The sequence below is a fragment of the Pyxicephalus adspersus genome, chromosome 12 (genome assembly GCF_032062135.1).
Source record: "Pyxicephalus adspersus chromosome 12, UCB_Pads_2.0, whole genome shotgun sequence".
Classification (NCBI taxonomy): domain Eukaryota; kingdom Metazoa; phylum Chordata; class Amphibia; order Anura; family Pyxicephalidae; genus Pyxicephalus; species Pyxicephalus adspersus.
This window is the reverse complement of record NC_092869.1, coordinates 13,122,331-13,193,009: the sequence shown is the minus strand read 5'-3', so window position 1 is coordinate 13,193,009 and position 70,679 is coordinate 13,122,331. Positions and strand designations below refer to the sequence as shown.

General features: G+C 37.9%; 4 protein-coding genes across 4 annotated transcripts; 2 read left to right on the top strand and 2 right to left on the bottom strand.

The window, feature by feature from the left end:
• The first annotated feature begins 10,304 nt into the window (after positions 1-10,304).
• PPP1R14D (protein phosphatase 1 regulatory inhibitor subunit 14D) lies at positions 10,305-15,932 on the top strand. Its single transcript, XM_072428488.1, has 4 exons — positions 10,305-10,634; positions 12,036-12,125; positions 14,259-14,291; positions 15,697-15,932. The coding sequence occupies exons 1-4, from the start codon at positions 10,443-10,445 to the stop codon at positions 15,763-15,765; spliced, it is 384 nt and encodes a 127-aa protein (XP_072284589.1). The 5' UTR covers positions 10,305-10,442; the 3' UTR covers positions 15,766-15,932.
• An 11,068-nt stretch (positions 15,933-27,000) lies between these two features.
• ZFYVE19 (zinc finger FYVE-type containing 19) lies at positions 27,001-40,346 on the bottom strand. The gene is made up of 12 exons (XM_072427592.1): positions 40,252-40,346; positions 39,440-39,498; positions 38,764-38,885; positions 38,155-38,211; positions 36,012-36,172; positions 35,041-35,186; positions 34,089-34,203; positions 33,396-33,614; positions 32,581-32,657; positions 32,147-32,266; positions 30,810-30,973; positions 27,001-30,639 (listed from the first exon to the last, which is right to left on the bottom strand). The coding sequence occupies exons 2-12, from the start codon at positions 39,491-39,493 to the stop codon at positions 30,561-30,563; spliced, it is 1,314 nt and encodes a 437-aa protein (XP_072283693.1). The 5' UTR covers positions 39,494-39,498; positions 40,252-40,346; the 3' UTR covers positions 27,001-30,560.
• A 168-nt stretch (positions 40,347-40,514) lies between these two features.
• On the top strand, positions 40,515-52,006 carry DNAJC17 (DnaJ heat shock protein family (Hsp40) member C17). The gene is made up of 11 exons (XM_072428078.1): positions 40,515-40,684; positions 42,238-42,307; positions 42,993-43,051; positions 43,875-43,962; positions 45,361-45,443; positions 45,746-45,842; positions 46,690-46,739; positions 47,743-47,820; positions 48,401-48,481; positions 50,962-51,093; positions 51,809-52,006. Exons 1-11 carry the CDS (start codon positions 40,592-40,594, stop codon positions 51,926-51,928), a joined length of 951 nt encoding a protein of 316 aa, XP_072284179.1. The 5' UTR covers positions 40,515-40,591; the 3' UTR covers positions 51,929-52,006.
• A 3,993-nt stretch (positions 52,007-55,999) lies between these two features.
• Positions 56,000-64,703, bottom strand: GCHFR (GTP cyclohydrolase I feedback regulator). The gene is made up of 3 exons (XM_072427966.1): positions 64,552-64,703; positions 58,089-58,183; positions 56,000-57,563 (listed from the first exon to the last, which is right to left on the bottom strand). Exons 1-3 carry the CDS (start codon positions 64,585-64,587, stop codon positions 57,440-57,442), a joined length of 255 nt encoding a protein of 84 aa, XP_072284067.1. The 5' UTR covers positions 64,588-64,703; the 3' UTR covers positions 56,000-57,439.
• Positions 64,704-70,679: the final 5,976 nt, after the last annotated feature.

Genomic DNA, 70,679 nt, shown 5'->3' with positions numbered 1-70,679 from the left:
CCAGCACAATAGTAGTTATGTGAGGACGAAACCCACTAAAAAAAGACTTTGATTTGGCAGCTGCAATACAAATATTAATCAGCCACCCTACAAAAATTGTTGAGAAGAGTGAACCACAGCTGATCAGATATATTGCTGATATTTTGGTGGGAAAGCCAACATCCAAACATAAAGCGTCTAATCTTTACACAGAGCTGTTTGGGCCTATGGCAGTTTTTTTTTTTTTTTTAATAAATTTTTATTGAAATTTTTCAAAACATACAAAAATCAAAAGAAAAACAGAAAGAAAAAGAAAACAATACCAATATTGTTCATAATAGTTGTATAAACTTAGAATATTAGGACAAACAACATAAACTAAAACTAATCAAAAAAAATATTCAAAGAAATGTACTCGAAACTAACATTACAAATAGAAAAAAGCAACCATTTATCATAATTTAAAGAGCCTACGATCTATGTCAAGGGTGGTATGATGATCCAACCAAGGTGTCCAAACTTTATAAAATTTATGCAGAGTCACTAGCCACGGCAGACATTTTTTCTAAGACCATGGTGTCCGACAACCTAGACAGCACTGCTTGAAAACTTAAAGAGGGTTTCCGCCATGCTGCCGCTATCACTTGACGCGTAGCTAGAAAACTAAAGGAGATCAGCTTGCACTGACTTTTAGAAAAGGTAGAACCTAGTTTGTGGAGCAGTGCAGTCCAAGGGTCCCTCCTAATAGACACATGCAGGACTGATCGTATATAATTGAAAACCCGTATCCAGAGTTTTTTGACCACTGGGCAATCCCACCAAATATGGCGAAAAGTAGGGCCTTACAACCTCTGAAACAACACAGGTCGCTCCCAGTAGCAAATTTGGCGATTCTAACTGGTGTTAAGTACCACCTAAACATCACTTTATATGCATTTTCCTGCATTATTACATTTGGAGAGCAGTTAGCTATGGCCTGCCATATCCTCTGTCACTCTTCCATGTCCAATTCAGAGCCCAGATCTGCTTCCCATCAAGCTACATAAGAGAGAGGGTGGGTGTCCATACTTAATAGTGAATCATAAATCATGGACACCAGACCTGCAGAGCCAGAACTCCGATAACAGCAGGATTTAAAACTCGTAAGCTTAAGCGGAGAATCTGTTGCATGTTTAAGAAGACTGGTTAAAAAATGTCTAACCTGTATGTATCAGAATATCTCGCCCGAGGGCAATGTCCAGTGCTCCTGCAAATACGCAAAGGACTTGATCCCAGAAAACGAGAACAAGTCATATGCGTATCGAACAGGCCTCTGAGCCCACCAATGGAAAGCTGCCGGGTTCTCGTATGCTGGTGGAAAAGAAGGGCAGTTTATAATACCAGTTAAGGGGGCATGCACAGACATCAAGCCTGCTGGATCTTTCACCCTGTCCCAGATTCCCAATGCATAAGACAGCGTAGGGTCAGTCACCAAAGGGCGCTTTGAGGGAGGCAACCAGAGAAAATTATATATTTGCACCTTAGGTAGCTCTTCAGCATATAGATGAGCCCAGATTGGGAAGTCTTTAAAACGGTGGAGTGCCACTAATGGAGCTAATTGGGCCGCCTGCATATATTTCCAAAAATTAGGAACCAAAAGTCCCCCTTTCAGCCTATCGCGATACATTACTTTATCCGGTACTCGTGGTCTCCCAGGGTCCCAGATAAATCGTAACACCTTCCTCTGTTCATCTTTAAGTACTTGCATGGAACTGGGAGTGTACGAAACAGGTACAATAATTTCGGGAGGTATGTCATTTTTATGGCATGTATCCTGCCTATCCAGGACAATGGGAGATTCTGCCATTTGGAACGCAAGATAGAGAGCTCGCGGAACAAAGGTGGATAAATAGCCTGATATATTGATGACAAACGAGAAGTAATTTTTTATACCCAAGTATGGGATAACTCTCAACCATTTATAGGCAAAGTGAGGTTGCAACGCTTCAACTACTGATGGTGGCAAGGAAACATTTAGTGCTGTAGACTTTTCATTATTTACTACTAAACCTGATATCTCCGAGAATTGGGTAAGTTGTGCAAATTTGGCAAAGTCGTAATTGGGGCCGTTAAAGTTAACAGTATATCATCTGCAAACAGCATAATTTTATGAACCCTGTTGAACACTTCTATCCCAGCTATATCCTGATGTATACGAACAGCAGCTGCTAGTGGCTCGAGGGCCAATATAAACAATATGGGAGAAAGGGGGCAACCCTGTCTGGTCCCCCTCAATATCGGGAATGGATTCGAGATATAACCCATATATTTCACAGTAGCAGAAGGCGAAGCATACAATGCCTCAATCCAGTGCAAAAAGTGAGTGCCAAAACCCCATCTCCTGAGGGCATAAAACAAATATTGCCATGATATAGAGTCAAAGACCTTCCGCACATCCAACGATAGCATCATACTTTCTATTGATTTAGACTGTGATAGGTGTAATAGCTGAAGGGCTCTACGGACATTATCTCCAGCTTGACGCCGAGGGACAAAGCCCACCTGGTCTCCATGTATTAGGCTACCTAGAAATACATTCAGTCTCATAGCCAAGATTTTTGCCAGAATTTTCACGTCTATGTTTAAAAGTGAAATAGGTCGATAGTTAGCCCAGGATGTGTGGTCGGTGGACGGTTTTGGTACCATGGCAATAGATGCCCTCAAAGATTCTGGAGGGAAGACTCGCCCCTGCTTCAAATCGTTAAACATAATTTGCAGATGGGGCGTTAAGGCCACCGACATTTTTTTATAAAACAATGGGGAGAAGCCATCCGGACCAGGACGTTTACCAGCCTTTAGGGACTTAATAGCTAGTGTGATTTCAGAAGCCATGATATCTCTCTGTAACCCCTCTAGGTCCGTGCTGTTGATCTTAGGTAAGTCAATATTAGCAAAAAAACGATCAGCTCTGCATGGGTCCAACACAGGAGGCGCCGAATAAAGATCCGACAGCCTACCTTGAAACTCCTGGACAATATCCAAGGGATTGCTAGTTAAATGTTTAGTGGCCGTACGAAGGGAAATCGGAGTATACTGTGGTGTCAATGTTCGTAACCTTTTAGCAAGCAATGTGCCAGGTTTATTACCACAATAAATTGGCAGTCGAGTACAACAACATATACAATACATAATAGAAGACAAAAATAAAAACACAAGATTAACGAAAAACTAACTGCTAAAAACAAACAAACGAAAAACAAACTGAAAATACCCATAATTGGGTAAGACAATAGGACTGCAAGAGCCGAAACAGCTCGAGGAATCCCTAGTATCAAACCATAGTCAGGATCACCTGATCCCACAGTCCAATCCTGGGGATCCAATGTAATCCAGTGGGTTGACATGTATCCAAAAAACGGGCTGTGAAGATAATAAAAGTGTCTGCGGAGATTATTAGAAGAAAAAAAAAAAATGTAAGATAAGCGGAAAGGTAGTGAAATGTCCCGTATATGCATGCTTCACGTTTATCCAGCGAAAATCCTGGGGACTTAGATGAGAAGACTTGGGAGGCCAGACGGGTTAGTACTTGAGAACGTTGCTCGACGCCTCGCTGAGATGTACTGGAGAGACCAGGTGAAGCCAGACATGGCGTGCCGGAGTTCTGGTGGCCGGAAGGCGAAGTTGATGCTGGTGGGTGCGAAAGACCAAGCTGTACAAGACAGGTTTGTGCTTCTTCTGGGGTGGTAAACTGATATTGGCGACCTTGCATCTGGAACAACAGCTTGAAGGGGTAACCCCAACGATATCGAATACCATTAGCTGAAAGGACGTGTAGGAAGGGGCGAAGAGCTCGCTGTTTTGCTAAGGTAGAAGAGGCTAAATCTGCAAACAGGCTGTATTCAGTGCCCTGAATCTGCAAGCAAGAGCTGTTCCGGGCCTTTAGTAGGAGAGCATCTTTAGTACCAAAAAAATGGAATTTCACCACTATGTCTCTAGGCGGGCCATTCGGTTTCTTAGGGCCTAGGGAGCGATGGACCCTATCCAGTTCTAGACGTTCAAGTGGAAGCTCTGGTGTCAGCTCTTGGAACATGGCTGTAACGTAGCCCTGTAAATCTACAACAGTCTCAGGGACACCTCTAATTCGTAGGTTGCTGCGTCTTGACCGGTTCTCATAGTCCTCCAATTGATCTTTTAAAAGGGAGATCTCTTTTTCTGCTGCGTCCATGTCTTGATCTAGGCTCTCCAGTACCGTTGTGGCGTCGTCCATTCTGGTTTCCAGAGTGTCGGTACGTTGGCCAATCTCGCGGATATCCCGGCGTAATTCCGATATAATAGATGTTATAGCTTGGGATAGCTCCTCGCGGATCATGGCTCTCATTTTTTGTAGGAAGATGGAATCCTCGCTCGGGGCAGTCTCCTGCAGAAGACTAGGTGTAGCATCCATACTGTCTTCAGAGTGCTGCGCAGGAGAAGAAGCTAAGGACGCCGGAGGTGAAGACACCAGCGCCATCTTGGATTTGGAGGCCGCACCGCGGGATGAGTCCTGCAGCGCCGCGGGACGCTTTGATTTGGATGCCGGACCCATCTTGATTGCTTCCCGGTGATGTTGTCTGGTATAGGGAATGTGAATATTGCCGCTGAGTCCGTGTGACACGCTTCGTTTCTTGCTAGCAGCCCGAAGTCGAGCGGAGCCTAACTAGGAAGCAACCATCTGTCAGGCTACGCGCATGCGCCCCCCGGCCTGTGGCAGTTTAATCTACAACAGCAAACTGCCGGTTTACCACCCGGCTGCCTTATCACATTTTTCTTTATTAGTAGTATTGTTGTCTACTTGGTTTCACATGATTGGGGATGGTCAATTATATTTGATTTAAGGTGCTTGAGTCTTCAATGGCTACCATTGTTGGTATACAATGTTCATAGTTATGGTTTATGAGTTAATAAAACTCAAGTGAAATTTTATTTAAATCCCCAAACTTTTCCACATTCATGTGTCTGGTGTTTTATTATTTTATGTGTTGCTTCAATTATGTATTTTGGGATGAGGTGATAGTAGACATGTACTTTGCCATGAACAAGTATGGCTTCTCTGGAAGGGTTCTCAAGAGAAAGAACTTTCTTTCTAAAAATATATGGCAGTATGGCTTAGGTTTGCAAGGATACATCTAAATCAACCACAAGGTTCTTAGAACAATGTCTTTTAGACAGCCAAGACCAAAGCTGAGATACTTGGCCATAATGCACAGCAGCACATTTGGTCAGAGCAATATTCCTTCACAAGGATGTGAGAGACTGATAAAATAATTTCATTACCTGTTCCTTCTGCAGTAAAGGAAATGCCTAACCACAATGTGTACATTTTTACCCATGGTTCCACTTTAGGCTGTGAACATATGTCAGGTGACATTGATTAAAAATCTAGTACATGTACATCTGTCCCCTGCCATTGTTCATCAATCTGCCCTGATGCACTGTGAGACAATCAAATGAGAACAACTTGTACGGAAGAGAGCACTGTGTGGTGCCATTCACTTGTTCTCTCCCTTTCCCTTCTCCATAGAACAGAGCAGCACTGTGTGTACAGTGCTCATATATTCATCTATCACTGGGAACATTGTGAAAGATTTTTTCCAAGCACAGTAATCTAACATCGGTAAAACGCATAAGGAGAAACTTTCCCTGTGCTCCGGACCTCAGGCCATCTTCTGTTTTAGGAAATCCAGAGCCCCAAACCTTCTTCTACATGTCAAAAATCACCATGGCAAGGGTTTAAACAATGCTCCAATTTAGTTTAAATTTTAACAAATTCATGTTCATGGTGATAGTGTGATTAGAGCATTTTTATGCATTTTAGAGTGTTTTAGAATTGTTTAGGGGCGTTTTAAAACTTTCCAAGTGACTTTGAAAATGGAATAGTTGCTGGTAACCAGTGAGGCTGGTCTGGTTATTCAGAAATTGGGATTTTCAAACTCCACCATTTCTAGTGTTTACAAAACATGGTCCAAAAAAGAGAAAAAATACAGTGAGTGGCAGTTCTTTGGGTGAAAATGTCTTGCTGATACCAGATATTAGTAGACAAAGGCTAGACTGGTTTACCAATATAGAAGGAACAGGAATTCAAATAACCACACATTACAACTGAGGTATCCAAAAGGGCATCTCAGCATGTACAACATGAAGCAGGGTTCTCCCCAGGCACTTTTAGCTGGGCGTACCACCCGGCACTTTTCAGCACCCACCCGGCTGTTTTTGGGTGGTTACCAAAGAGTTTGGTCACAATACAGGGGTTGCCACCCACCTAAAATTTCTTCCCACCCGGCTTAAAAAAAATTCTGGCTTGAGCACTGATGCAGCATTAACAGACCACACCAGACAACATTTCTGTCAGCTAAGGTTACAATTTACACATACTCACTAAAATTGGACAAGAGAACATTAGAAAATCATTGATTAGTCTTGATTTTTGCTATGACATTTGGATGGAGGGATGAGAATTTGGCATTAACAACATCATGGTTCTATTTTGCCTTGTATCAATGGTCCAGGCTGGTCATGGTGTAATAGTGTGAGGGTATTTTCCACACTTTGGGGCCCTTAGTACCAATTGAGCAGAATTGAAATGCCACAACCTACCTTAATAGTGTTGCTGAAATTGACCACAGTGTACCCATCTTCTGTTGGTGACTTCCATTTGGATAATATGCCATGTCACAAAGTTCAAATCATATCAAACTGATATCTTGAAAAAAGAGAAAGGTTACTGTACTCAAAGGCCTCCACACTCACCAGAACTCCAGCACCTTTCAAATCTTGTGGACAGAAGATTGGGATCATGGATGTGCAGCTGACAAATCTGCAGCAACTTTGCATCTATTGACAAAAATGCTGCTAACGTATTATCCTCAGACTTGCCGGATTTAGGAGTTGGCAATCTATTGCAACAAACAACATGATCCTTACCTTTCTACCTAACTAGCATGTTAACCCCTTAGATGATTGCCTCTCTCTGTGGCCTGTATTTTTATGTGAATTTAAGGAGTAATAAAATGCCAACAGTCTGGCCTAAAATGCAAACAAAAAGGGGCCTTCCAACTCCTGGTTTCCCATATGGCTATTCAATGTGCTTGGCACACTTGATGCCCTCTGAAGCACATAATTTAAAGAATTCTATTCCTAGAACTACCAATAATGTGGCAAACCCATTGAAACAGGTAGGAATGTTTATTATGTGTGGGATATAGAAAAGTTTTTGTTTTTTTACAGCATATATAACGTTGGCCATTGTCTCTGATAGATTTCACTGTCTCCAGGCGCTACAGTAAACAAACATATCTAGGGTAATTATTGTCAGGTTAATTAGCCTAGTTTGTAGACCCAAAAGAGTGGACACTCTAGTCAAGCCAGATTTGTTTTCAATGCAGGGTCATAAATTAGGAGATGCTAGGGTCATATGGAGGATTATTTTGGAGCATGTCCAGCAGTTAGTGTCCTAGATTCTAAAAACAAGACAGACAGGAGCTAATCACACATTCTCAAGTAGCAGGAAAGTTCTGGAAGTAGGGAAAATTATATTCACGTCAAACTCTCTGTATGGTGAGGGGACATCACCTGGGATACCACCAAGATCAATACCCTGAAGAGAGGAGCAGATTGCACTTATATCATCCACCGTGTGTATACTTCAGGGAGACTAAAGTGAATACTGCAATACTATACAAAGGAGAGGTATTCCAGGACAACTTTATTCTATTACAGGAAATTGCTTTGCATTAATATAGGCATTCCAATGCTTCTTATATTTATATATATATATATATATATATATATATATATATATATATATATATATATATATATTTTATGTGTAATATTGTCTCTGTGTATCAGTGTATTAGTTTAATTACTCATAATCTATTAGTTGACTCTATTGCTGCAAAGTTTTAGGAGTGCGCAGAGATTATACAATCTAATTGTAAGGTGTATGGTCATCTCATTGGCGGAGTAGCAAGATTAATGTTGGCTGTTGTTGTTGGTTAGTTTTTTTTACTTCAACTCTTGTGGAAATTGTGTGAATTAGAATTCGAAATTAAAAAGGGGGGGGGGGGGGCAGAAATTGGCAGAGGAGACATACAGAGTTTCTTCAGTTATAAAAAACGCTCCCTGTCACTCACTACATCTTTATACTCTACGATAAAATATATTTTTATACTTTCCTATACTACTGTATGTGTTGTGAATTTTACCTTGTCTTTCACAACTGTACCTTGCTTTTACTTTGTACTTTTGCTATCTTTTCAGGAATTATTAAACCAAGGTGTGTCTGGTCATACCATATGGTTAACTCATGGAATACGACAATTCCCAGTAAGTAATAAACTTTGAAATACTATCCAGTCTCATATTACACAGTGCTGGCTGATTTAGGGTGTACAACGTTAAGAAAGGTGTTGCCCACTGCAAATTATTGGAATCCACTTGGTAATTTATGGCTAGTAACAACAGAAAAAAAGTGAAAACACAAAGCTATGATGTGATTATAATAATTTTATCCATGCTACAATTAGCCAATGTTATATAGTAAGTGATGTCTTTATGGACATTTAACACAATCAGGAGATTTCAGACCCTAGTTTAAAGTTCAGTAATAATCAGGAAAGCACAATGAGAGAAACCAGTTAGGTCTCTGTTTGCTACTGTTAGTTCAGGACTAAATCCAATCTTCATTTTAACAAACAAATAAAATAAAGTTGGTCATAAAAGAAATATTAACAAAACAGATTTTGGTGCAAAACTCCCAGAGCTAAACACGGCAAATATTTTATGCCACCACTGGGTGCCCTAGTCTTCTGCATGGAATGACAACCACCATCATTTAACCTACTTCCCCTGAGCCCAGGTCATCAAGGACCCCAGCAGGTGACAGGACAGTGAAGGACAAGCAGTACAATAAACACATCTATCAATAAATCTATGTTATAGGGTAAATCTTTGTAAAGGGGACTCAATGCTGTAAAAACATTTTTGTATTAGTAAAGGGACTGGGGCCATTGGAACCTCTGTTGTTTGCAGCGTGTTGTTGTTTGTACTGTCTACCTTAGAGAACTACCTTTCACTTCTTCCACCATGGAACCATCAAGAAGAACAAGTAATCCTATCCCATTCCTATCCTATAAGCTAATGCCATTGGACCGCAAACAGGGGGAAAAAAATCTTGCAGTGCTCTAACTATTCTTCTCTAAATTCAAAGATTAACTTTAATTTTTAGTTTTTTTTATTATTTAATATTTATTTGTTCACAGAATATAAGTTTAAACGTAGCATTCTGGCCATATTAATCCTGAAGAGGAAAGCCTTAAGGTTCCTAAACATGTCAGATAATTGTTGCCCAAGCAGGAGCTCTAACATTTATACATCGGTCACCATATGTCATTTATTGATCCATCCTGGTGAATTATTGAGCAATGGGAATGACTGCCATGCATGTAGATATAGGAGAGCTAGTCCTCCCCTCTCCGTAGAACAGACGGTGCGCTATGTGCACAGCACTGAGTTGTTCATTTGTCACCATCATGAAAGATCATTTCCAGCAACAAAACCTGGATTTGTGTACACGTACGGCTACGTTTAAACTTGTTGCAGGAACAAACATTCCTTTGTGGCTTCCAGGAGAAGCCACCTAGCTGCTGCGCTGGTTCCTAAAGGACCAGCATTTGCACCCACTTCCACCCCAATTCATTCTGTATGGGTTCCCACAGATAAGTGAATCACCTGGGTAAATGATTCGGGGGTTAAGGAAGCTGTAACCACACCGCAACCTCACCACCGCTGAACATAGCCCAGAGTTAGAAATGTCAAAGGAAAACCTGTAAGGTGAAAACATTGAGCTTGCCAATACTAAACTTTCTATTGAAAAAATTCTTGATAACTGGCTACTATACAAACTCAAAGACTTTAATACTGATCCTGCCAATAACACAGATATACAAGATAGAGTGATGACTTCACTACCTTCATGCTTGTCTCAGGTTGTCAATGTAATATGAACAGACATAGCCAGACAAAAACATTTTCGGACTGCAATGCACCTTTGTATGGGTTTCCTTTTATATTGTGTAGTTATTTTTACAAACAAATTCAATGTTAGCAGGGTGTGAGAGATAGTAATGTAACAAAAGTAATGTAATGAGCCATAAAACCATTGGTGCTATCTTGCAATTTATGCCTTTAGATTGATATTAGATAATATGTGAACATTTGATCTCTATCTGGCCTGGAACAGTGAAACACAAGAACCTGGCACAGACTTTGCTTCCTTTTAGCCTCTAGAGCTGCACCTTTGTCACAGTCTTTCCATGTCTCCTGCCTTATCACATGTATTCTGATCCCTCTGCACACCTACAGATCTGTATAATTCAGGAAAAAGTGGATCAAACAAAACAAGCTGGTCCTCGGAAGAATCACAGGTCAGTGCTCCATAAAGGTGAATGACAATGGCTACCAGTGACAGTAGTGCTCCTCGGGTCACCTTCCTAAATGTGGAAAAACAAGATGATGAAGACAAGACACCTAAGAAGCTAGGTAAACTTACAGTGAAATACAATCGCAAGGAAGTACAGCGCAGAATTAAACTAGAAGAGTGGATTGATGCTCAAATACATGAACTCTACCAGACCAAGGTGAGGTTAAAGCACATGTGGATTTTAATTCTATAAAGTTTTAGTATCTAAAATTTGGCTGTTCATCAAATAAATGCAAAGAACATCTATCTAAAAAACAAATGCAGTTGCAATTACTGCATTGATCTTATGGTAAATATGGCAAGATATCAAGAGATTACCAAATCATAATTTTAGTTGTTGCCTTTTTTTTAAGTGTTTAAATGGGTAACTTATTATTTCACATAGGCTGGCGGTGGGTATGTTGTGGATTACAAAAAATAATTGTGTAAAAAGTAAGTCCACTCTCCTAAAATGTATTTGCACCAACACATTTGCATTTTACATTTTACGTGCAGTTTACCTGTGCTTGGACATGAAGGCTGCATTAGCTTTCCCTTTTCAGCTTTTTTTTTCAACTTGGTGATTCGGGTAGTGACACACTTTCAGTAAGGGTATTTGATTATTGTTACCCATGACTGCTCATTTCATCTGAAAAACCAATACCTCCTTCTCTCCCTATCTTCATACCATGGAAGGAGGTATTTAGTAGTACAAAAAGGCAAACAAGGCTGATAATATGGTGTGAGATTTTAGTGTAGTTCAAAACCACAAGTGCAGTACAAGACACAAGGGAACAACAACCAGTATTTTTTTTTTGTGCTTAAGAAAATGCACTTGGCCTGAAAAATGAAAGCTAATGTGGCCATCCCATCTAGGTACTAATAAGATGCAAAATATTACATTTTGTCCCGGAGTTTAGATATACATTAAACAACAATAGCTCAGGAAAGCAGGCATGTAGAGTTTTGACACGGGGCCAGTAGATTTCACCTGCCATATTTTATTATGTTAAATACTGAAAAATAAACTTGTATCAATGTATTTTATTGCACCATGGTACTTTACAAGAAAAAATAATTTGTTTTACCAAGCTTGCTTCACTTCTGGATACACTGCTGTAGCCCCATAGCCCTCATCCTTAAAAAAGCAATGTGAATATGGAGAGTCATGCACCCCTTTCTGCCCCTGTAAGAGTTTTTGACGGTTAGTGATAGCAGTAGCCCAGCACCCTATTGTTGGATGGGGTAGACAGTTTACAGGACTGTCAGATTTGTTCTTTTGCTGGTGGGATGCAGTAGCATACCTAAAAATATAATATTAATATAAATGTAAGGTGTCTGCTAACAAACTGCAGTTTCACTTTCCACCATAATACTATTAAAAACTGCCTTGGGGTTTCTACCCTTTTATGTAAAGTAAAAATCATGGGGATAGGTCTGCTTTAAAACATCAACCACTGCATGGGCTATAATCTACTGTATATTCTTGCCTGTGGCCTCTCCTGACATTCATATTTAGTGTTTAATTAGAGAAAATTTCATTTCTTCGATTTCAAATATTTTGTTTGCTCTACAACAGGAGGGGCTAAGGGATGAGGACGCAGAGCCAGTAATTGATATTGATGATCTTTTGGATCTTTCAACAGAAGAGCAAAAATGTTACCTACAGGTACAGACCGCAATTTCTATGTGTAAATTCAGAGCTTTATTTATTTAAATATTTACAACACTGTAAAATGTATTTATGTGAATAGCATCAGAGTATACTAAATAATATATTCACAGTTAATCTTTTAGCAAATATATTATAATGATCTTAGTTTTTTTCCCTGGTAGCAGTCACTTAAGGTCAGCATGACCTACGAATTTATTGCAGCACTTTAGATAGTTCATTGTCATGTTCCTACCATAATATACCCTGCCCTGCCAATTTGATTTCTATTTTTTCAACCCTTGCTCATGTACAAGTAGAAAGTATGGGAATGTATTAGCTCAAAAGGTTTCTGGCAAAAATCAGTATTTTTTTTGCACTTATTAACCAGACATAATAAAACAAACAATTTCACGAAAGCAAATCTTAATCTGCATACAGATAATTAATAGCAAATTTCTATAGCTGGAAACATTTTTTTGGGATCCCTTCAAAGTGACAGTTGAACTAACAAGCGATGTACATATGAGGCTGTTCACTCCTGTGGAGCAGAAAGGACAAGCGGGAAGCCTCCTGCTGCATCTTTATCCATAGAGAATGACAGATCATTCCCAGTCGGTCATATGGTGATCCACCCTGACAATCACTAAACAATATACTGGAACTGTTGTTCATAGCAATTATACATGTTGCGCACAAATTTGTGCATGTCTTGTAATAGGATGTGGGCACAACAAACCATTTATGGCTTGGTTCTCTAAAGAACTGAGACAGAAAGGGGGATGCTTGTAATTGATACTGCATGATTAAAGAGGAACTAAACTCAAACTCCCCCAAAACACAAACAATACACTTATCTTCAATCCCGCAGGGCAGTCCGATTCATCCGGAGATCTCTTTCATTGGGTCTCGCGTCGTCCGGGCATCCGTCTTCCGGACAGTGCTCTGGGCACAGCCATCTTTGCCTCTTTTTCCGGGTTGTTCTTCTTACATCAATCGACCCAGGCACGATATCAGTTGACGCAGGTTGGAAAAAAAAGTGTCAATCTTACTGCGCATGCGTGAGATCGGCAAGTTTTTTCCCATTTCACGAAAAGGCTCCTTCCTTCGCAAAGCTTCTTCTGCATCGTCCTGGTATCCGTCTTTGGTCCAACGCAGAGAAAGTGCAAAGAAAAAAAAGGGTGTTGCATTTGAAAAAAAAACATCAGAATTTAAACTTTACATTAAAGGGTTGTCTAACCTGTTATATAAAGTGAAAATTCTGAGTTTAGGTACGCTTTAAAGGCTATATAATATGAGCATTTGTTCTCCCCTGTAATTACTCTGTGGTGTACGTGCACCCTAATGTGCTGCTAAATCCTCTTATCTGGAGCAAGAAAAGCTTTACCAATTGTCTATTAGGAAATAAGAAACAATAGGAGATTGTGAGTTTGGCATTACACTATACAGTACAATACAGCATACTAGGGGATTAATTCACATAAATTGGTGTGTTTAGATATCTGTTGGAAATGTAGAAAAGAGCAGCTGGCTGCTAACACACTGGGGCCTATTTAAGCAGTGAAATTGCAATTTATTGAAACATTACCTGGTGGAGAAATAACTAGTGCCATTTAAACACATAAACCTGGAAGAATCCCCTCTCAGGAATGCTTCAATATAGATCAGATTCAATACTTTCTAAATGGACCCCATTGATATGTCATTTGCACATGATTATGGTGTCCACCCTTGCCTGTAGAATACTGTACCACCAAATTATAATTCCATGTTCAATGTGTGTAAAATCGCCTTTAATTTCATTAATAAAGTTCCTTTATTTAAAAGTTGAGAAAGTCACAAATCAATGCAGTCAATGTATGACTTTTAGGCACAAAAAAGGAACTTCAATAAAACAAAAGTGTGCGGGTGAAATATTTTACGCGCTCTCCCCTATGGCTTATTTAAGGAGGGGATTCCAGGGAGTCAAATGCTGCTTACACAGCAAATTAATATTTTTGTATATTAAAATGGACTTGGACACTTGATGTAGTTCGTACATTAACTAGAATGCATACCAGAAAAGTATGAAACAAACCTTGCTGGAAGCATTATACAAAAAATATACCTGGGCTATTGGGAAGCAATATACTTTATATTTTTGTTTTTCAGGACATCCTACAGGAATGTACCAGACCTACAGAAGTAAGATATACTATTTTTTTTTAAATACACTCATTTTAAATATTATTTATAAAAAGTGAAGCAAACAAGGATCTTTGTTATGAATTGTCTTAGTTTTGTCTATTTTGTTTTAGTTTATATGTAGAGTAGGGAAAGTAAAGTATTTTAAATTACAAAACTAGAAACTCAAAAAACAAGAAGTCAACAGTGGTGGTTGAGAAATGAGAAGTGTTCCCTGCTCCTGGTGGCCTTGTTTTTTCCTATTTATTTACTTTTGCTTACACTGCATTTTGCATGCACCATGTATCATAGTGCCTGGTTCTATTGCCATTGTGGCAGACAGGCCTACTGTAGAAGCTGAGGATAATGTAACTTCTGCATACACACAGAAGTTGTATCCTCAGTGGCCACCCAGTAGCCATTGGTGAACCCTTAAGACTTAGTGGTGAAGACGGGGGCTTCAGGCAATCACTGCAGGTTGCTTAGAAAAAGATAAGCGTGTGCCATAACTCGTTGCTTTTTAAAGCTTTTAAACACCAAGAGTTTAGTCACACTTTAATAGTTTTTTTTATTTACTTATTTATTTAGTTAGAACAAATTGTTGAAAATGTGTTTTATTTCAGCCAGATAAATTTTAGGTTGTTAAGTATTTCCTATTTATTTTTATTATTATTGATCCTTGTGTAGCCCATTTGTTGCAAATATTGATCCAGTACTCAAGGCTTCCAGATAATTTACTACTATACTTTGAATATCAGGATTTAATTTGAACATATTGCAGTCTACAGGTGCAGTCAACAAGTTTAGCGCTAATAATGGGCTTTCTTATTAGACAGCCCAGTTTTCATTGCACAAAATAAAACATCAAAGTGGCTTGTATTCAATGTAATATGTCAGAAGGGATAATAATAAACAATACACTAATATAAAATATCAACTGCTTGTAAATCCTAAAAGAAATAAAAAATTACAACAAGGTCTATTTAATTTTTTCCTAACAAGTACATAAACATAGTAATAGTAGCTTGTGTGAGAATACACAAATATAGGCATACTGATGCTGATGGCTAAATTATTTATCCTGTGAATTTTAAAGTGGATTTTTTCTAGTTTTTTATTTTAATTACAGAGGAACTCTACCCAACACAGATTTTTTTTTCAAATTAAAAAGATATTTTCTGGTGGCCATGAAATTACTTATGGACACCAATGCAAACATAACAATGTGATATCAGCTTTTTAGTTAACCCACCACTGTTTAAAGTGTGTCCCATGGGGTGGAATATTGGTCTGTACCAAAGAGTTGGTGGGAAAATCAGATTCACTACATTATAGTTTGAAAATCATTTTCATCTCTATGCCCACTGCATTTTATAAATGTTTTATAAATAATTGTGCTTCTTAGATTTTCCGATTTGTATTTCAGGAATTCACTATGGACCTGTTAGAGCGATTGAAAGGATTACGAAAAATTTCAGCCTTGCAACGCAAATGATGATCTCAAACACTGCAAATATTTAATTCTTCAGAAATGCAATGTGCTGTACAATGCCAAGACAAAGCAAAGATGCTGGATTCTTGGACTTATCTTCCATGATGGTCATGTTTTATTATTTCAGCTCAAACTTACTGGTTATTATAGGAAAAACGAAAAATTAAAAATATATATTTTTTTTATATGGCTAACCCTTTTGAACTCCAACAAGCCTGATGGCTTTTTGAGCAGATAGTCAGCCATTGGCAGCTCTGCAGATCCAAAGAATAGAGAGGGTCACTGCAGTAGAAGTTGTAAAAAAAAGCTGACCAGCCTTTTTTAGTCCTAACGTATCCACCATGATCTCTCTGATGACTTATGTTGGGCTATGTTTAGTCTGGTGCGTGTTTAAAAGAGTCCCTTTATTCATTTGATTATGAAATAATGGAAATATGGGTATGTATTAATTAAAATTTACATAATTTATTTGCATGAGACAGCACACAGATCCTTCCTGTCACAGTGAAGACTGCAGCCAATAGAGGTGGCTGTGGGCTATATCTGCAACGCTCATAGCCCGGTACCGGTCTGCAACCAGATGGTTGGGGACCCCTGGTATAGAGCATTTTAATTGCTTCCCAATAGCCCAGGTAACATACCTATGCCCATAGACATAGGTAAGAGGGGATATCACTTTCAGTGGAGATAAGGAAATTCCAATCATTGCTTCAACTGATTTTAGTATTAAGTTCTGATGCTGAAATTCACACCACAGTGGTTACAATAAATGCGGGGTTACATGGAAAAGCATTGTAAGACATTGCAACATTGAGGTTTACATACTGTGAAATTTGTCACTAGAAAAGTTAAATTTTTTTAATGTCCTACCTCATTAGTGTAACCATTATTTGTATTCTCATAATAAAGAAGCTATTTTAATGTAGAAGTCAGATGTGTCTGAGTGCTCTCAGGATGCTGTAAAACAAGTTCAGTCTCCACATATACATATCTCTTTGGCTCTTCCTACTGCACTGGGCCTCCTGTGTGTGCAGCATTGCAAAGACCTCACTTCCTGTAAAATTTGACACCTTTGTTTGGGAAAAATGTTGGCTTTATAATCTCTTTCCCATTTATTAACATCAGCAACATGCCAGATTTTAGCAGATAAGTGGCAACCCTACTCCCTCTGTGTGTAGGATACCTGTGCCTTCACTTGCTCTGTGTGAAGTGCATTGGTGATTTCACATCCTGTAAGTGTATGGTACAAGTCACTTTACTTCCTGTGTGTGCGGCTTGTCAGTGACTTTACTTCCTGTGTGTGCGGCTTGTCAGTGACTTTACTTCCTGTGCCTGCGGATTTTCAGTGACTTCATTTCCTGCGTGCGTGCCTTATCAGTGACTTCACTTCCTGGCTATGCAGCTTATCAGTGACTTCACTTCCTGCCTATGCGGCTTATCAGTGACTTCACTTCCTGCCTATGCGGCTTATCAGTGACTTCACTTTCTGCCTATGCGGCTGAACAGTGACTTCACTTCCTGCATGTGCGGCTTTTCAGTGACATCAATTCCTGCCTATGTGGCCTATCAGTGACTTCACTTCCTGCATGTGCGGCTTTTCACTTCCTGCATGTGCGGCTTTTCAGTGACATCAATTCCTGCCTATGTGGCCTATCAGTGACTTCACTTCCTGCATGTGCGGCTTTTCAGTGACTTCACTTCCTGCATGTGCGGCTTTTCAGTGACTTCACTTCCTGCATGTGCGGCTTATCATTGACCTTAAATCCTGTATTTGTAGGGAACCTATAACTTCAGATAATACTTGCACCCAGTGTTACTATTTAATTTGTTCACTTAATCAACAAAAATTTTATTAAACAACATCCAGAGGGAGAAGATCAGGCAAAAGATACTTCTGAACTATTTAAATTTGCCATCAATTCAAAAGCAAATTACAAGAGAAAAATAAAAGTTATGCAAGTAATCATGTAAAATTCTTGATTATTCCGTGTTTTTACCTGGGTTTTTAGTGTGGCGACAGGGTCTTAGAAACCATTTTTACAGTGTCTCCACTGGGCAAATTTCCTTTTACTTACTGTCACAGTGCCCATGCATTTCCCACTTGGGATAGGCATACAAACCTGATGATGGCTCTAACCCTTTAGAAAACCATTATTATGTTTTTTTGTGTTTCTCCGTTAAAGAAATTCAAGACAGAGTTCCTAAACCAACTTTTTGTTGCTGCCATAGGAGATCTGGTTGCTTCTCAGGTAATGTAATTCCAATGCAATAAGTAATATCTTTCCATCCTGAGAATTTAGCATCTCATACAGGAAATGTCTGATTTCTACTGGCACAGGATGAAGAGATCAAGTGAATAGTGAGCTTTTCATTTTGTCTGACAAATTTACATAGCATTCATCCCATTAATGAGAGTGGGACAAAGTACATAGAAATGCAGTGTGTCGGAATCATTCATACCTGGCCATGTACGTCATGGCTGTAAATAAAGAATGTTTTTGTCTAGGTGACCTGTACTAATGACTCAGCAATGCTGTACACCAGGCCCAAGACATACTAAGAGCCCGTCAAACCAGTCTGTGGCAGCACTGTTTACCAAGAAAGAGATGCGGCAGGGAAAGCGAGAGGACCTGCTTGTATTTTATACAGCTAAAGCCGCAGACAATACTACATTAGTCATTTATTTATTGCAGTATCTATATATACATTTTGGTAATTATAACCTTCATAAGTCTTGGTCATGCTTTCTGCAAATGCAATGACTCATCAGACTTTTAATGAAATCCTGTTATCCGTCATAATGATGCCAGTTCCAGGGCAACGGGTAATAGCTTTCCTGGCAAGTCTTCTGTATACCAGAATTTTCCAGCATAAATATATACAGTATATAAATACACACTTACTGGCCACTTAATTAGGTACATCCTGATTATATCTGCTTGGACTTCTTTTTGCCTTCACAACTGCTGTAATTCATCATAGAATTCAACAAGATGCTGGAAACTTTCCTCAGCGATTTTGGTTTATATTAACATGACAGCACCATGCGGTTGCTGCTAAAAATCAGCCACACATCTATGATGAAAATCCCCTGGTCCACTACATCCCAAGGGTGCTGCTGAATTGATATCTGTTTGATTGTGGAGGCAATTGAAGTACAGTGAACTCATTTTCAAGTTCAAAAAACCATATTGAGATGATCTGAGCTTTGTGACATGGTGTGTTATCCTGTGGGATGTAGCCATCAGAAGATGGGCACACTGCAGTCATAAAGGGATAGACGTGTTTGGCAAATATTTTAAGATAGGCTGTGACATTTAAACAATGCTCATTTGGTACTAAGAGGCCTAGAGTGTGCCAAGGAAATATTCTCCATACCATCACACCACCACCACCACCAGTCTGAACTGTTGATACAAGACAGGATGGATCCTTGCATTCTAGTTGTTGATGACAAATTCTAGCCCTACCATCTTAATGTTCCAGCATGAATCGAGACTCATCAGACAAGGCAATGTTTTTCCAATCTCCTGACCAGTTTTGGTGAGTATGTGTGAATTGTAGTCCCGTGTGTTTGTTCTTAGCTCACAGGTAAGGTTGGATGTGTTGTGCATTCTGAGATGATATAACGAGTGGTTATTTGAGTTACTGTTGCCTATCATCTTAAATCAGTCTGGCCATTCACCTCTGGCATATACAAGACAACTTTCTCTTACTGGGTATTTTTCCTTGTTTCGACCATTGTCGATAAACCTTTAAAATGTACATTAAAATCTTATTAGATCAGCATTTTCTGAAATACTCAGAACAACATGCCTAAAACTAACAACCATGCCACATTCAAAAACCTTATGTCACCTTTCTCCCCCATTCTGATGCTTACTTCAAACTTCAACAGGTTGTCTTGACAATGTCTACATGCTTAAATGTATCAGGTTCCTGCCATGTGATTGGCTGATTATATATTTGCATTAACAAGCAGATGAACGGATGTTGGTAATAAAAGACAGAAGAAAGATGAGGTTTTGTGCAGCATATTAAGATTATATTGTAAGTAAATAGTTGGAAAAAAAACAATTTTCATAGGCAAACAGTATACAATGCTTTTTTGGTCTTTCCCATTCGTTTGGTCATGGAGTGTTTGACCAATTAGCTAGACACAAGGAATCCCTAAGAAGTACAGAAAAATATTATCGTATTCCGACTCGTTTCACTGTTAGGTTTCTTCAGGGGACGCATGGAGAACATTTACCAGATGGATGTTTGTAGGGATATCTCTTAGATAGGTGGTAAGTAATTTTCTTGGCTGGATAGGAACCGCGTTATCTCTATTTGTGGCTGGAAAGTCCCACACAGAACTCATATAGAGCCAAGTGTGACGCAAAGAGCAGTGGAACGTTACAAGATATTTTTTCTTTACTAATTGGGGATGTCTTGTGTCTAGCTAATTGGTCAAACATCCCTTTACCAAACAAATGGGAAGACTAAAAAAGCATTGTATATTGTTTGCATGTGAAAATTGTTATTTTGTTGCAATCCGGTTTTTATTAAATTTTTAGAACATAACAAAACATGTACAGAAAATGGCACATACAAAAACATGGGGGCTCTCGGCCCTTCCTTGCAAAAACACAAAATACAAAAAGTGACATTTTACAATGACATATCAATACTTAAAATAAAACAAAATGGGGTCAACCACAGGAAAAAAAAACCCAAGTATAACAGAATTTACAACTCTCACGCACTCCGCAAAGTTTACTGCCAAATCGATTTAAATTGGGACGATTCTTTGAACCAGTCCCAAGCCGACCATGTCAGCTTTTATTGCTCCGTCTTATCCTCATCTTCTGCTATTAGTCTCTCCATGTGTTGTACTTTTTCCAATTCCACCAACCAATCTCTCATTGTGGGTACCGAGGGCTGTTTCCACTTTCGGGGTATGATTGTTCTGGCTGCCGTGAGGAAATGTCTAAGCACATCCTTCTTACAAGCCTTAATGGACCCAGGAAGAATGGACAGCAGCGACATTTGGGGAATGAGCTTTAGATTAGACCCAGTCACACTATTATAAATATCAGCTATCTGATCCCATAGTTTACGAATACCCGGGCATTCCCACCATATATGTAGCGTTGTACCCCGTTGGGAATCGCATCTCCAGCACCGATCAGAGATCGAAGAATAGATACGATGGATGTCTGTGGGACATAAATACCACCTGGAGAGGATTCTATAATTAGTCTCCTGGGCCCTACAGGGAAGAGCCATCTTGTGGGTCAGGACAAAAGCCTTCTCCCACTCAAGTGGGGAAATAGCTACCCCCAATTCGTTCTCCCAATATCTTGTGTAGGTGGGAGTCTTATTAGCGTAGATTCCAATCAGTATCTCGTATACCTGGGAAATAACATGAATCGGCCTATTTTCAGACCGTAGTAATTTTTCAAATGCCGTGAAGCTCCCTAGTGTGGGAAAGGAAGCTAGAAATTGTGTTATAAAAGAAGATAATTGGATATGTAATAGCCATGCATTCGGCATCCGCTGCACCTTGGCGTCCAAAGAGGAGAGGGGTGGCGCACTCCCATTCAGCAGAACACAGCATAACTGCCTATGATTCTCAGCTGTCCAGGATAGAAATTTTTTGGTGTGCATTGCAGGAGAAAACAAGGGATTATCGAACAGGGGGGTCATGGGCCCCACTTTAGAGGACACATAGACCCCCCCCGACAAGAATATCCCACTCCCTCAAGAGATCAGATGTGACAATTGGAAGTGGGCGGTGTGTTTGAAGCCTAGACCTGTCTATCCACAATAAGGAGCGAAGATCAACGGGGGCCAAGATATTTTCCAAAAGGACCCAGCTCTTCCAGTCTCTATTATGAAACCAGTCAACCACCCGAGTCAGCAAAGCCGCTCTGTAGTATCATCTAATATCAGGAACACCTGCACCGCCCAATGTTTTAGGTCTAGTGAGATACCGGAGAGCTATTCTGGGGCGCCTCGAGCCCCACAGAAACTGTCTGCAGAGCTGCTGCATTTTGCCTAAAAAGGCCTGCGATAAATAAATTGGAATCGTCTGAAAGATATATAGTAGTTTAGGTAAAACATCCATTTTGAGAGCATTAATCCTAGCAAACCAAGAGAGCGGTAGTAAATTATATCTCCCCAACTCCGCCTTCAGTCTGCCCAACAGTGGTTCATAATTATAGCTAAATAATTTAGTCGGGTCAGCTGTTATAAAGACCCCCAGGTACTTGAGCTTCTCGGGACAGAGCCTAAACTTCGTATGATTATTAAGGTAATGGACCTGTGGAGGCAAGAGTGAAACATTTAGTATTTAGGATTTGTCAAAATTCTCTTTAAAATTACTTCGCATCCCAAATTTCCAAAACTCCTCTATAATCGCTGGTATAGAAGACTGAGGAGACGATATATACATTAGGAGATCGTCAGCAAATAGGGACAGCTTATAATGGTATTTGCCAAACTTTATCCCTTGTACTGAATTATTTGTCCTCAGTGCCACCGCCAGATGTTCCATCACTATAGCATACAGTAGGGGAGATAGTGGGCAACCCTGTCTAGTACCATTAACAATCGGAAATGGCGCCGACAGACTCCCACTGACCCGCACCCGAGCTGTAGGAGCTGAGTAAAGCGCAGCTATCCTGGCCACCATCAATGGACCCAATCCTATCTGGCGCAACGCCTGATACATAAACGTCCAGTTCACCCTGTCGAACGCCTTCTCTGCGTCAACCGATAGCAAACAAACAGGAGTCTTGGACATCTTGGCGGCATGGGTAATCAATAGTGTTTTAAGAGTGTTATCTCTGGCCTCCCTTCCAGTAATAAAACCCACCTGATCGGTATGGATCAGGTCCGGTAAATACCGGGATAGTCGATTGGCTATCACTTTAGAGAAGAATTTGGCGTCCACATTAATTAAGGAAATCGGTTTATAATTTGAGCACACAGAATGGTCCTTGCCAGGTTTAGGGAGAACAGTGATATGCGCCTCTAGACTTTGAGCAGGGAAAGGGTTCTCACCCGATATAGAAGAAAATACCCTCGCAATGAACAGGGCCAGGGCCTCCACATATAGTTTATAGAATTTGGGTGTAAACCCATCTGGCCCTGGACTCTTTCCAGCTGGAGTATTTTTAATTACCGCAGACACCTCTGCCTCCGTGAAAGCAGTTTCCAAGCTGGCAGATATTGCCAGGTCTAGTTCTGGCAATGCAGTAGAAGCTATATAATCTTGAAGGGAAGGGGTAGAATGCGGTGAAGTTGGAATATTATACAGATCAGCATAATATTGTTGGAAAACTGACAGTATTTCCTGTGGGAAGGCAGTATTGTTACCATTAGCATCCCGTATTTGTGGGATATATGTAACCGCTGGTCTGGGGTGTAGCCCCCTCGCCAAAAGGCGGCCACACTTCTCTCCGTATTGATAGTAAGATTTGCGGAATTTATCCCTAAACTTTTGGTGAGCTAAATCCTAAAGTTCAAGTAAACATCTCCTAGTGGAAGTTAGTTCAACAAACACATCTGAGGACATGTCGAGCGTATGGGTAATCTCCTGGGATCTTATTTTCTTAAGTCTAGAACCCTGCTGGATCAAAACCCCGCGGAGAACAGCTTTAAAGGCCTCCCATTGAAAAGGGAGGGGTGTCTCATCAGACTGAAAATTGTTATTTTATTTTTTTTTATTGTTATTTTTATTTTTTTAACTATTTACTCACAATATAATTTTGATTTGCTGCACAAAACCCCATCTTTGTTCTGTCTTTTATTACCAATATCTGATGTTTAGGGGAGCAGACCCACTGTATATGTACGTGAGGCAGGATTATTTTATCTTCCAGTTTAGGTGAATAGATATACTTAAAAAGTGTCCAAAGAGTGTATAGGTGTGTTTAAAGTTTTGCTACATTGTGACAAAAGTGCATCCATATTAAAACAGCAAACATACAGATAGCATGGCTACATACAGCTCAGGGCTTTACCATTGAAATGGAATGTATGTGTGGTGGAAGTGACACTGCATGGACAACCCCACACCCTGCACATAGATACACTCTCATGATGTGCTGAGGAGAGATCATGCACCTTAGCCCTCCTTTGTGCAGTGAATCTGAACACATTCTGCTTTGAGCACTTTAATGTTTACCGGTGTCAGGTGACAGCAGTAGTTCACATACTGTATCTACACAACTGATCTAGTACATTGTAGGGACAAACACAGGGGAAACATTAGAGGTTTATTGGACCTATGACATCTTTATAGAACAGGGCAGCACGGTGGCGGAGTGGTTAGCACTCTAGCCTTTGCAGCACTAGGTCCCAGGTTGGAATCTTAGCCAGGACACTATCTGCATGGAGTTTGCATATTCTCCCTGTGTCTTAGGGGGTTTCCTCCGGGTGCTCCGGTTTCCTCCAACATCCCAATCATACACTGAGGTTAATTGGCTTCTCCCCAAAATTGACCTTAGACTACATTAATGACATATGACTAGTAGGGACATTAGATTGTGAGCTCCTTGAGGGACAGTTAGTGACACAACCATGGACTTTGTAAAGCGCTGTGTAATATGATAGTGCTATATAAATACTGTGTATTAATAATAACTGGTCATTGCAAATGAGTATCACATAAAAGGGGCTTCTTAGTAGTAGTAATATTGTAAAAAAAAAAAATCAAAAAAATTAACAAGCCCTCACTCACAGCCCTTACATATATATATGTACAACTCACATGCATATGCCAATTACAATTTCTTAATACAATATGTGTTGTCATTTTTTAGGATTAGCTCTGAACTGATATACTGTAAATATTTTAAAATATTGCCATTAACTAATATTGGGTATCATACTTTGATTCTGTTTTGTGGTTGCACATACAGAGGTTAGTAAAGGCTTGTTTAAATGACCCTGAACATGTGTGGTCAACAAAGCATACTGTTCAAGAAATCTATGTCTTTGAATGCTGACAAATTACTGTTTCCTCGCTTTTGCAGGAATTCCACACTTCTGGGTGTGTAAATACCTGCTACTCCTGACACATTCTGTATTTTCTTTGCTGGCTTGGTAAAAAACCTCAATGTATAGTTCCAGGTGAACAGAAGTCCTTAGCAAATCCTCCAGCAAATTACTATGCCTGAGCTGGGAGGATGAGCCATGGAGAATGATGTCATCGGTTTGCTGCAGAAACATAGAAGCATTGGCTCTGATTTATGAAAGCTGTCCAAGGCTGGAGAGAATATACTTTCATCAGTGAAGCTGGATCCAGCAAACCTTGAATGGATCTGGTCCGGAATTCAAAATGTTTGCTAGCAAATAGCAAATGATTTTTTAAAACTCCATTCCGTGTTTTCTGGATCTAAAACAATTTTTTTATCTGTTAAGTGCATGTGTGAGTGTAAGAAATACTTATCATGCTACTCCTATTTTAACATCTGAAATTCCCCTAGCAAGGTTACCATCCTAAAGTTGAAACAATTGTATGCACCTATGTCGGAAAGAGCTTCCCTGCCAGGTGCATGCCTGCAGGTGTAAATGTTACCAGCAATGCTTATTTCGGCACTGATCACTGTAAACAGCAGGACTTAGAATGCACACAAACAAAAAAAACCTTACATTTTAGTCACACCTGTCAGTATCAGTTAATTACAAGGTAACTCCTTTTCATACAATGGAGTCCCTGAAGCAAACTTGAAAGTCACCTAAAGGTTTTTTTCTTAGATAGTCTTGAATAACCCCTTATTGTCTGTAAATTGTCAAAATTATAAGACTCCCATGCTCACCTTACATTATTTTTTCTTCAAATGTACCCATTCATTATGTGTTTGTAGTAGAAAAAAGGTTGCATTTTGTAAAAAGCTTTTATTTAATTGGTACATAACTCACAAGATTTTACTATTATGCTGAATTAAAAAACTTTATAGTAACACTTTGAAATGATCATTGGTCAATAATTAATATTCTTTCAATTTCTCTATTTTCTGCCTTTATTCCTTAAGGTCAATTTTACCAGAATAAAGCTTTTTTGCCTTTATTTCCTTATCATATGCTGTTGCCTGAATCATGGACCTGAAGCTTAAAGTGGACCTTTCACCAACTGACTATGGATATGTAATAATGAGTGTTGTTAAAGTGCAGGTCATTAAAGCAAAAGCCTTGCATATCATTATATAATTATATCTGCTTTTCAATGAAGCTACATTTGTTTTAAATACATTGATGAATTAATTTCCTTACTAATGATAATTATAGAATATATATATATAAACTAAAGTCACCTTTATAATAATCAGATTATTATATAACTGCTACAATTTGGCAGCCAAATACTCAATTGAATTAACTTCAACCCATTTAAAATCTTCCCTCTTTTTTTCTGTTGTTCTTTTGGAAAGATATCTGTGATTGGGGACATTAATGTTTTGGAGACTAGTCTGCACCGCGCCGCCCTGATTGTTAGTTTTCCTTCAATCCCCTATAACATCCTTGTAAGGAGAAAGGGATGGTTGGACTGATGTGAGCATCATTCTGAGTCATTCTGATCAATTTATTGTGTGCACAGGTTTGTTTATATATATTTATATTTTACCTATATGAACTAATTCTTTGATCATGTACGATACGGTCTCACAAAACAGGTTTAGGTGTTTTCAAAGCAGTGCTTATGGACACAGTTTTGTAGCTTAAAGCATACCTAAACTAAGAAATTTCACTTTACATAAAAGGGTAGACAACCCTTTTATGTAAGATAAAAATTCTTTTTTTTTTTAAGTGCAACACCCTTTTTAAAAAAAAAAAAAAAAAAAAAAAAAAAAAAAAAAAAAAAAAAACGGCGCCCCCCCCCCCCCCCCCAATTCTCGATCGTCTAGGCAATCGAGAATGAATGGGAGCGCAAAGCCTCCGGCGATACCTACGTTATGCATCCCGGGAGGCTCTGGGTGCTCCTTCTGTGCATTCCCAAGCATCTTGGGCATCCGCAGAAGGAGCCTTTTCATGAAAAGGGAAAAAATTGCCGATCCACGGCACATGCAGTTTTTCAAAGCAAGTTTTTTTCCAACCCACGTCACCCGATCTTGCCTCTGGGTCCCCTCCCGGAAAAGGATGGGGGTACCCGGCTTGCTGGCTCAGAGACGGATACTGGGACGAGGCGGGACCCGATGGAAGACACCTCCGGACCAATCGACTGTGCTGCGGGTGTGAAAGTAGGTATTTTTTTTTGTTTTGGGCATTTTTCAGTTTACTTACTCTAAGTATTTAGGTAAAATGCATTGCAAAACACATAACGCCCATCCATTCCATAATACAAGGGATTAGCCTTGGGTTACAATGTAATCCGGGATTTCTGTGGATACAGGCAATATCCTTCAGCCAAGTGGAAGAACACTTGTAATTTAGCTCAGTTGCTGCTCTGTGCAGTCTATGGGAGGAAAAATCTCCTGTCCAACAGACTTTGCTTCGACTGCATACACAGATCAAACCATTGTCACCTGAGACAAACGGTTGTGCGCATCTAAGACATAAATCTGGTGTGTGTAGAGTGGTTCCTGATGGACTGATGAACACCTGCTCTCCCATGCTCCACCCTGAAGAGAGTAGTGCTGCCTATACAATGCCCATTAGTTCATGTGGAAAAATTGAAAACGATCACAAAAGATTGTTTTCAGTGACAGAAACCTGACGTGTACATAACCGTGTACATAGATAAGAAGGACTCACAGGGAGATAGAAGCAGTGTGAAACACAGACTTTAGGGAGAGGTTAGGGTTTTCCAATGAGGTTGGTACTGGGGGTTTGTACAGTGTGTATCAGTTAATAAAGGGTCTACCAGGACTGGGAGTTTGTGATAAAGAGTCTATTACTGAGGTCCGTCATGTAAAATGCCACCTGATTTTTTTGGGACTGTCCCAGATTCACATTTTTTTCATAGTGTCCCAAGGATTCAGGCAATCCCATGTTTAGCTGCTGCTCGTTGCAGAGTCTGTGGGCAGAATAATCTCTTTCCTGACAGATTCTGCCTAATCCTGGCAAAGAAGAGTAGTTAGAATGAGAAGCAGCAGAGTGTGACACAGACTTGAATTGGGGCATCTGTTAGAAGTCTGTACTAGTTGTCTGTCACTAAGGGGTATCCTGGTGAGGTCTTCCAGTAAGGGGTCTATCACTGAAGTTTGCACCGGGGTTGCACCAGTCACTGAGGGTATAAATCACTGGCACAGTCCTTCAAGGACTGCAGCAAATGTGTACAGTAGATTCTGTAAATGGACTCAGACTATGACTCTTAAAGTACACCAAATGTTCAGCATTGTTTAGCCACACACTATGGTTTCTCATAGATGTCCCTCTAGTTGGGAAAGATCCAACACAGACCCGAGTGATAGTCTTTTCTAAAAGCCCCTTTCCAAACCCCTTACACTTATATTCTTGTCTGCTTTCAACCATATTTAAAAAGGTGTGTTGCTGGCTGCAAAGTAGTTATAAGCAGTGGGGGATGGCTGACAAGGGATCAGGTAATAAATGGATCAAGGTTGAGCCTTTGCAAAGAAACCATCATAATGCCGTACAGGGTGATATTTTCTCTTTGAGAAGCAAATGGTTGCTATGCTGACCCTTATTTCAATACTTTAAATCCATGAACTGGAGCAAGTATGCAATAAGGGATTTCTGACTATACAATTATCCTCTAATATTAGTTCCCTGTAACTTCCATTTTATTTGAGTATACCTTCTTCTTCACAATGCATAGTATACATTATGACATGTACTCACAGTTTTATTGTACTCACTTTATCCACCCTTCTCAATTAGCTTTATGGTCGATATGAAATAAAACTGGGTGGGGGCAATATACATTCTTTCATATAAGTCTTTCATGTCATTGTGTGCTTTTTACAATTGTCTGTTGTTCAGAAATAATTGCAGCACTCATTGTATTCATTATCAATTAATGCATAGTTGAAAATTCAGAGCCATTAGTGGTTCTGTCAATTATACGCAGCTGGAAATACTGATTAGCTTGCAATGCTGTTATAACTGATGACCTGTAAATACACAGAAGTAATGTATACTAAATGGAAACACTCACAAATTCTATCTAAAGTAAACTTTTTTTATTTTGGATAGGGAGTAGTTAAAATGCCTGTTAGATGCCCCCATCTTAAGAAGATTTGACTTCTGTCCTGTACAAACACAGTGATGGGAAGTATCTCCAGTCTCCCGTTCTTCTGATTTCCCTCTGTTATATTGACAACTCAGAAATATAAATTTAATTCATTTTTAGCCCAGTTGACAGTGGTCAACCAGACTAATAGAGAGGCTGAATTTTCCAGGCAGGGGGCACTAAAAAAAGCTGTGGATTTAGATGCACCTCCAGTAGTCAGTTCTGCACAGTTTAGTCCTACATTGATAAGCTGCTTCAAAAAGTTACAAATGATTTGAACGGAAATTTGACTCTAAGAACAGTATTGCACCTGTCAGCTCAAAGTGTAGCGTAATTAGTTCCTGTTCTAAAGATGGAACAGGAACTGGGGGATACCGCTACAAAATAAAGAAAATTCCAATCCAAGACTGTTGTCATTAGAAAAAGTTGCAATCGTTATACAAAAAAACATTAGAAATGTTCCGAATATTAAAAAAAGTAAATAAACTCTGTTCTCCAAAATATTAAATTACACTGCCACTTAAATAAACAGAGCATAATAACAGCCTATGGCCTAAGTTCAAAAAGGATTCTTACATCAGGACTGCTGCGGACAGCAATCAACCAGTCCCCAACTGCCCCAAGGTGGTTACCATTGTAATAAATTGGAATGGATGAAATCCCTTTTTGTACAGGTGTTTGGTTGCAGAACTATGCTTTTGAGAGGCTTCATGCACGGTCTCAGGGCCATCTAAAACTTTGCCTTCCGCAACTTTGCTAGCTGTAGAATGTTCCCATTCACTACTGTGCTATCCAAGAGGTTAAACACTGCAGACATGCCATGAAATTGTGGTTATTCCAAGCAGCATGAATACAAAAATTAATGATATTTGAAACAAATGTAGTTTAGTCATATTATCATCATCAGAAATGTATTTCTTTACAGTAAATACATTTAGAAGAAGAAGGTGGAGAGGAAGTGGACAGCGTGACAACACATAAAAACCTCAGCTGAGAGAATATGTAGGTTGCTGATCTGCTTCTAAAAATATTAGTTGCTGGGTTGTCATGCCAGTTTTTTTGGTTGAATACCTTCCAAGTCATTAAAGGAAAGTAAAGTAGTTTTGTGGTTATAGGGTATGTTAAGCACATACTACATTTCCCAATATTTTATCCCTTTAATGACCCTGCAAGGACAGAAAAATACATGTTCTGCCTAACACTAACCTAAGTAAGTTTGCAGCAAATTAGGTAAAACATCTGATCTGCATACTTCATCGGAGTTAGAACGTACTAAAGCTTTGTATTAGTATGACATCCAGATGCTTATTTTTAGAAGCAAATTACAGTTTTATACTTTTCTAAATAGGCCCAATTGTTCATATCTTTAAATTTATAAAATTTAGGCAACTCCGATTCTAGACTATGAAATTGTATTTTTTTTTTTTTAAGGCATTTTGCTGTTCACCAGTTTGTCTCACACTATAGTGTTCATATCTTTGGGTCAGATCAGAGAAAGAAAGTTGCAATGAAATAAATGCATAAATTAATATACTGCAGGTTATAGACAGCAGAAATACAGAACAGAGGACACCTCCAGCAACCCTTGGAAGGCACAGAAGTCCTGTAAATTGTATTATCTCCCTTTTTTCCTCTGTGGTGGACGATATATAGATGTTTGATGCTCCTTCTGGTCAAATTTATCATGCCCTTCCCTAAAATAGTAGCAAACATAATAGTGTGAGTTACTTGACTGATAAAAGAACTACTGCAAGCATTACTATGAAAATACATTATTATGGCAATGATTGGTTTTGTTTTGTAAAGCAGAATGATATGTAATGTGCACTTTGGCTAACATTAAGGACAGTGGAAAAAACAGTACCTAAAACATCTTTTGCAATAGAGGTCATCATCACAGCTGTGGCAACGCAAAACAGCATTCTCATTACAGATACAGCACCAGGGTAGCTCCTCATCATCGCTGTCTGAAACTTGTGCTTTCACAGCTGTGGGTCTAGGAGGCTGATTCTGTGCAGGTAGTTTTTGCTAGGAAAGTATGATTAAAAGTAAATGACATACTGAAGACACATTTATTATTCAACACTAGCTTCACAGAATAAAAAAAGACCATCTGGATTTGCATCAGCTTTAAAATGTGTGTTGCCTATAATAACCAAGCAAAGTCTTCTCTATATTTTTCCAGGGCAGGCCGGAAAGTAAAATAAATAAGTATTTAGATGCTATGTATAAGGAACTCACAGGTAGTTACTACTTCAGGCCCTATAGTAATTTTGTAATATATTTATGACTCTAATTTTCAGTGTATTATGCTCTCATGGTCTATGTGATCTATGTATAATAGAAGGGAATGCATTCCTACCAGGAGTGCACATTCCTATCAGTTAAATGTACTGGGGGGGGGGGGGGGGTTGGGCTACAAAGAGAGTAAGTAAAGAATTTAGACGTGTGTCTAGAAGCATTTCAGTCATCTAGGTCATATGATTTTAAGTGCTAGTCAACCAAACAACTGGATTTGTTGATTTTTTTTTTTTAGGTTACCACTTTTGCAAATGTCTGGTTTTGTGCATCTGCCATGAGAACATATCCCAGTACCCTTATAGGTAGCCTAAGTCGCCATATTCTAATTAATATTACTACCATGTCATGTACATGAGCCTGGGGTTACCTGGGGGTAAATAACCCAAGGTGTAAAACATATTTGTTTCTTCCAGAAATCATAATTTCAAATGAAATGTACAAAATATAAAAATAAACAAAGCCAAGGTTAAAAAAAAATAGTATATTTTATGCTGACCACTATATTTAAGACAATGTCTATACATAATGACAGACACCACTGTCTATAACAATCTCTGTTACTTCTGTTACAGATTGCTATTCAGTGGCCAACTATGCTGATTTAAAAGAAAACCTATACTGGAAGAATTATGGGGGCTGTGATCAATGATCACCGAGTTGGCTGGCCTTTCCTGGCTTCAATACTTCAAATCTCGAACATCTCTACACTTGTTCCTGGTCAGTGACTCCTAAAGCCCTCGGGGAACAAACATTTAGAAAATTACAGGACTGGCATCCTAGATACTCTTTTTGTCTAATGCCAGACGTGATCAATCATTACATATGTTGAGAAAACAGATGCATTTAAAGATACCACTAGCTTTAATTTATCACTGAAGATTAGGTCTGTTTATAACATACCAATCGGCATGGAGGAACTTTCTTTCCCACAATAGCTTTATTCTTGGTGTCCTCCATATGACTTTGTTCAGGAGGAATATTGTAGCCACTTGCCTCATCTAGATAAATTTCTTCAGCCAGCTTCGAAGATTTAATAAGAGAATGTATGAACAATTCAGTATATATCTGCATAGCTTAAGAAAAAGGTAAGATACAACTTTGCACAGCCAATTGATGGATAGAGAAGAAAGCATGAATCTGATTTGTTACTGTGATAATATACAGGCATTTATAAAAGTCATGTAGATATTTCAAGCCCTTTGTAAAAAAAGAGATAACTTGAAGAATGAAGAACATTTAATTAACTTCACAATGTTACAGTTATCTTCTGTATCACTCACTTTCTATTATTTTCCACAGGTCAGTATTGCTTTGGAGAGTTTATAGAGTCTCACCTGCTTCAATATCCTCTGGACACCTTCCTCCTCTGTTTCTTCATCACTGTCAGGTAGTTTAATATTGTCCACAGTTACTGTAAATTAAAAATTACAAAGTGAAGTTGAAGAAAAGAAGACTGGAGTTTTGACTGTGCTTGTATACCTACAACCAAACTCTGATCGGAACTTAAAATTAAATAAAATGTATCCAGTAATTTATTTTTTCAAACACCAGATTGTACTTTGCATATACCTAAAAAACATACCAGAACTTGATATACTTTGATATTAGCCTCCTGTTTTTATTATTTCAATGACACTGCCACATGATATTCTAGAGATAATTGAAAAAGATGATCCCACAGCAGCTCCTAAACCTTGATAAAGACCTTTCCTGCTGACAGGTGTCTAACACATCGAAAAGCATTGGGGGTCATACTAGGTACGATCTGTGTAGGTAAATGAAGCCTTCCAGGGCATATTTAGGACAACCTTGGTACACAAGTTAATATGTATACCTGACTATACAGTTATATCATAAGATTGTAACTGACTACAGCATAAAATATTTACAATAATTGTTTTGTGTGATCTTGTGATTGAATTATTACAGTTACCACCATATGATGAATAAATTTATAGTATATTTTATACTTTGTTTATTGTTTGTATGCATTTATTTAATACTCATCCTTTGTATCACCATTGTATCGAGCACATTTGTCTAGATAGTGTATAGTTTTTTTACTTTGTACAATTTAATAAAAACTATTGAAAAAAATACACAAAAGTCATAAATAAACAGTGAATATGCCTGAATACTTGTTTGTTACCTTTGTTGGGATCTTTGCCTTGTAGTACTGCAAGTCTCTTTGCAATTTCCAGTACTTTCTCTTGCCTGGTATTCTCATCCTGCAATTCTAATGCTGCTTCTCTTAAAATCTTGTCTTTCTCCTTCTCCAGTTGCTCTGCATTGAGTTCAGTATTAACCCCAGTGTGGCTGTCTATTTCATCTTCTTTATTCAGATTGTTAGCTGCTGGCACATCGAAGTCTGTGTATTACAAAAATACATTACTGAAAATAAGTAAAAAAATTACCAAGTATTACTAAAATGCACATAGTTACTGTATAAAGTACATGGTAGTAGTTATTATTATTATTATTATTATTAATAAACAGGATTTATATAGCGCCAACATATTACGCAGCGCTGTACATTAAATAGGGATTCATTATAAGCTGGATTTAATTTGTAATGTTTAGTTATCTGTGATTAAATACTACAGCAGATGATTTAACTATTGTGTTTATGTGATAATAACTATGTAGGGCTTCTTCCCTCCTTGCCAGTTTGTTGCAATGGCTACCACACTTTAATTCACTCACTGTTTTTGTATTAAAACGAAAAATAGACTGACACTTACCGTTTCCAGTACTGAATAAGATAAGGCACAAGTTATTTTTTTAAACTACAGACAGAGTAGAAAAGCGATGGAAAAAAATAGAATTTTCATTTTTTGATTACCTTGTGATGGAGCATCTGGATTCCATTTCTGATCTATCGCTGCCTCCTCGCCAAGCTGAGTTAATAAATCATTCACTTTTTCAGTCTGGGTTCTTGTGTCAGGTGGTTGATGAAGCTACAAAATGAGTCAGATGCACTAAATAGGATTGTTGTAAAACCTTTAAATTAGGAAAGCTGAGGCTGATGGACAAAACTTTTTACACTAATGATTGCATATTTTAATTATTCTTTGTGAAGTGATTTGGTTAACAAATGTATTTTGACAATTTTAAAATACAAAACAAATAACTATAGACAAATATAACAAATTACAAGCCAATAAAAGAGCACCTGCTGCATACCTTTGTAACTGCATGCCACAAAAATAATGTGTATATTAATTACCACTTATACTCGCCATTTGCTGATATTGTAGGGATTATTAAAAAAAGTGCATGCCTTCACACATGGCATTGACCATTGCTGTTATAATATCAACTCTTAATAGAAAGTGAAAGTCCAACTAAATCTAAATTATTGAAGCAATCATGCTGATAAATACAATTCATAATTTACAAACTAAAAAGAAAGTTGTGTATATGCTATTGGCTATGCATCTATCCAATCATCCAGATCCAATCATGTCTAAGTTTCCTTTTAACAGAACAAAGCCTTATGCTGTTACTCATACCCTACTTCTTGTGACTACAAGTCCTGCCTCCTTATGTAAATACATGGTTTCCACTGTCATCCATTTCTAGTCATCTTTAAAGTAAATTCACCAATCATTCATTTAGATAACAAATAAACAAAAACTTTTTATTAAACCACCAAGCTAATTGTTTATATATATGCTACATATTGTGGCAATTGCAAAAAAACAATGTTTGTCAACTTAAATACTCCCCTAAAAGTTCTGCAAGACAGATCTGTTTTAATAGACAACATTAAAGGCAAATATCACAACTAATACCGGCTTGGTTGCTCTGGATGGGGGAGTCCTCCCTTGCAATATGGCTAGTCGGTCTTCCATTTCCTGTAAAGATGGAACAGGTCCTTGTGTGCTGTTCCGTAGAGCTTGCACTCTAGATTCTATTTCAGACGTTGAGGCAATGGTTTCTGTGTGAGAAAAGACATTCATCAAGCACAAGGCTCATGTTCATGGACGGTGAACTCCAATGGGTAGTTTGCTTTCACCTATTTTTGTAATGACATTGGTGTGTAAAAAGCAGGACAGACACAAACAAACCTTTTAGCCCAAATAAAGATGTGTTATATTGTATATAATTGTATAAAGGTGAAAGCAAGGAGGCTGATTTGAAGCTTTGCTTTTACCTTTGTTTCTTTACTAGACATCAAGGAACACTATAAGCACACTAAGTTCATGTGCACAACTTGTAAACTTGTCTTCAAATGAAGATGGACAGTTATCTCCCACACCTCACATAAACACTCAGTAATGGTCATCCAAAAGCCAGTTATAAACCAGCAGATGTCTCATCAAGCAAAATGGGTGATAAAATACATGCCTGTTCAACATGGAATAGGTGTGCTGCTAGGTCCTGCTTTTACATTAGCTAATAGGTGAATGCAGCACCTGTATGGTGAAATGCTCATTCACTAACATCTGCTTGAACAGAGACTTTTCAAGACACTGTAAAATGTCTGTACAAGGAAAATACATGCTTAAAGCAACCCATAAGGAATATAATAATGGATCTGTTGTTGGTAATTCCAACGAAATACAAGAGATGTAGGATGGATGTTTTACTACAGAGATTATATAGGTATTGAAGTCAAGATCAGGATAAAATAACAGCCTATTTCTCCCCTACAGTCCAATTTCCAGCTGATTTTTAGCAGCAGTTGCAGGTTATGTTGTCAAGGTGACATTTTCTTTAATAGAATTGCCATGACCAGAAAAGTTTAGGTATTTCAACTCACTAGGTTTAGTTTCCTGCTTGAGTTTTTCGAGGCGTTCAGCTATAGCTCTGTCTTCAGCTGACAAACCATGATACTTCAGGTTTGTTCCCCCGTGTGGCAGTCCAGGTCCAGTCTGCATTAGTTTTTGTTGACTCTGTCTGGCATCTAAGGCTGCCACTCTCCTAAAACAAAGCTTAATTAGTTTCATGATTTTTTGGCAGAGTTTTTAGCTTTGTGGATGTTATGGAATTCACAGCATTACACAACCATTACTTGTTCAGTCATGCATTTGAACCTGGGTGAGCAAATCTGTAAAGGGCAACTAAAGAAACATTACTTCAATAAAATATACAACTGCTAGAACTATTACACACAGGCATATATTTGTTTCCAAACCAACTACTGATCCAACAAAACGATTAGATCTGAAGAGAAATGAAGGAATTTTAACAGCCAACCAATCACAAGAGACCATTATTTGGACAATATCAAATCAAAAATGCACTAGTTATATAAGGTGTATAAATTATTAAGTACATCTGATAAGAATGTTGATTAACATTCGAACATCCCAGTTACAAATATCTCTACATGATACAGGCCACTTGGAAGAGTGGTAAAATGGTATTTACATTATTAAATACATCCAGAATGTGACTAACTAGGGACTGTAGGTTTTTTCTTAAGTTGAACTTGTACATAAGTCGGAACAGGTAAATTATTTAAATAAATGCAATTAGGACGGATGTTTGTCCTATTATTATTAGGCACATATTATTAGGCACCGTGGCATCAGTTATTGTATAAAATCCTCACTGTATGTTAATCACAAACAAAGCAAAAAAAAACTTTATGGAGCCTAGACATTCATTAACTTCTGGGGAAAGGAAACTGCAGAGTTTGTTTTGGTCATTAAAGAGTTACAAGAGCTTGCAAATGAAGGAGCTCATTCATTAAGATCACCCACAACCTCAGCTGTGTTTAGCAAAATATGTCTTACGCCCCCTTCCCCCTCCCTTCAGGCCTCCATCCTGCACACTAGCTAGCAGGGAAGCCTTGTTCATAAATAGGAGTCGTCTGTTTGTCGGATGTCCTTAACTCAGGGACTACCTGTACATCCTAGTACGTAAGTGTATCCTGTACCTACAGCCTCATATCTTAGTGTTCTCCCCAGCCCCTTTTAGCTGATGCGCACCACTTGGCACTTTTCAGTAACCAGGTGGCTGTTTTTTGGTTGGGTACTGAAGAGTTTAGTCACAATACAGGGGCTGCCACCCAACTACAATTTCTTCCCACTCAGCTTAAAAAATTTTCTGGGTTGAACAATGTATCTATATGTGCCAAATACGACATTATGCTGCCTGTAAGTAAGATTTGGTCACTATTGTGCTGCTCCACATTCTGCTGGAGCTGTGACGTGAGGAAGCAAACCCCTGCCTCTACCAAGATGGCCAGCTCCACAAAGGGACATTGCAGAGAAAGTCATTGGGATATAAGAAATAGTACAATATTAGCTGCAAGGAGACCACAGTTAATACTGGTGACCAGTCCCTTGCTCTCTGTCTGGATCTTTTTGGGAATATATGTAATAGAAATGCCATTCTATATATGAGGTCTAGAATAAAACATTTTTTTGTAAATGTTAGAGAAAGCAAAGACATTTTAGGGTGACAAAATCCTCTAAACAACTTTAGGACGATGTAAGGAAAGTGAAAGCATATACAGACAGGTTCAGCACTAGGAAATATTTACATAGAAGCATTATAAAGTGACATTGTACAAAGCTTGTGCAGTGCAAAACCGTGTCCCTGTGCTCTCTCTTTCTACACATGGCCCTAAAATGGCAAGGTTTGTGTCACCCCCGAAACACCTTGGCTTTTATTGGCAAATGTAAATATTTTTATTCTGGACCTCACATACATACCTGAGGTTCTGTTATCTACCTTCCTACCAGTTCTTCAAGGGCCACTTCAATTAGTCCATGTAAAATAAAGGTGTCTGTTAAAATCAGATATGTATACTACTTATTTGTGTTAAAACTTTTTAATTTGCACCTCTTACCCCTTTTTGGGACAGTTTAAAATTGTGCATTAAGTTCATAAATTGGTTCAAAATAAACAGTCTCAGTCTAATAAAAAATTGTCATACTTAAAGCCATACTCACTTCTTGTAATTTTCTGGTGGCGACCATTTGAAAGAACTGTTCCTTTCATCCTTTCCACTAAATGAATAATAAATAAAAAAAAGAGAAAGAAACAAGAGAACCTGAAATATTAGTATGCATGTGCCCCAAATAGTTCTTTAGAGCAGACTTGAGACCATACACTTAAGAAGCATCTACTGTGCAGGATATGTTATAGTAATTTAGGGTACTTATCTGGCTTATGCTTTATTAATAATTTTTTACAGGGACTATTACAGGATTTAGTAATTTTTATCCAGGTTTTAGGTGATTTTCACATTTTAAATGGTTGTTCTTTCATTTCCATTTGTGTAGCAGATTTGTAGTTTGTGGCTATTTTGGTCATCCCCTGCTATGTAAATAAATAATGTAAAGATTTGTATATTAAACTATGAAGAAGTATCAAATAAAAAGTGACGAAAAAAAATTATAACTTAAAATTTGTACACAATCAAATTTAAAAAAAAGTAATGTATTGCTTAGCAAAGGATACAGATTTACTGTTTCCTTCTTCACTCAGAAGCCATGAGACATGTGTCTGTAATTAGATCCATGCAATATGGTTTGGGGTCTGTTTGTGCATAAGCTTACCTGATGATAGATTCATTACATTTTTTGCAGATCTTTTGCTTGGTGTTGCCATAGGCAGGGAGAACAGCACTGAATCCTAAACATCCTGCACAGAAGGAACGTCCACAGGATTTACAGCCACACTGAAAATATAAACATAATCAACCTAAGTTTTTTGCATCTATAGATGCTGATAATTGGTCAGTTGTACAGGATGGTGGGTAAATGATTGGCTTGTCTTTGGCCGTGTGGTGCCATTTCTCACTCTGTAGGTGTTTGGATTTGCTCTCACAATCCAAAACATAACAGTAGGCTAATTGGATTCCAACCAAAGTGGACCCCTAGGATGTTTGTATGCGCATGTATAAGTCTGGTAGGGACTGTGTGTGCTATCAAGGGTAGAGACTAACCATGAGTAGTGTGTGCAAGTCAAAATATTTATATATCAGGGTGGTGCAAAGGTGAGGGGGTTGTTAATGCATCTGAACACTATGGTGAGGGGGTGTCAGATTGCCCAAAGCCAAGCTTTTTTGCTTTTTTTATCACAAATGTGAATATGTACCTACAGGTAAATGCTTGTGGAAAATAAATATAGACATAAACACAGTATACGCTCTACTTATAAAACAGGAAATCTGACAATCCCTCATGTCCACTTCCCTGCTTTATAAATAGAGCCCTATATAATTAAACTTACCTCTTTTTTGAAAAGAGTGAACTTGGATGCACAACTAAAACATCTCCCGTCCATGTCACCTGTCAGATATGAGACACAGAATATAAAACTTAGTGTAAAAATGATGATCATAGCAGAAGGTTATTTCTATTATTGGTGCCCACAAGCTGCAGTGATGGGAAAGTTATTCTGTATTTTTGTTGTAGAAAGGTATTAGAAAGCCAGTATAAAGTAAATATCCTAATATCACATTCATTAGATAACAATAAAGGTATAAGACTCTGGTGGTCTGTATTGAAATTGACCCTGGTGAAAGACTAGTATTACAATGTAAACTATTTTGTAGATTGTAAGCTCTTCGGGGCAGGGTCCTCTCCACTGCCTGTATCATTGTCTGTATCTGTCTGTCATTTTGCAACTCCTATTTAATGTACAGCACTGCGTAATATGTTGGCGCTATATAAATCCTGCTTAAAGATAATAAAAATTAATCCATTAAGTCTGACAGGGCTGAATAATGTATTGCCAAATCTGAGAAAAATGAAAAAGCAATTGTTTAATAAAAGATAACACTAAATCTAAGGGTGGTCAAAGCTCCTTCCTATGCTCTCTCCCTGTGTCCTGTCCCATCATTTCCTTGCTGTATACTCAATATACCTTTTTAAAGGTGATGGGGCCCAGACTCTGCCCATTCCCCTTTATGTGGTGAGCCAGAACCTGTGGATTTTTAGTAAGAACAACAATCTGTACATATAGTACAGATAAGGCTGTCCTACATACAAACTACATAAATAAGCCTCTACTACTACTAAGTTCTATTTTTTTTTAATTACCTTAAGGCAACCCAAGTCTGTCACAAGTTCCCCTGAAATTGCCACCAGCCCAGAATGACAGTCCTGCAGAGTCAGGAGCTAGCAACTTTCAGGAAATCTACTGTTTATTGTGGCTAAAACTGCATTCTGGGAATTGTAGTGAAATAAAAGACTTTCCTATTGTAATTATATTCGTCATTGAACTACAATTTCCGACGGGCCTTGTGCGTCACACGCCAGAACTCTGCGACAGTCGAAGTACTACATTTCCCGAGATTCCTAGCGGTTGGGCATTAGACTGGTCATATAGGAGCGTGTACACAAGGTTTTATGGTGGAGTAGAAGATAACACATAATAATAATGTCAGCAGGGAAGACCCCGGGCTCCAAGGAGCTGATGCAGATGGATCTTTACGGGCTGCTGGGTATAACATCTGATGCCAGCGAGAGAGAGGTGAGGGGACACCGGCAGAATTTGGGTTACATGTTCTGTGTAGGAAGTGCAGGATACACGAAGGACACAATACAACACAATTGTTTTAATATGCTAAATGTGTTCAGGCTGTTCTGTTAGAATAGTGAATTATTGCTTTTTCACTTATCTTAGTGAATTGGGTTAAACTTATGTGATTTATGTTCTTAAAGTGTACCTAAACATAACATTTTTACTTGGCATAATAATTTAAAAAAAAAGGTGCAGCACCGCCCCTTTAAGTCTATATTGGCATAGCGATCAAGACATAATAGGAGCGCGAAGCCTCCCGGGATGCCTATGTCATGTCTATGTCTCTGGCTGCTCCTTCTGCGCATGCCGATGTTGGGCTTGCGCAGACAGGGCATTTCCCCCCCCAGGGGGAAAGAGATGCCAATCTAATGCATGCGCAGTGAGATCAGCTCCTCAACAGTGGCTACAACAACTGATCTCACACCTGCACAGTCCGAGATCGGGTGACGTGCCAAGAAGACGGAAGAGAAGAACAAAGATGGCGGTGCCATAGAGGAATTCTAGGACTACGCGTAATGGGATCGTGGGAAGGACCAGTGCCATCGAGAGATTTTTTTTTTTAAGTTTAGTTTCAAGAGAATTGTGCTTTGCAGAGTTATAATTAATTTTGCTAAGCAAACAGCCTAAACTCCCTTATTAAGTGAACCTCAGTATCTCTGATTCTAATGTAACCCAGATGATTACATATCCTTTGCCAGTACCTTAAAGTGTATATATGTTGAGAGCAGGTCAGTCCTAAACTTGTGTATGACAGTAAATTGCTAATACAGATCCTAAAGTGAAACTCTAGCCAATCTTTTTTGTCTGTTTTGAGTAGAGTGAGAAAATACCTGCCTGTGCCCGTGAAGACTTTCGCTCACTTCCTGTTCTGAAGACACCACGGCCTATAAATAGTCATCTCTGACACCAATCTCCCCAAGGGAAGCAGGAATGACTTTATATGTTTAGCTTTTTTCTTTATATGGATATAGTATGGAAGGGTTTGAGTCCCTGTCTTGCTATTTGTTTGCTGTATGTGTACCACTGAGGGCTTTTTATCATACTAACAGGAGAATGGAGAAAATCTTTCACTGTGAGGTGAATCCCTCTTAGACCGCTGTCCTCATAATAGGTGTTCCGACTGGGTGATTTCCAATCACTGGTTGTTCTTGGAACAGAGCAGAAACTTTAGATTTTTCTCTCTTTTGTTCTGGTAGACAGTGGTACGAGAAGAATTCATCTCCCCAAATGGACACAAAGGCAAAACACTTGACATTGAATCTTTTTTCTGCCAAAAACTAAAAGAAATATGCCTATATATTAAACAAAATAATTATAACATAAAATATATCACTTTAATATTAAGATATGTAATAATATATTGATAAGCAAATAATAAGATAGTCCAACCATTCAGCAAAGATTCCAAACCAAATAATTAGCCAGAGTTTCTTTTTCATAAATTAATATAGTAAGATGATATACATACTTAATATATGTTTTTTTTTTTTTTTTTTCTCCAGATTAAAAAGGCATACAGGCAAAAAGCCCTAACCTGCCATCCAGACAAAAATCCAGATAATCCTCGAGCTGGTAAGAACTAAAAAATTTGCTTACATGTGACAACAAAGTTAATTTTCCCCTCAGTCCCTGTTCTGCTGCCAACATTTTATTAGAAAGTCAGAGAGAGGAACCTTCTAACAGTAACACTAAAAATAAAAAAATGATAATAGAGTTAGAAAAGGCTAGAACTCCATTTGATTTGTATTGCTCTATGTCCCTATTGCAGATTTTCCTTTGTTTCTGTCTGGTAAAACCATTGTGGGCATTCATCTTTATGATGAATCCAGAACAGGAGTTCTAATCATTCTCCACTCTGACAAATACTATTAAAGAAGGGTATTGTTTTGATATACAGTGTAAAACAACCTATGAAACAGGAATACACTTTATCGTTATTGTAGATCATACAACATTTAGCTAATGCACACTAGCTAAATTGTATGTGATAGAAATGGCAATGCAGGTAAAGAGACCTGTATTAAAGATATCATGTTGAGTGTAAGAGTATTTGTGTTTTCCTTGTGAGCTACCATTTATAGATAGATAAGAGATTTTCCTGGAAGGAGTACTAAATGAACCTACAGTAAACTCTTCTCAGATAGTTGTTTTTTTTTTTATTTACAACCAAACTGAACACCCTAAAATATTACAATTAGAATGATATCAATAGTTTCATAGCTTTGTAATTTATATCTCTGCATTTCTGCCAATTTAGCGGAGTTATTTCACCAACTGTCTCAAGCCTTGGAAGTGCTGACCGATGGAGCTGCCAGGGTAAGTGCATTATTATATTTTGACCAAATGTATTTACAGATTGCCATAGTTTTTTTCTGTAAATAGTAAAAGCGATGTCAGATCTGGCATGTTGCCTAATGTTTCTTGTTTGGTTCCTCTAAACATCAGTATCAAAGTAGGGTGTCCGGTGCTTGTTCCTGATATGACCTTATCCTTTGATGCCCAAAGGAGGAAAGAGAATTATTAGAATAATTGATTTATAAATGCAAAAGACGGGCCCATGGTAAAGTCTGCTCATTCAGTTTTTCAGCATGTATGTTGTGCTTACATACCTTACTTCAGCTCCTCCATTAAGTGAGTGATTGGGTACTGTATGTACCTAAATAAAGATAGAAGGTTCCAGAAATCATGACTGCTACTACTGCCTGAGACTGACAACCAATGAATTCCGTGACTACAGCCCTAAAGTAACCTAATGACTAGTATGTACCTATATCTGACTAAACCTATTGTTCTTTTTTGCTCATCTATGAGTGTCCCTTGAAGAATATATAGTCCACTGAAGAGTTTACACTTTCATACACATCAGAACACTTATTTTACAGGGTCAATATAATAAATAAATAATTTGGTGACCACAGTTACAGTACATACTGCATAATGTAATTTGTTGTAAATGGGCAATATGATGGTTTCATGTTTAGTGTATTACCCTTTATTACTGTACTATACACTCTACCTGTAACCATCTTTGTTCTGATCACAAGGAGTTGCATTCCTTTTTGCACACCCACTCATAATTTATGTTTTAGTACGGATCTGAAATGATAAGCATTTTCTTTGTCTGTCCATCTTCTTTTAGGCTGCATATGATAAACTCAGGAAAGCCAAAGAGGCTGCTGCCAAGAGGACACAGAAGCTCGATGATAAAAGAAAGAAAGTCAAACTTGGTAAAAAATTCAGTGCATTTCTAAAAAAAATGTACAAATGTTTCCAGGCAGTCCCATTTATGTTGTAATATTGTTGTACACATTTATTTAGTTTGTGGCTACCGCCGATCTTTTGATTTTTGTGCAGCTTTTGATTATACTTTTCATTATTCCTTATTTAGGAGTGTATTCATAAACAATCTGCCAAATTCATATTAAAATCCTTCAACACAGTTAATTCATTATGTGCATTCTGTGGAAATTTAGATGGACACCACCACCAGCTACTATGTATGTTTGTAAATAATTAAAAGTCAATGTGTTACCATTTAAATTCACCACCTGCCTGCCATATAAACATAGTGTATTGCTTTTCTTTGAGGCTTAGTCCCTGTCTATCACAAAGCAGGTAATAGTACAAAGGGAAAGCACATTGCATCACAATAATCATGTACACCTTTTATGTATGTTGTATTAAACAACACTTTGTAGTGCACATATGCTCATGTCTACTTGGACATGGACATTAAAACTTATCTCTAGTTACCTGTCGGGTAGAACCTCTCATCTCTATTCACATTGAATAAAGAAGCACTTTCCTTTGAAAGAATTCAAAATGCAGATTGTTTATAGGGAAACCCATTAAATAGTATGCTTAGCAAAAAACAAAATATGAAGTACATTTTGGAGTATGTTCCAATTTACCTTTGTTTTACATTATTTCAAACACTGCAAGTACAAAAAAATACCTGTTTCTGTGGTCAATCCAGTGTGCTTCCTAACCGCTTGTTTGAGTTGACAAATCTGCCTCTCCAACAATGACATTCTAAGTGCTATCATGTGTGACCATTCCTCCTGGACTACAGAATACATCCCCCTATCCTCACCTCCATAACATGTGGGCAAAGTTGTCCAGTAATCCCAAGAGTAGAAATAGGCAGGGGTGAAAAACTTGGGTTTACAGTACTATAGAGGAATTAAGGAGCTCACTGGATTTTTTTTTGCAGCATGTTAGTAGGATAAAACATAGAGAAACATGTATGGTATTCAGAGATCTCTGAAATCTTTATGGACTACAGAACATCTCTGCCAATAGTATGGAGACAAGGAAAAGGAGAAGTGCTCTGTAGTCCCAAAATACAGTGACAATACTGATCCTTCATAGATAAAAAGTGAGTAAGTATTGTCACTGTGGGAAAGGACGTATTACTGGCAGGTTTACCAGGTGAAAATAAAGGGGGTAAAAGCCAAAAAAATGAAAAACTAATGTATCCACCCTATTTAAGTAATGATAAGCTGCAATAAAATGCATTTTTGTGTTTGGATTTAATGTAGATGCACTTTAATATCTGTAGCTGGGTAGGTAATTCTTTTTATTGTGAACATAATTGAATATTATGTTTTTCTAATGATATTAAGATCTGGAGGCACGAGAAAGAGAGGCGCAAGCAAGAGTAACAGAGGAGGAAGAAATACATGTTGCTCGGACGCTAGAACAAGAGGTGCTTCCATTTAAATATGCTTACATATAGTTTTTGTCCTGCTAAATATTTTAATTTTATTATGTTCAAGATTAATAATATAAAATATTTTATTGGGGTAAATATTGATATTTCATACTTGTAAGTACACAAAACAGGCTACTTTTCACACATTAATGTAATGTGAGCTGCCACATGTTTACCTATGTGAATTAAAATGGTTGCATCTATTTTTGTTCTACCTCTAAATCACTGAGAATCCAGATTTTGGAAATAGCATGGACTATGTGTTGACAGATTCTGTGACCTCTTTCTGTCTTTAGATAATACGTCTCCGTGAAGAAGGCTCTAGACAGCTGGAGGAGCAGCAGAGGTTGATACAAGAACAGATCAAGATGGAAAAAGAACAAAAAATGCAAGGTATTACCCAGGGCATATTAGCATACTGAAACAGCAGCATTTTTGCTTGGGTTATAGAAATATTTTTATGCTTATTTATAAATACAAACAATTGCTTGTATTGAAGGCTGAACTCCGATGAACTTGACAGACTGAAACTGCTTTCTTGTCACAATGTGACCTTTTCAGGGCATTCATTAGATGCTCTCCACTCCTCTAGGCTGAAGTCTACCCATTAAGGCATTTTTTATGTTCATTATTCCACAAAAAGTTACAGCACACTGTGTACATTCTTAAAAGGAGAAGTGAGGTTGCATGTTGCTGTTTTCAGCAAGGTATGAACAGCACCGTGCTAGGCCCTCCCACCAGTCAGTGTGCTTGCATGGCATATAGAGCTCAGATACCCATACTCTAAAGTAAAGGAGGTAATGAAATTGGAAGGGTTTTTATTTAATAATTTCATCAAGTCAGGAATGGGGGAATTAAGTAACCGAGAAAGGCAAAATTACATGCATATTAAACTTCAGTTTTAAGCAAATGTTTTCTAAATCTAGTTGTCATTTTCTAATTATTTGAACCCTTTTATTTCAGTTTTCCTAAAATTAAAATAATATACATTAAGACAGAAGTGTTTAGTGACTTGATTTCGGCCTCTAAACTTTTCTTCAAGCTTTATCTTTCAAGTTAGAAATGGACTACTGGGACTTAAACCGGATAATTTTGATTCATGAATTTCTGATTACTTTAGACAATCGGGAAATAATTTTTTAACCTTGTTGGGGTAAATTGAATTATTTATGGGATTAAATGTGCATATAAGTTTTTGTCTCAAATGTTTAAGTTTTCTATTATTCTTTATTTGGTTTAGGTAACAGAAGTGGAAATACAGAAGGGGAAGGGGGACCTGCAAAAATAAAGGTAGTTAAACTATTCTTTCATCAAACTAATGGTTAACAAATAGTATTTAAATATAAATAATACAAAATAGTACTGGAGGGGAAAAGAATAGCTACAATATCATTGTTCTGAAATTGTGGAAAAGTTGTATTTTTTACAAAGTATTACATTAGGTAGCTGAAATTTCTCATTATTTACTATGGAATGCAATACAGGAAAGTATCCAGTTTCAGCAGAGACAGCTAAAACAACTTTCATACAGTATGCAATACATTATATATTTAAATTGTACATATTTCATCATTTTAAGCATTTGTGATGGTTATATTTAGGAAAATTTGAGAAAGTTGGAAAATGTTTGCCTGTCTCAAAAATCATAATGAGCCTGATTTAATAAAGCTCTCAGAGGCTTGAAAGGATACTTTCAGCAGTGAAGTTGGGTGATTCGGCAATAAAAATACTTTTGTAGGGTAGGGAAAGGGCAACAATTATATTTACTTTTATTCTGTCTATATCCCATTGGAGATTCTCTCTTCCTGTCTCAGTGACCAGTGTTGTCTACAGGCTTGGCAGTGGAGACGCAAATAATTTTTCCTGTTTTAAGTATTCACTTTTGGTCTTCCGATTAATACATGTGAAAAGAGTTTCCAGGTAGGTATTCTTTAGAAGCAGTGCAGAGAAACAGTGCACCTTATGTTTGGGTTCAGTGCTTCCTTGTATTGGTGTACTGTAGAGAAGGACCCTTTGCTTCAGAGTCATTGGAGAAGAGCTCCCACTTACACACACCTGAACGGTCAAAGGTTATTTACCTACCCGAGAGACAAAAAGCCCTTTATATTTTTTGGGTAAGGCTGCTCTAAAACAAAAAAAAAACATGCCAAGGCTTCTCAATACAACAATTTCATGCTAAGGAAACAGAGTATTTTAAGTTTGCAGCTTGCTTCAAAACATGTTTTTGAAAGATATTTTCAGGTTGCCAAAACAGTCAGTTGCCAAATTTTTGTTTTCTCCTTTTCTCTGACAGCTAAAATGGAAATGTAAAAAAGAGGATGAGACAAAAGGAGGATATTCAGAAGATGTTCTGATGAGACTTTTACAGAAGGTTTGTTTTTCTTCAACTGCATTAGTCCTAGTCTTCTTGGAAAGGGATTCTGTTAAAGAACATGTGTAATGGTTCTAAAATGTGCATGGTTTCTTTATGAAGTATAGTCAAGAGAGCTTTTTAATTTACTCTATATAGTTCTGTTGTACAGGAGAAGGCTGCACCATGAATATAATTACAATAATTAACGCTGTAATTACCACAACATCACAAACATACAGCAGGTGTCTGTGCAATATCCTCAAGGAAACGTCCTGGTGTAGATTAGTCTACACTGGGGAAACGTCCGTGTAGACTAAGCTATACATCTTTGGCCTTCCACCTTGTGCAGCCCAACCAGTCAAAAATAAAATTCACAGTTTGACAAGCAACAGGCTGGTCACTACATGTTTAAAGTTCAAACGTCCCATGTGTGCACAAATGTATTTAAAAAAAAAGAACACTCTGTGTAGATCTGTGATGTGAAATGCACAATAATAGGTTAATTACTGTATTAAGTATATTAATAATTAGGTAATTAATGTATATAGGTTAATTATATGTATTTTCATGTTTTGTTTTTTTTTGTTTTTTTTTACAGTATGGAAAAGTACTAAATATTGTGGTATCCAGCAAGAGCAAGGGATCTGCAATAGCTGAATTTGCTACATTTAAAGCAGCTGTACGTTTTTCACAAGCGTTCATATGTTTTTTTCATTTTTTTTTGTATGACTGTATTTATTTTTGTTGCATGTGACCATTTATCTTCAAACAAACAAGATATAGAACAATGTTTTTCAACTGGGGTTTCTCCAGAGGTTGCTTGAGGTTCCTTGACCTGAGAGTCACAAACTGCTTATTGCTCACTTTACCAGAAAACAATTATCTTTTTAGCTATCTGTAAATGTGACATTCTTCCTGGCTAGCAATGTAAGAAGCATTCTTCCTACTGACCACCACACAAGTGTATTGTGGCCTGTGGATTTAGTAATTATAAAAGGGACTTCTTGAAGACCTGAAAGTTATTTCAAGGGGTTATAGAGTGTAATTAGTTGTGGATACAGGAAAATGGCAATCATTGGTGGGAGACATAAGGCGTATAATAGAATACTTTAATATTTAAACAATTCATCCAGATGGGTCTATGGAGAAGAAGTCATAAATGACTCCTTCTGGCTCGGTGAAGTAAAAATCACCCCATAGCAACTTAAACCATGCATGAGGTCTGTAGTGGGCACTATGTAATAAGAAATTGGAATTTAGCCACATGTTTAAATTTAATTAATGTTTAAATTATTTAATTGGTTCAATATTTAATAACTTTTTGTCAAAAAAAAAAAAAACATTTACCCAGGATTTCTCTGCCAGGGTTCTGGGGCTTCTTCAGAGGTTACTAAGGATTCACTGTGCAGTAAAGAAATGACTACCCACTTCATGGTCCCTGCTTAATTCTGTGGCCAGCACCGCTAGATGGAGTATCTCCCATTTTATACAAGATAAGTTAAAAATTAGGGGACAAATTCATTTTTTTGTGGTTTCTAGTGGTGGCATGCTTCACCCCACTGACCACCAACTTAAGGGGGCACTTCTCCCACTGATCACCAATTATAGGAGACAACTCTCCAACTGACCTGTAATGGAAGGTTTACCTCTCCCAGACAGGTTGAGCATATCCCTTGACACTGGTAGATATATCTCATATATTGTTTATGATTATATCTGTGTATTGATTTTCACTGTAAGTATTTGTATTTTTGGTAAATTGTTTTGCTGTATATACTTATATGTAACTATATTATCTATTTATTGTAACATTTTTGATGAGAATGATTATGTGATGTCTTAACCTGTGTCTGTTCCTAGTTTAGTGAAATGTTTTGCAAGGAAAAGCATTTGTTTCTTTAATTTAAGTCAATTTGGTGTCTCAGCTATTGCATATATTCAACTTATGTGAAGACATTTCTATTTGACCCCACAGCTACAATGTTTTTATTTTGATGTTTTGTTCTATGATATCCCCACAGCTACAAAAAAAAAAAAAAATTGGTAAACATAATATAACTGTACAGTAGCATGTATAATATATATAGTATATAAAGATTTCTTTGTATTGGACTCAATACAGCTATTTTGTATTGAAACCAATACAAAATTATTTGAATTTCTCTCCTCTCCTCCTGCCTGGACCAACGCATGCACCAATGTCACCGGGAAACCCCGGAGAATGTCTCTGCACACGCTAGGAGATCGAAGAAAGAATACGTGTCCAGAGGAGGTGCAAGGACCAGCAGGACGGCGGGGGGACGCCAATGGAACAAGGTGTTTTTTTTTTGTTTTAAGCGACCCTGAGTGTGACTCCGGATTACTGCTTTTTGCTTGGTAAATCCACCCCGAGTCACACTCGGGAATACCACTGGGGGGGTTAAAGCTCTCCAAGACAGTGAAGCTGGGTGACACAGAAGACCTGAAATGGATCTGGTCAGGGACATTTGCTAACAAATAGCAAATTACTTTTTAAATTCAATTCAGGTTTGCTGGGTCACCCAGGTTTACCTCTAAAAGTGTATTCTCCGCAATCTAGGAGCGATTTAATAAATTGGGCCCAAAGTTTCCAGAGGGGTCGGATTTCGTATAAACCCCATATTTCAGAGCTTAGTATTTTACTTCTTTATGATAGGGTTCCCATGTTTTTCTTAGTACTACTAACTGGCCAGTTAACTTACTGTGAGGTGTCATCCTGCCCAGGTTGTCCTTGTACTGTTTTGCTCTAAGTGTGCATGCCACTGATCTTTTGGGAGACAGGTAAACTACATCTGCCTCAAACTAGACACCACACAGTGCTAGTATCTAGTTTAAAAGTCACAGTGGATGAGAAATATAAATACTTTTGAAATAATTTATTCATGCCAAGAATTCAATTCTGCAGACATGTAAATCACATAATTTGTTGAATAATTTAAACTTTAAACATTTTTTTTGTTAAGTTTAAAAATTTTTGGTAGCTGCTTGCCGAATACTATTATCTACTTGTACTTGTTTTCTGACTTTACTTTTTCAGTTAGTTTTTAAGGAACAACTATGCAAATGAAAGGACCAAAAAGGTACCTCTTGTCCACTAAACCATGGATGGATGTTTATAAATCTTGTGCTTTTCTCTTATAGGAACTTGCAGTTAGAAATGAGGCTGGTTTATTGAATAATCCTCTTAAAATCTCTTGGGTGGACACACCACCATCCTCTGTAGTGTCAGAGAATTTTAGCAAGACCTCCACAGATTCTTCCTATTCATCACAGGTAAAGTGAACATGTTATGTTATTTCATATCATGATGTACATACATAGCCTATGCTGGAACTTTGAATGTTTTTATCTTTGAAAATAAGTGTTGTCTGTACTCCTTAGTTCTTGATTACTAAGCCAATTAATAATGTGAATTTAGTATTTATTTATGTGGTTACTTTCAAGATTTGTGTACAGAGCAATGACTTTCCTAAAACTAGAATTCTTGTTTATCAAGATATATTAATACCACCAATTACCTAGTATATAGCAGTCAGCATCTTGACTACTATATTCCATACTGAATAATATTATTATGATAATGGTTACTTTTTTTATTTATTTATGCAGCAAATTTGAAATAATAGTAAAGAAAATAAAGATGGAGAAAAAAAATGAAAAAAGGGGTATGAAGAGGATGGTAGGGTAAATGATATGAGAAACCGAGATAGACTCACTTTTTCCTCCCTTGCCATTGCACATATCCACAGGGTATAAATGATAATAGAGCACCAGTTACAATCTTTTAATGTACATACAAGTAAGGTTACTGGAGTTTGAGACATGTGTCCAAATAAAATTATAGAATGTTTTTTTTTTTTCCCCACACATTTATCAGGCTTATCCTTTTACCCTCTTCACCACTTAAAGGGTTTTCCTTCTTAGTACACAATATAACAGTATCTAATCTTTATTATTTGTAAGAGAGAGCAACTTCTTTTCTTTGCAGAACTCTGTAAGATCGGAGAGAGATTTTGAAAGTTTAGTATTGATGAAGATGAGACAGGCAGCAGAACGTCAGCGCCTAATAGAGCAACTACAACATGAAGATGAGGAGGCTGATGCCTAAGTTTTTTTTTTTTGTTTTTTATGCAACTTTTTTTTAATGTACAGTTTTAAATTAAAACAATATTTTTAACTGGTTTACAAGTTGTGTTACAGTGATTTCTTTTTTTTTTTATTTAAGACTTAAACTAAAGCATATGCAAGTCCTTGTCTGCTAGACCAGTGATTTTCAACCACTGTGCCGCGGCACACTAGTGTGCCATGAGCGATCTTCAGGTGTACCGTGAGAAATTATCCAATGTTGGTTAATTGGTGTGAAAATTATTTATTTACTGCAAATAATTTGTCTTCATTTGGCTATACCAGCAATGTATAGTGATAGGCAGAACAAAGAAGTACTTTTCCACTAGATGGCAGCAGGTAGCTAATTAATCTGTGACATTTTTGTTTAGTGGTGTTCCGTGGGATTTTTCTAATGTAAAATATATGCCACGATTTAGGAAAGGTTGGGAAACACTGTGCTAGACTACAAATCTGTACCTGTCCCTCTGTCTTTGTACATACGCATACGTTGATCCATTTATTTGTTTTCCAGAAAAACAATACTTTTCCTTGACTCTCACAGCCTTCTCACACTGTGTTCTTGAGAGATCAAAAGGTGTGCCTATATTCTAAAATAAAGCGGGAGGTGTTTGAGGTGAATTTAGGTAATACCTGGACTTGCAATTTAAATGGGTTCTGTCTCTACTAAAACAAAAAGGCCCGCATTTAGTAAGTCAAGTTCACTTAGGTATCCCGCGAGGCTTTGCGCTCCCATTTAATTAGGGATGGTGCTGCACACTTTTTTTTATTTTTTGCAGTGGAGAGATTTGAAGGCAAAGCAGAGTAGCTTGAATTTTATTTTAAGGTGAAATGGAAGCCAACAAAGAGAACTACAAAGAGAGGCAGCAGACGAGGAGCGGTGGGAAGGATGGATGAGTCTGGCTGCAGCATTCATAATAGATTGTAGAGGAGAGAGTGGGGTTAGTGGAGTACCAGAGAGGAGAATGTTACAGTGGGATTTTGGAGATGTTGCGCAGATAAAAGGGACAGGATCTAGAAATATTCTGAATATGGGGGCAGAATTGAAGGTGATGCCAAGACAACGTGCCTGAGAGGGGGGACGAATGTAAGTGTTATTAACAGTTAGAAATATGTCAGGGGGAGATAAGTTATGCTTTATCCAGGTTGAGTTTCAGAAATCTATAAGCTATCAATGGTTATCCAGGTCTGAGGGAGACAAGTCAGTGGTGGACAGATAGATTTGAGTGTCATAAGCATACAGATGGTACTGTAAGCCAAAGGAGGATATGAGACTACCGAGAGAGGAGGTGTACCTAGAAAAGAGAACCGGTCCAAGGACTGACCCTTGGGGAACACCAACAGGGAGGAGAGCGGGAGAGGAGGAGTTACCTTCAAAAGAAACTCAGACAGGTAGAAAGCAAACCAAGAGAGAGCAGTGTCACTGATACCATTGGAGCACATGATTTGGATTAGAAGGTGGTGATCAACGGTGTCAAAAGCAGAGGAAAGTTCAAGGAGAAGGAGGAGGGAAAAGTTGCCTTGTGACTTAGCTCTGCTGAGGTCGTTGGCCACTTTAGTAAGGGCTGTTTCAGTGGAATCGGCGGCTATAAAACCAGACTGGAACGGGTAAAGGAGAGAGGTGGTTGCATGGTGCAGACCAGGAAGAAAACACAACATGGGAGCCCAGATATTCCTGGACAGTGCAAATGTAGGCTAGAGAGGTGCAGGGTAAGTGGTGCTAATGATGGCACAGTTTCCCTAGTTCTGTGGGAATCTGTGATAGATTGTCTTTGACAGATCTGATCTGTCAAACCAGAGATGAATGCAGTTCCAGGACTTGACACTAGATGTCAGCAGAGTGTAAACATTCTTTTTCTAATGGCACTTTGAAGGCAAAATAAATCTCTATTTATGTTATAGTATTGTTTAAAAGAAACAGTACTATAATATAAACTATCAGGAACAAATTTTTAGATTGAGTTTTCACTTCACTGTGACTTTTTAATCTGTATGCTTGCTCCAAATCTTAAAAAAATAGTGTCGGAGAGTAGAGGAAGGGAACACGGGCACCACTGTTTGCCATTAGAGTAATCTGCCTCTAAAAGCACTGTACATTATACTTGACAATTGCCAATGTACCCTTGAGGGTTCAAAGACTCTAGAAACAGGCTTAGAAAACATCCTATTGTACTAATATAAGGACATGCCTGTGTGCTGCAGAGGACTTACAGGCCACTTTCTGAAGGAAAGAGCGAGTGTTGTTTTCACTAACATTACTAAAGGTTACCTCCTTAGAAGAAATCATTATCTAAGGGTATATTTTACATCTTCTGTGATTGCAGCTGTCATCCAGGTGTGAGAAGCTATTCTGTCAGAGAAAGGAGAGTACCGCTAAATCTATGTCTTTACCCTTTTGTATTTGGATTCAATACATCTGCATGATAAACCATCTAGGGTCATGTTGCTAAACACCAGAGATTATTGCCGCTGTTCATCCTCAGTGAATGTGATTACAGACAGGACACGGGAATGATATTATCCTGAGGGCAGAAGGATTATATCATTACATGCATACTAACCACTTTGTTTGCAAAGTCCCTCAATTTACAGAGTCACCTTATTTGACCTTAGGGGACGGGTACATTGAATCCCCACTTCCCTTTCCCACATATGGAGGTGTTATCTACTAAACCACCATATGACCTTATTTGACTTTAGGAGATGGGTACAATTAATATCTTTGTATCCCTTTCCTACATATGGAAGTTAACTGTTAAACTGCCTCTAGCCTGCTGTACACCTTAGTGAAGTTTAGACAAACATTTCAAATATTTTGTTCTTTTACAATACCATAATAAGTGTTGGATGTTAAGAAGTTTTTTTAACCTCTATTTACTTAAAAAAAAAAATCACCAATAACTGAATAAATAACTTCTTTCACAGCCAGGTATACTTTCAAAGTTTTTGTTACACTTTAAGGTGATTTTGAAACATTGTTAGTTATTGGCACCTTTGCCAATTGGCTATGGTTGCAAGATTTTAACCTGCTAGATGCACCTTTAAAAGGGGGGGGGGGGGATAAATCTAAGGAGTTGTTTCTCACATACTTAGTATGTAGGTATATATTTGATATGCTGTAGCATATATACACTTTATAGTTTTTTTAAAAAAAGGAAACAAAACTGGTTTCAGACTAGTAGAATTCTGCCAAGATAACGTATTGGTAATGACCTGCACAAAAGAAGATTAGAAGATTTTATGGGCTTATAAGGAAACATTTGTTTTTATTTTTTAAGGAAATTAAACTGGTGGCAAAATATCCAATATATAAACAGTCAGATCATCATCAAAGATTAGATCTGGTGGACAGAATGCCTAAAGAGGCTTGGACAGCAGTTTGTGTCTTTGTCAAAGTAGCAACAAATAACATCCAAAGAAAGTATGAAAACCACCTTCACAGAAAAGTCCCAGATGAAGGACAATCTTATCCTTTTAAAGGATAAAAAATTGGTGTCCTGATTCCTTGATGTTACACTGCTAGCCAAGGTTGTTCATTTTTTTCTTTACTTTTTGGCACCAGCAGGTGACACTATACCTTGTAGAAGATGATTCAAAGCAGAGCTATGTCTTAAGAGCGAAAAAAATACTTTAAGGGGCCCATTTATAAAGGGGCAAAACCCCTAAGAACACTCAACAATTTTCTTTTCACATATATAATAAAGGGTAATTATCTGTACTTTTGTTTTTTTTAACTTTTCTGCATACTTATTACCCAAAAAATGAAAGCTATAATTTTGGTATGCCACATTTATAAAGTTGCGTTCAGCCTGATCACCACTTTTCATGAGTATATGCCAGTTTTTAGCAATAATAAAGATCAGTGTAGTATATAATTATTATATTGTGGAAGACTGACAAGTGTATTTTACATCAAACATTTTTTTTTGTACAGGGAAGGAATACAAAATAATACTTCTAATGTTTGTGTTATTTTACCTTGAGCTGTATGATGGGAAAACCTTTGACTTGTCGAGTGATTAAAGCTATTAATAACCACACTAAAGCCCACTAGTGATCAGCAGTTTTATCTTTTATTCTTAGATAAAAAAACACAATACCTGTATGCCTATTAGGTTACGATCCTTTAGTTATGTACCCAAATTGTGAGCATTTATCATATACAAGGTGTAATTTTCTCTAACTCCCCTTGATGACGCCAACATCTTCACTTGGTCCCTTTCCCCAAGTTTAGTATCTTTGGCCATTTTGATTGGGCAAGTTGAAATGACATCATTCTTGTATATGTGCAGGAAAGTTCATTTATTCTGGCACTGAGCTGCCTATACATTCTACAGCAAATTGTGAACAGGCAAATGTTTATTCCAAAGGAGACCTAGCATGTATCTTCTGCAACAAAACAGTTAAACGCCTATATAATTAGATTTACATATTACATGCCTACCCCTCTATGCAGGCTAACACTAGCTTTTATTTTCCTCAGACTCTCCTAATATGCATATTTTTGCCAGATCAGTGGCAAAGAAAATATTAATTCCAGTGACAGACAAGTAAGCTGCATTTACAAATAACTGAACTCCAAAGAAAGTAACCCCTGCAGTAGGGCTGCCCCAGCTCTGCAAGGGTTAAATGCTCTGTTTCATTGGTGACAGGCATTCTGAAGATCATCGCATGAAGTGCATGACAATGATTCCTAATGTTTTTGAGGACACCAAAAGCCCAGCCACAACATAAACAAAGAAAAGTAGCAAAGAATAAATTATATAAAAACTTCTTTTTGACACACACAAAAAAGTTAGTATTTAAACCTTGCAGTGTGGGGATAGCAACTTTTTATTTTTCCCAGAGTTGTTTTAAATACAATTCCAAAAAATAAAAAAAAAATAAAAAAAAAAAAAGTAAAAAAAAATCTTAATAGGAAAAAAGGTATTTATCAAAATGTTTACTCATATATATATTTACAGAGCAGGCTTTGCTAAATAACATCATGATATTAATCAATACATAGCAGCTAGCAAATAATGTGCTTTCGTCTTCATAATCAACTAAATTACTCCATGCTAGACAGAATAGCTCATGTCAATCTCATTGCTATTTGGATGGACTATTTTAAGCACAGGGAAACTATTTGACTATTTAAGGAAACTTGAATTAAAGCAATGAATAAAAGCAAATGTGTCTGAAGGAACATAAGACCTTTTTCAGTAATAAAATGGGAAATTTTAGTTCTGTAAAGTTTTACTATTGCTCTGTCCTAACCATTGGCCATAAGCGACAAACACTGGCAGTATATTAACATTGTTGTGTTGCATTTCAGTAACAATCAGCCACTGTTGGAAAAAAATGTCTATAGGTGCATGGGAGAACTATTCATTTCCAACTTGGCAACCACATTTGTTACAAATTGATGTGAGGATCTGTTCGGGAACATCGCAGGAAGCTCTTCATATGGACATCAGAAGAAGTCTTTGATTGTTGCTTGTGTGCAGCATGGCTATTGTTTATGTAGGCACCATACAAGTGTCTGCCCAACTCCAGTCATACTAATAACGCGGTATCCTAAATTTTCAAGCTTGTTCAGTGTCACACGTGGTGGCTCATTAACATAATATTCTGAGCTAGGAGAAATAGTAAAGAGAAGGATAAATTAAAAGTGGTCCAAAGTCACAGTTCTCATACCAATTAAAAGAGAGCACCACTCACACAATCATATATGCCTAATAGGGCAGCAGAGAAGCTGCAATGTCAGTTTCCAGAAAAGTACATGTCCCATGATTCCTTGTATTCCGTATCATGGATGTGAATATTTACACTTGTAGTTTCAGCGATACAGATTGGTAGCTTCAGACGCAGCATTAATTGTAGTCACATGTATGAAGTATATGCAGGTAATAATGCTTTTTTAGAACATATTACATGTTTTTCGATCAGGGGGAAGAAATGTATCAGTAATATATAAAGCACATCTTGGGTTTTTTTGGACTGTTTAATCATAATTTATTTTGCAGTAGATCTATGCTATAGGTACATTTTTCTTCAAGAAATATCACAGGTCTTACAAAACTTTGGTTTGTAAGTGGTGCGTCTAATTTATTTATAAAACTGTGGACTCTTGTTGTTAAAACCATGATCGATACACTTACAAATTATTTCCAAGCACAGTTCTTCTAGAGGCCCCAAGCTGCTCCATCAACGCTGGATCTGAGCTTTCATCTCCAACTATTGTAGGGCCAATCTCCTGTGTGAAACACATCCTTATTATTTCATATATATATCTCAATTGGCAGTGATTTATTATTTTTTCAATGTAATATCGATCACATACTTAGGCAATTCCAACTAAGTACATGGTAGAAATCTCTGAATCTACTGGTCGTTGAAAATTGTGTTTGTCCCTAAAGGTAACTTACCTATACCTTTTGTGCTCACAGTGACAGATTTACTAAAAGAAAACCAGTGGCAATGCTTTGGTTAGACATCTGTTGAGTGTAAGAAGAAAAGCAGAAAAAAAAGACTGAGGGTTTTACTTTGCAGCAGAAATGAGTTATATTGTGGGCATACAAAGAAAATAATAATCGTAAAGCACATAAACTGCATTTTAGTTTTTGGTCTTTACCATTAAATTTAAAAGAGATGATAGACCTGTTTAGCTAGACATAGTACTCCTTTTATTAGGTGAAAGCAAGAACAACATCTTGTATCTGACGCGTTTCACCGATAGTCTTTATTACACACACAGTATATAAGTAATCCTGACAATGTTATGCTTAGGATGGCATTTGTATCATTTGATCATATTGGAAATTTGTGGTCTTGGTTTTTCCCTGGAATGCAGCCTTTATGATTGCTGTACAGCAAATAGGCTTCAACATTGTGGTGCTTAAAAAAAAAATACTCCCACTAAAACACTGTCCAGTAACTCCTTTTCTACAACCATTTGTTCAAAATGTACATTACAGCATTGTAAATTATGCTACATAGCATCACAGATTTTAGAGGTGGTGCATCACTACTGGTTACACCAAAAAACTTTTGCTTTTGTAGAAGTACCAACTGCAAGGCAATGCACAAAAAGTAATTTTTAATCTACCCCACTAAAGGCCTTCTAAAAAGCCTAGAAAAGAGAAGGTATGCAGAAAAGAATCTTATGAAGAGGCTGTAATATACTTTAAAAGCATGTGGTGTCATATTGATAACCATTGAACAACTGATTGCATTATTTGCAACAGCTACAATTATTAATAATAATTTTTATTAATAATAATCAGGATTTATATAGCACCAACATATTATGCAGCGATGCACATTAAGGGGTTGCAAATGACAGATGAATACAAACAGTGACACAGGAGGAAAGGACCCTGCCCCGAAGAGCTTACAATCTACTTTGAATTACATTCTGGGTGATTAAGTGCTCTTTTATGTTGCTATTCGTTAATGCTCACTAGGAATAACATATTAAAGTATATCTAAACCTAAAACCTTGAATTGGGCTTCTACACTTTTCACTTGGTAATCCTGTGAATAACACTTTGTAACATTCACTCACTCTACTGTATCTATAGAGGGAGCCACAGTTCTCACCCAGGATGGACTTCAATCGGGTCTACACTTGTTCATATCCAGTACATGTGGGACAATATGATTATCAAGAAGAGATAGGATTGTTTTTTCCTTTTTATTCCGCTCATAGGAAGTGACAATGGTACTGCATTCCTAGCACTAATAAGTATTTAAATATTGAAAATGTCATGAAAAAGAATAATGTAGCCACCGCATCGTAGGACCTGTAATGTAAGGAATATTACTTTAACTACAATTGTCATTTATAAGGATTTTTTAATGCCATTTTCTGTCCTCATCTGTTTTTTTTAATACATTTAGGCAAGAATAAAAGGCCAAGAGATAAAAAAACTATCTAAATAATTTACAGAATAAATGGTTATACAATCAACAGGTGCTTTCTAAAGATGCCAAAACACAGTGGAATTTTTGTGACAGTTTAAAACGGACACAATCCCCCAAAATTAGAAAAAAAAAATAGGATTCTGTTCTACAAAGACCCAGCAGCTGCAACAGATAATTGGGTCTGTACTTATGCAGATGTTTCTGGCACATAGAACAGTCACTTTATCCTTCTGGATGACACCAAGGAACAGAAAGTCATGTCTGCTTATAATTAATCAAATGTGCTCAGAACTATGGCAAAGCTAATGCTCTTGAGTGTATAACACATGTGACGCTGTGGAGAAATTAGTGGCAGGGAACGACTAATGCACACTCCACCCAGAGCAATGTTTAGGATTTGTTGGATGAAAGGCAAGTTCTAAAAGTCTCTAAAAGACCTATCAGTACGATATTCCTACCAGAATGGTATGTTCCATGTACAAGGCCATGACCATGAAAAAGTCAAGTGATAACAACAACCTTTGCTGATAAATTATCCATACTGTATATTATGCAGAGCTTAAAAAAGAATAAAAAAAAGAAAAACGTTTACATGGCCTTCATCAGGGTAGTGGAGAACCCAAACCATTGCTATCACCTAGGTCTCCTATAAGGAGGTATCAATAGCTGGCGGACAATCCAGCTCAGCAGTGCTCCCCTTGCTTTTAAATGTTAGAGTAGATTTGGTTTTTAGAGCAGAGCAGATATGGAAATCTATTCCTAGGCTATGGTTTTAGAATGATAATCTAGTTCTGTACATTTCCAAAAAAAGTTTATTTGAATAATGATATTTATTGTAACGATTAGGTTTCGTACACATATTTAGGTTTCATAATCTCAAAGGGTGTTTACCTAGGGTTGTAATTGACTTGAGAACATGTAAATGCTTTTTTCATAAGGCTCTTTTTGCCATCCTAATCTCTCCTCACCCATGTACCAGTGCTGGTGTTTGGGCAGCCATATGCAAATGACCATTATGGTTACAGGTAAGAAAGGGGAAGGAGTTATACAGTCCACCATCGCTGGATGTCCAAAGTATTTCTCTTTGGTTGGTCTAAAGGAAACATTAACCAGTGTTACATGGAAACTTAAAGCAGACCTAAACTCTCACTTTCAGTTTGGGCGTATGGACGATGTAAACCTAAGTTACAGTGATCTGTCTGGGTTTTACTTGTGTTTAAACTTTCTAAACCCACAAAGAACTGCTCTAACCTTTCCCTGGGCTCTCCATCTCTGCAGGGAGGCTTCAAAACATTATGAAAGATTTACATCAGTCAAAGAGAGGAAAAAAAGGACTAAACTTGCTGACCAATCATAGCAGTAGAACTGGTTTAGAATCATTGCCATCGCCCTGATTGGTCAGCAAGTTTAGTGAATAGTGAGGTCATTCTCCAGCACCACCACTGTCTGCTTGTGCCCAATGGGGTCACCGCACACCACAGAAAAGGTGACAAGTTGATGAGGATGACAACACCGATTAGGATGACAACACGGGTTAGGGTAACATTGTTGATAAAATTGACAACTGGCTCCACAGATGAGGATGAGGGTCAAGATATTGTGCGCGGGTCTGACATGGCATTCGGATAGGTTACCTGCTCTGTGTTTTGTGGTGGTGGACCTGATCTGTACCTATGACATCAGCAAACACCAATCACAGAAGACAACACACTGACTGATTAGTTAGAGAGCCTGGACGGGGCTTGAGCACTGAGGAAGGGCACTGGGTGGAGAGGAAAACATGACTGCATGGCAATTTGCCACACACAAGATGGACGCTTTCATTCATGTTCACAAAATAAATGTTTCATTTTTCATGGATGCAAGCTGACAAGCAAGGGGGACTGATATTTATCTGCAAGAAGGTGAGAATAGAGATCTAATATTAGGTCTGATGTTAAAAGTTTTGGACTGTTTTGGGGTTTCTTCAGGGGTTGCGGAACCATGGCTGACCCACCTTCCATTTGATGATGCCTGCATAGTTATAAAGCAAGATGTTTTTAGGTATCTGCAAAAGGTGGTGACATTCTTTCCACTGGTCATCTATTTAGAAATTTTTGTTCCCCCCTCGTTCTAAAAGGGGTTCCCCAGGACCAGAAAGTCTGCAAGCAGGCAGGTCTTTAGCCATCTTTTCTGGCTAAGGCTTTTACTTGTGCAAGATCTGAGATGGAATAAAAAAGGCCCACCCAACCTTTCTTTTAACTCCCGAGCCTGGCACCCTGAAACAAACCTGCAACCATTGGTTGCTATACTACCTACCCATCGGACTAAAGGATAGAGAATGCAAAAATGGGGAAGGGACCCTTGTTTGGTTTGCATCACACATAGCATTGTGTTTACTTGCAACAAATACAATTCAGTTTGTGTAACTAGAACTTTTTATGGTTTGCATAGAAAAGTAATTTTATTGTACAACAGGAACTAAACAATTTATTTTTGTTTTCGTTTATGTGTTCTGAAGCATTTTGTAATCAGTTTAATGCAGAATGATCTGTTTCCACGCAGATCCTACTAATGCAGCTAAAGTTCCACTTGAAAAATTTGTGATCAGGCAGGTCTTTGTTACAGAAAGGGACAGGAGGTGTCCATTCTGTAATAACACCTACTTACCTGCCTGATCACTGTCTTCTTCTCAAAAAGGCTTCCCCTGGAACTGCCAGGACTGCATAAATTACATCATCCCAGCCCAGCCAGGCCAAAGATAGTAAACTGGAAGAGGAGAAGATAATGGTGGCCCCTTTGGAACAGGGAGAGGTGAGTGTATTTAAGAATATGTGATCAGACAGAGAAGGTTATTTTATTGCAGAACATCCATCGCCTGAAAGACCTGGCTGGTTGCAATTTTTTTTTATAGTTTAGCTCTTTTTTTTAACACACAGGAATCAGATGGACATTTAACATCTCCAATATAGAAATATGACAGTCAGAAGAAGAACAGATGTCTTTGATGTGAGGGGTGTGTTTGACGGTTTGGGAGAAGAGCAGAGGAGACTGGACTGGAGCAGAATTTCAGTCCATTATTTTAGATCATTGAGATGTTTGAAAGCTTAATAGTTTATATTTGCTAGTGGTAAACAATGGCAACGGAAAATAATTTAAAGCTAACCTTTGGCCAATGTTGCCTCACCAATCACTGCACCTAAAATACTCACCTTAATTCATGAATATGTGACACACAGGGACCCAAAGTCTTCGGTCATCTCTGCTGAAAGAAAGGGATTTTCTTTGTGTATCCACATCTCTGCTAGGTGAGATGGACATTTCTCTTCAGCTGTTCAGCAGCAGGGTCCCAAAAATTCCTGAAAACACTTGCGTTGACATAATGGAACTTCCTCAAAGTGTGAAGGCTTGGAAAGAGCTGTAATCTCCCTGCAGACATAGATTATGGTTATCATGATCTATTGGTGGTTGATTGCAGCATGGGGTAGGAACTATATATATTTTGCTCTATATCAGCCATTGTTAACCAGGGTTATGGGTATCTCCACGGTTTCTCCATAAATTGCTAGCTGTTCCTCAATCTGTAAATAACTGACCTTTCTATTTAATAAAGCATTCATAGTTCTTGGGCCAACACCTCTGCCAAATCAAATTTACTGGGGAGCTAGTTTCTATAACTGACCACCAATTAGTGACACCCCCCCCCCCCCCCCTCTGAAATTGGGTTTATCAGAGGATCCTCAAGACCTGAAAATGAACTCAAATGTTATGCAGAGTGTAAAAGGTTGATCTATAATTTATAGTACCAATAAAAATACAATCATATCCAAAATTATATTGTTACAATAATGTTTCTTTAGGTGTGAGAAGAATGATGTATTTATTAGTCTCAAAGAGCAAGACATTTAGGGCTTGTTCATAATGTTCAATGCATTGAGGTAAAGCAATGCATAAGGGACGCATTTGTATGTGGAGTTAACATTCATTGTTAAAGCAGAGCAAAACCCAAAAGTGACCAGACAGCTCCTTATTTGCAGAAGGAACAGGTGATGTCCCTTGTGCAATAAAATACCCTTACATGCCTGATCACAATTTTTTTTAAATGCACTAACCTGTCCCCATTCTGTTGCAGGCAACTTTCTTCTTCCTTGTTTCATGCTTCATATATCTAGATTGGCTGGGATGACATAACTCCCGTGCAGACCTCACAACAAAAGAGGATGGCGATCAGGTAGATAAGAATGCTTACTGCAAAAGGGACATTGCCTGCGTCTTCTATAATAAAACTCTGCCTGATCCCAAATGTTGAAAGCAGAACTTTGGTTCCACCAAGCCTCAAACACAATGTGATGTAATACACCATAAATAGCAATGCATAGTACACATCTATAGAGAGAATAAGCCCCAATTAAAGGGAAAGGACTAAAAAAAGGAAATTCTGCATACCTACCTAAGTAGACGCTTGTGTTTTAATGTTATTGCTGCTAATTAAAAAAAATAAGAATATGTAAGGGACCTCAGTTTTATTCATGCATTAAAACACTAAAAACTGTTCTTGTGAGGAGTAGCAAATCTTATCACTAACAGCACACAGATCATCATGTTACAGGCTCAGATATAATAACCTCAGCATGTAATGACAATAAACCACAAATAGAATGAAATATTGCATCGGTCACATAGTGAAGAGTATATAGGAATGCAGATCTGCAGACTTACCATGCGGATCTGGGTGCTGATCAGTATATACGGCATGATGACAGTAATGCTGAGCGCTGAGCTGTTATGTTCACCTGTTACTCTGACAGCTCCTTGTGATCTGCATATGTGACCTTCGGCATTCCTGACACGCCTACACCTACTAGCCAATCACTGGACTCCGATCAGTATGTCGTCACGGGGGCGTTTCCGGAAGTTAGATTATTACCACGTGTGTGATCGGAGAGAACTCTGGAAGAGTGTTGTCAGCAGAGCGCTAGATGTGTGTAATGCAGAATGTGTGCAGAGGTGGGATTTAGGATTTCCATCACACATCCAGGCAGATATTGCTGAGTGATGACAGTAAATCGAAATATCAGCGTTATATATAAAATTTCCCCAGTTGTGTGTGGCGTTCTGCATAAGAACATATTTTACACCAAATGTTTATGAATGTGCTGCCAAACTACTTAATGTAGAACTAAACTAAAAACAAAAAAAGTGCCTTTAATCCCGCAGATTCCTAGATGAAGCTGGTCCTTCTTGTGATCCGGTCCCGCGTTATCCTTGGATTCCTCTTTGTCCCGATGCTGGGCTCCGCCATGTTCTGTCTTCCAGTCTCCTGTCACCTGCGCAGGTGTGAGATCAGATGACGTAGCCGCTGTGAAGGGGAAAATAAAGAGAACCGATCTCACTGCACGTGCATGAGATTGGCATCTTTTTCCTCTTGGTGGAAAAGATGCCCCTTCTGCACATGCCTTGATCTGCTCCCTCCGTCATGCATCCTGGGAGGCTCTGCACTCTTTAAAGAAGAGCTATACTAAAAAAAACAAACAAAAAAAACATCTTAGTCTTCTCTTCGGGGTTCTTCATCCTACATCACCTGACCCAGGCGCGAGATTGGGTAATCGATCTCACTGCGCATGCGTGAGATCTGCAAATTTGTCTCTTTGAGCAAAAAGGCCAAAGAAGGAGCATCCAAGAGCCTACCGGGATGCCTGACGTATCACGGGAGGCTTTGCGCTTCCATTCATTCTCGACCACCTAGTCAGCCGAGAATTGGAGGGTGGTGCTGCACCTTTTTTTAAAAAAAAAAACTGAGTTTTTACACTACGTAAAAGGGTTCTCTACCCTTTTATGTAAAGTGAAAATTCTGAGTATAGGTCCTAAACACCATGGCAATCAAGACTTAAAGGGGCAGTGTTGTGCCTTTTTTTTTTTAAAAGGTGTTGCACTATAATAAAAAAACTTTTACTTTATTTAGAAGGGTTGTCTACCCTTCTATGTAAAGTAAAAATATTGAGTTTAGGTACGTTTTAAATGTATCCATCCACACCAGTGTTGCACACATTTTATTTTGGTTCTATCTAATAAATAGGCTGTCAATGTTTGAGGACACAGACATGAATTATTTTTGTGACATAATTTCCCTGGCCACTGTCTTCTAACCTGTTCTGGAAGGCAATACTTGTCTGAAGCTTCTTTTTTCTATTTTATTCTGTTCTGTACATCTGTCATTGACCAAACTCTGGTCATCCACCTTCTTAGAGGAATTCACCTTCTGCAAGCCTGTACCAGCCCTGCAATTCAAACCAAACTCCAGCATACAGCACATGGCCATCTGATGCACCTGTTTCCAGTATTACGTTAACAAGGGCTGGAAAGCAAAAAAAGTTACCTCCACCATCTCAGGCATATCTCACCAACATGACCACATGATAGCTCCAAAGCTATCATAATAAGACAGTGACATTGAATCTGGAAATATTATATTTTTAAGGAGTTTGACTGGAATTGAGTTTCTGTGCATTTTGGGTATACTACTGATGATTCTACTGAACATCCATGTAAATGGTAATAGGGTACATAACTCCCTCTAGAAGGTGCAACCTTTCAATGAGTTCCAGTTCTATCTCTAGTATCTCTCAGTCCTCAATGGAAACATTTCTCCTCGATGACAAGAACTTTTTGCTAAAAATTCCACAGCACCATAGTTTATTAGAAACATTTTGTTGCAACATAACTGCTCCTACCCTCACAGAAGATGATTCTTCTTTCAGGATACAAGGGAGAGAAGTGTCCAGACAGAGCAAAACAGTAATACAAAAGATTTCTTCAAGAGTTCAAAAGCCTGGTCTGCCTCTGGAGGCAAACTACAACCTTTTCCTTTCATAGTAAAGACAGTTCTGGGAGCTACCACAGTGATGTAATTTATATTTAAAATGGCGTCAGTAATCAGTAAAGCATAGGAATCTCTGAAAGGCTTATGAACACCTGGGGTTGTGGCCGTTTTAAAATTGCAAGACAAAAGACATTTGTCAAGTTTAGCATAACGTTCATTCCCATGTGGACATAGAAGCACCATTTTGACATGTTCACAATGGGAACCCAGATCTATAGAGAAGAAAAGTAGATCTTAGACACAAGTTTGTGTCTTCCTCAGGTCCCTGAGGACTTTTACACCATTTACTACCAAGACCGGGAGTGGTCTAGCCAGAGGTACAACAGGATTTTTATGTCTACTTATGCAATTCTCAGCAGAGTCCAAGACAGCTTTCATCCAAAAATTCTCTTAAAAAGAGATGAATGGGACCAAAAATTTTAGTATGCAAGGAGGACAGCGCTACCCAGGGTTCCCTCTCCTACATAAATTAAGCAGTGGAGAGTACTTCGAGGCACTGTGTCATGTCCCTAACCAGGAAAGTAGCAGCACCACGTCACACGAAGAAGGACTGTCCTTCTATGCGAGTTGTGAGCACGCCACATAGGCTTCACTTTAGGAAGCAGAGCATTCTGGAACTTTAGAGTTTAGCGTATGGTTTGTGCTGGCATACTTTTGCAGACCTTTCCTGAAAAAGGATATCAATGCTGATTCAAAGGAAGATTAAGTACTCAAGGTTAGAAGGAAGGTCTGTGCTGGCTATTTTATCCTTGAAAAGATTTGATAAGCCTTATCAGAATACTGCTACCAAGGTCTGTTTTCTCTAGTCAAATTAGATTTCATAATGGGGAAACGTACAGAATCTCTGCCCAGCAGTCTGCGATTCCTGATGTAAGTGAAGAAACAGACATTACTTGAAATCTTCAGTGGTGTCTATATTTTGAGCAAACTGTCATGAAGATAGTAGAACCTCTGTGTCACTAAACAAATGCAGACCAAGGTGCAGAGTCCAAGAAACCACCTGGTGTTTGCAAGAGCATCCAGCTAGGGATAATGGGCTCTGCTGCAACCAACTCCTAGGTTGTGACCCTCAGCTACACCTAAACTGACAGCAGCTTAAAGCTGGCAAAATCAAACTGGTATTAAACTGGAAGATAAGTGTGTGTTCAAACATGCAAAAAGTCAGGAAATGCAGATAACAGAGATAGTCTAAAAAACAGGAAAGTTTATACACAGGATTCAACTCAGGAAGAGAGGTTATGGAAACAGAAGCTTGGAGTTTATTCAAAGGGTTTTGCTAATCAATATTCACACTTAAAATATATGCATAACCACTCCCCTAAATGATAGATTGCAATTAGACCAAGAAAGATAGGGTTTTTAGTGCAGCAAAACAAACTTATATTGTGTAAACTCATCAATATAGCTGAATAAGGTTACAATGCATATTAAGGCATAAACATACAATGCTTTGCTCACTTTGCTATACAGTCAGAGTGAAAAAGTAGTTTCTCAACTAATACATGATTGTTCCTAATATGGAAATGATAGTTAACAACTCATCCGACATGTTAATGGCGAAACGCGTCGAGTCGTTAACTATCATTTCCATACTTTCCATAACTTTGTATTTCCATACACTTCCAAACATACTCAAAGAGGTCCTTTCTTAGGCAACTCCTGAATTACACTGAGCAGTTAAGGATATTCCTAAGCATGATAATGAAGGAACCTGCACAACTGCACTACTGGGTAGGCACCAATAGGGAGACTGAAGATACATCTAATCAACTAGATTTGGAATCGCCTTCAGCAGTTCTCAAGATTTAAAAAAAAAATGTACAGAGGAGTAGAATGTAAGCCTTAAGTCAGTAGACGCCAACAAACCTGAGCAATTCAATTATCAATTGGCATCCCTAATGAAATCTTTTTGCACTGATTGGGATCTATTAATCTAACTACATACATAATACGCTCTCCCTGCTATACCCCATAGTACTTCATGTCACAAAAAAACACTTTTTCCTCTCTTCAACTAACCAGCTTGTCCATAGGACCAAAGTGATCACCCCTTAATTAATTCCCTGAAGAAGCCAACCGGTGAAACCTGTCGGAAACAGACACAGGTATCATGTGTGACCACTGAAAAAGATTGAACTATATCTAACAATATTCGGATGACAACTATTATTGTTTACATGAATAATAATATAATTCTTTGTTCCACTGACAATTTTTCTGTTTGAGGAAAATATGTTTTTAATTGTATGCCAAAAAGTCCCTCTTTGCTTTTTCTTTTTGCTTAACTGTAAATATATAATCAAACAGGACTAATCACTGGACACCTCTGAATCCTTAAAAAATTGTTCCCCCTTTTTGAGGGGAGAACACAAGTACCAAATATCTAGACTGCAAGCACTGCTGCTTGGTCACTAGATTGTATTGTATTGTATTTTAACCATGTTTTATGAATAGCTACAAAGTGTTTAAAAAATATAAATATATCACTCAAAATGCAAAACCAACCTGGAGGTGTCCGCTGGATATATTATTTCTCGTCAACGTTCAACCTGTGTCAGCATTCAAACATTTTGGGAAACAGGTTGACAGCTTCTGTATATTCCTCATTAAAACTCCTTATGAAATCTAAACCCAACACATTCCATGGGTATCTCTAGCAACTGTTTTAGCCAAGATTCAGGTCATAAACATGAACAAAAATTTCAAAAGTTGACAATGTTTGAAGGCCTTCAAGATCCTGCTTCATTTTTGGTTATCAAAATCTCCATATTGAATGCTGGTACACTACTTCTTCACAATTGAGTATGACAAGTACCTGCATCATACACTTATGAATTCCATTTGGAGTTTTCTTTTGCAGAAATGGGAACTTCATGATGACCCAAAATTCAACACAAAGATTCCACACATTTCCTTGACATGGAAAAAAAGTAAAATGTAAAGAAATGATTCAGCAAATTGGCACTTTACAATATAAAATAACATTGATAAATTACTCTCACATTTTGGAAATCGGGTCCAACGAGAAAGTTCCGCATGCCCTTGTAGTATAGCTGTATCTTATACGGCTTCATGTTCTGATTGCAATAGAACATATATTTCCTGATCAGACTCATTCTGATTAAACTTTCTCATTAAAATGCCATACACTATGCAGTTGCTGATAACACTAGATATTGCCAACAATTGCTGCAGGGAGAGAGTAAAGGTAACTGTAATTACTGGAGGGTGCCCAGGGAAGGGTTCATTGGTAGTATATTTGTGCTCTGACAGGCAGTAATTTAGTACATCATATGGCTATTGTTTGTTCTGCATTTGTAACTAAAATACGTGCAGAAAATATTAAGAGTCGGTATGAGGAAGATAAAATCAACACTAACATACTGCATTAATAGATTAACACTTTCACTACTAATGCACATGTTTCCACAATGCACAGGTGTATATTCATCCTAAAGTCTCATTAACAAACTGCATTACGGTAACGCAATTTATTTTAGTGTGTTGAGGTGTGTTGTGTTAATAAATTAATCGACTGGCCTTGCACCTCAATGCACAAAAAAGAAAGCTCTACTTTTTTAGTGCAGTACACTGTTTTACATCTGTGAATGATACATTGATGTGTTATTCAGTCACCACAATGCACTTAGCCAAGTGCATTAGCATGAATAAAGTAAATGTTTTACCACACAGCCTGGTATAACATAACAACTGGAATTTAGGGACAGAATTAGAAGATTCAATTTAGTTTCCTGCGTGTCCGTTGTCTGACACAACATGTTGAAATAAAGAATTTAGCAGTATAATTTCTTGACCAGTTTCAGAACATTTTTATTGTAAAAGAAAAAGGCTTTTTTAACTTTTTTTTGCTAAACCAACACAAAAATATGTTGAAAGTAAAATCTCAAAATGAATAATATTTATATATATATATATATATATATATATATATATATATATATACAGT

Excerpts from the sequence above, each read along its gene's own strand:
- DNAJC17 (XM_072428078.1), top strand. The coding sequence starts at position 40,592 with ATGTCAGCAGGGAAGACCCCGGGCTCCAAGGAGCTGATGCAGATGGAT. Across the intron at positions 40,685-42,237 it reads CTGATGCCAGCGAGAGAGAG|ATTAAAAAGGCATACAGGCA; the intron begins GTGAGGGGACAC and ends TTTTTTCTCCAG. Across the intron at positions 48,482-50,961 it reads TTGCTACATTTAAAGCAGCT|GAACTTGCAGTTAGAAATGA; the intron begins GTACGTTTTTCA and ends TTTCTCTTATAG.
- PPP1R14D (XM_072428488.1), top strand. The coding sequence starts at position 10,443 with ATGACAATGGCTACCAGTGACAGTAGTGCTCCTCGGGTCACCTTCCTA. Across the intron at positions 10,635-12,035 it reads ATGAACTCTACCAGACCAAG|GAGGGGCTAAGGGATGAGGA; the intron begins GTGAGGTTAAAG and ends GCTCTACAACAG. Across the intron at positions 12,126-14,258 it reads AGCAAAAATGTTACCTACAG|GACATCCTACAGGAATGTAC; the intron begins GTACAGACCGCA and ends TTTGTTTTTCAG.
- ZFYVE19 (XM_072427592.1), bottom strand. The coding sequence starts at position 39,493 with ATGGACGGGAGATGTTTTAGTTGTGCATCCAAGTTCACTCTTTTCAAA. Across the intron at positions 38,886-39,439 it reads TCACTCTTTTCAAAAAAGAG|TGTGGCTGTAAATCCTGTGG; the intron begins GTAAGTTTAATT and ends TTATATTTTCAG. Across the intron at positions 30,640-30,809 it reads TATTGCAAAAGATGTTTTAG|GGAAGGGCATGATAAATTTG; the intron begins GTACTGTTTTTT and ends CTACTATTTTAG.
- GCHFR (XM_072427966.1), bottom strand. The coding sequence starts at position 64,587 with ATGCCGTATATACTGATCAGCACCCAGATCCGCATG. Across the intron at positions 58,184-64,551 it reads TCAGCACCCAGATCCGCATG|GAGATTGGCCCTACAATAGT; the intron begins GTAAGTCTGCAG and ends TGTTTCACACAG. Across the intron at positions 57,564-58,088 it reads ACTGTGCTTGGAAATAATTT|CTCAGAATATTATGTTAATG; the intron begins GTAAGTGTATCG and ends TATTTCTCCTAG.